Source organism: Schistocerca americana, chromosome 4, assembly GCF_021461395.2.
Source record: "Schistocerca americana isolate TAMUIC-IGC-003095 chromosome 4, iqSchAmer2.1, whole genome shotgun sequence".
Classification (NCBI taxonomy): domain Eukaryota; kingdom Metazoa; phylum Arthropoda; class Insecta; order Orthoptera; family Acrididae; genus Schistocerca; species Schistocerca americana.
This window is the reverse complement of record NC_060122.1, coordinates 293183830-293255918: the sequence shown is the minus strand read 5'-3', so window position 1 is coordinate 293255918 and position 72089 is coordinate 293183830. Positions and strand designations below refer to the sequence as shown.

The window sequence follows — 72089 nt, the reverse complement described above, 5'->3', positions numbered from 1 at the left end:
CAACCTGATCTCCACTATGCTGTGCCAAGGACTGGGCCATAAACTTCAGGACAGCACATTGCCTCCTCACCTGGAAATCTAAGTGATCCGCTACATGTTCATTGATACTTGATATAACTGCGCTGTTGTTCTACTGATCGACAAGGTAGTGTTAGACTGGAAGTTTCTATCCATGTCGAACTCAGATATTTCATTACTGTTGGCTCTCATCACTTCTTCAGCGGATTACTCAATAAGAGTTTTTAAGTGTATGTTCTTCTAGACTGTAGCTTGGAATTTTAACTTTGCTTTCAAACTTGAAGTGAGAAACTTATTTTTCCATTTTAACCTGAAGTTATTACGACTTCAAGATTATACTTGTTAAAGAGTGTGTGACTACAGAAACTTAATTCACTGTTTTTAACGTAAAGCTCTTAAGACTTTAAGATTGTGTTCACTGAAACCTGTGTGGCTCTTTCAAGTATTGTGGGACTTATCTATTTACTTTGTGATTCTGGAAGTCTCAGTGGCATCATTATTTACGACTGATTATTTATTTTGATTCACTTACTGAAGGACTAGCATCTATTTTGTTTCATATGTTGAGAAAATTTTTGTGGAAATTGTGTTAAGCAGCAGACACATTAGCCACAACCTGACAGTCCTTGGCAAATGCATCCACATTGATTTTGCTGGTCTGACCTGAAACACAAAGTGGCTCATTATCGTCTATACATACAGTAGTTATCCACTTTTGCTTCCAATGAGTTCGACGACCAGCATTAGCACTCCCAAGGCACGTGCTTCTGACTTTTATTCGGTAGGCTTGCCACATACAATCGTCTTGGACAATGGTCCACAGTTTTCTTCATTGGGTTTCAGCAGATTTGCGACTGGCTCAATTCCCTCCTTACTTGAACGGTGAAACCAAACATTTCGTTCTCATCTTCAAGGCTCAGATGATCAAACTGTATCCCTCAATCTCAAGTGACAATGGTTTATTGTTATTTCCCGGCACCTATCGCAGTCTGCCCTTTCATGACACTACAGCAGCAGAATGACCATCATCCCTGCACTTCATTACATCTATTTCACCCTCTGTATCCTGCTTCAGCGTTCAGTTTCGGAACGAAGTTCTTCACAAAGAAAAAGTCTCTAACAAACCTCGTAACTGGGAATCTGGCATCATCACTCAGATGATTGGTCAAACTTATTGTACTGTTCACAGCAAATCACAGTAACAACATCAAAACCAACTATGACTTCGAGATTATTGTGTTTCTGGTGCAGATTTTCGTTTTTCAGACATTCTGCCTACGATCCAAGCTGCTGTCTCTGAGCAGCCTTTACTGGTGTGTGGTGTTTGTGAGCATGCGTCAGTGAGTGACTCTGACATGGAAGTCAAATCTTGCCCACTCAAACAGCTACCAATGTCATGGACATTGGGACTGTATCAGCCTCAAAGTCCTTGTTGTCCTCAACAGCACCACTCTGCATCCACCTGTGCTGATGGATGAACGTCCTACTTCCAGTTCTCTGGCTGATATTCCCAGTGGTTTGCAAGGCGAATGTCAGGACGCAGGTCGATGTGTCATCTACCATCACAATGCATTCAACTGCATGAGCTGCACCATGGCACAGAACTTTCTAATGTTGTCTCCTGCACCTACACAAAGCGACGACGGTGCGCAATTATTAGAGGAAGGATGCGATATCAATGGTGTCTTTGTGGACTGCACATGACATGCCATGCAATGTTCTTATCTCCATGACAGAAAATATTTTTAAACCAGCTGCCAGCAAGCTATTATGAGCCAAGGTCTGTCGAGGACTCATTGTCTTCCTATGGGTAGTACTAAGGACGCCACCAGAGAACAGCATCTTCCATTCAATTCACCATATGTAATGTATATGTCCACTTGTCTTTTTATGATGTTTCACACAGAGGTAGCAGTAGCAATTGTAGTGAGACAACAACTATGAATTAGCATGATGCTATTGCTATCCACTGATAGTAACTCTTATTCATTCCTCAACATTTTTGGATGGACTGTTCAGTTATTGTACAAGTGCTAGAGTGGAACAGAGAACAAGAGACGTGAAGTTCTTTATAATTTAAATTCCCTTGCATATAGTGCAAATAAACATGACCACCTTCGACTTTTGTAGTCCTGTCTTCCTCAGTTGTGTGTAATATTATGGTATATTAATAACTTTTGCTTTTTGGACCGTCTGACTACAATTGATTGAAACACTGTTTTCGTGCCATACGCGTTTCACCTTTATTCACTGCAAGGCATCTTCAGTAGCAGGTGTCGTGGACGATTTTCTATGCATTATGTTTCTGTCCCAAGCTAGATTAAGTACAACAATGCATAGAGAACTGATATGACAAACGTACCATTATGTTTCTTGCTATTAAATATTTTGTGTTGCAGCACGACAGACACATACAGGTCACTGCTGGGAATCAAGAATGTCGCAAAGTTGCTCATCAAATGTACAATACAGAACCAAAATTATGATGACAAGTAAGATGAGCTTCAATCAGTACTAATGAGTAAAGCTAGACTTATTGTAAACAATGGCACACACAATCATAGTTACAAAATCAGACAGTAAGCAAGGAAATCCGTTGTACGCGTATTTGAGGATCCAAGTACAGAGATTGAACAGGAAAAGTGAGGTTATGACAGACCCTCTATGACTAAAAAAGTCATAGTATAGTACAGGAATTGAGGAACTAACAAAGATCTAGTTTATTAATGGTCAAGGCAAAATTCATCACAGATATTCTTGATTAATTTTGTATGGTTAATTGCTGAGAGGTAAACAACATTATAAAACATCAGCATTTACTTACTATCAAAAATAAATACAAACTCGTCGAAAAATATTTACAACAGTATACATAGAACCTATTTGCTTTATAAATTTTTTCTTATTTATCAAATAGCAGCATAAACAAATGTATTTTTCTCCTGCAGTAGAGCAGATTTTTCATTTAATAAAAGGCTATTGAATCAAAACTGCTTCATCAATTTATTTTATAATTTGTATACAGTCTAGGTGTCATCCCTGTTCTGTTGTTGCAAAACTTAAACCGTTTCTTGGTTTCTTGTACTTGATCTCAATGGGAAAAATATCTAAGTTGTCTGAGAACATTTGCAATACATTACAAAAACAAAGCAAGATTAACATTAAGTGAAAGCATGAAAACCAGTACTATAGTGTAAGTGAATGCAGTGAGAATAGGTATGACACAGTTCTCCCTCTCAACCCCCCACTCCACATACGATAACGTCAAAATTATCTTCCTGAGAAAACTTAATGGTGATGTAACATGACGTGACATGATGCTCCTTTCTGTTGGTAAGCTGTGTGGATGCTGTCATTTAAATCCACTGTGGAACATTTTGCCATGACATTATGTGACATAACATCTAGTGTGAACTAGCCTTAACGGCCCTTCCTGTATGACATGTTACTTACGATCTCTGGAGCTATGGTCACAGCATGACAAACTACTTTCCTCGAAGGTATTATCGCTTCCATCAAGGAGGTTAGAATCTCTGGAGGTGCTCTAAAGCCATAAACATGAAGCCACCACTTCGTCATGTTATGGAAGCCAAAACATTGTGAACAGCATATGTGTACTGTAATGTTATTCATTGAAATACAAACGTAAATATGCATAAAAATGGTTAGTCATATTGCCTATAGATCCACAAACAGAAGCAGAAAGTATGTTGTTATTATCTATGGGTAAATACTTTAGCTGACATAAAACTTTTGGTTTAAAAATGGACTATTCATTTCGACGTTTTGTCTCCCTGACTCGAAACTTTCGTGTTTAGAAAATGTAGGCTCACAAATGACAGCACAAGGAAGAGCTTATGGATCAAGACATTCCAATGAAATATAGCTCACCAGTCAAAGACAGCTCAACATTTTCAGAGAATTTCCATAAAGCTTAGTTTGAATGAACTTCAACATCATGTGTTCGGATCAGAATCTTTCATTTTTTCTACATTTCCTCCAAACACAGAGAATATGTGCTACACTAGATTTTTCATAAATGACTTCAATATTTCATTGTATGATACCTATGAACACTGTTGTTCGTATTAGGAAAAAGTTGCACACTTCGTGTGATGTAAACATGAAATACAGAAAAACATCAAAGTCGTTTGGCAGACCTAGCAGTGAAATAGTCACTGGAACCATGTGATAAAGACGTTGTAGAAGAAGAGCTACATAAGTCAAAATATATTTCAGTGCTAAAAGTACATCCAGTGTAAATGAAGAATCATCACATCAGTTTACCAAGACAAAGTGTTCTACTGTTCTTACAAAACGTGGCTCAGCGTTGAAGACTTCTGCATCAGCGCTTAGCCTTTATCCTACAGAAACATACGATAATGACAAGGCTCTCTTTGATACTTGTTTGCCACTCCTAGAAAAATAAGTATGTGGTAGAAAATGGGCACCTATTTGATAAGTAATGCAGAATACCATTGATTTTATGGTTAATGTTGTTGTAAGTAAGTGTTGAAAGAAAATCTTATTTCTAAACTTAGATGGTAACATGAGATATCAATTGTCATTTGATATTATACTCTACTTTTGCTCATGCAGTGAGAATTCTAAGTCTTTCCTCAGAGAAAGCAGCGCAATTGTTTTTGTAATGCAGAAATGGAGAGATTTATCTGACGTACACTTTTCATGGCAAAATGACGCTGTCCAGATTTGTTGCTGACCATCTGTCGTACCCCACAGGCCATAGATGATAGGTGAATGAAAGCTGCAGAGATGTTTACAAACCAATACACATGCAGCTGTTGAGTAAGTGACCACTCAGATGAACCATGGGACTATCAACAATGTTTCCCAATGAGTGTTCAGTGAATGTTGCTATGTATGGGGGATAGCAAAATTTGCCCGGTTCATGTACCCATGTTGACTGATGTCCATCAGCGATAAAGACTGGAATTTGCACACCAGTACTGCAACTGGAAGTCCATTGAGTGGCGACAGGTGGTCTTTTCTGATGGATCACATTTTATGCTCCATCAGACAGATTACCTTTGGCGTGTACAGTGTGCAATGCATGAACGAAAACTCTCTGCAACAATAATTGAAAGGGTCCAGGCGAGAAGAGGGAGTGTTATGGTCTGGGGAATGTTTTCAAGACATTTTCTGTGTGGTTTCTTCATTCTGGATGGCAAAATGGATGGACAAAAGTATGGGTATATCCTTTGAGATCAATTCCAATCCCAAATGCAATTTGTTTTCCCTAACACAATGGCATCTACCAGCAGGACAATGCAATATTACACAACTCACAGTGTGTGTGCATGGTTTGAAGAATATCAGGATGAGTTTGCCATACTCCCCTGTCCACAAAACGCCCCAGGTTTACACAGAATCGCGAATCTGTAGGACCACTTCAGAGAAACCTAGCGCAACTGGCCATGGCATTGGGGATGGTGTGGTTCCATATCCCTTCCAGAACCTCACTGACTCTCTTCCTGCATATCTTGCAGCATTCTGCACTATAAAAGGTGGGTCTTCAGGCCATTGACAAGTGGTCATGTTAATGTGACTGGATAATGTGATTCCCAGGTTAGGAGAAAGTTGTGGTCTACAAAGTCAAAGGCCTTTGACAAACCACAGAAACTTCCAATTGGTGATATTTTGTAATTTCTTGATCCAAGAATTTCATTTGTGAGAGAGTAAATAGCCTACAGTGTTGAATTTTTTTATGGAATCCAAATCGGGTTTTGTTGAGGGTATTGTGAATGTGGAGGTGCTTTACAATTTTTTAAACATCTGTTTCTCTAATATTTTTGAGAATCATCACAACATTGATATTGGACTGTAGCTGGATAAAAAAAGTGGATTTCTTGTAGCAAACTGTAATCCTTTTTGGACATGACTGAGTTACAGTGCCACAGTTGATCAAGCCATCTTATAGCCGAGTTCCCAGATGCAAGTGACGCCACTTGCCTGCCATTTGAATTGCGTCTCCAAAATTACATGTGGAAACATCCGAATTCCTGTAGCGCCATTCGAGTGACGACACTTTTGGCTATGACACAAAAGTTAAATACATTTTAACATTGTCAACTCCACCTTACCTCCCCCACCACCGATTAGCATCAGAAACAAATCAAGCAGTCATCACCTCAATTTCAGTTCTTCTAATGCTACTATGCATCTTCTGTGATTTTCTTGTTTATATTTGTGTATTATGAATACATGCAGTTTCAGTTGAAGACCACCTTCAAGATCTCTCAAAAATTTATCTTTTTCAGTGTGGTTTGTTATACTACAGTAACAGGAAGTGAGACGATGCTGTATAAGCCCTTTGTGAACACATCATAAATAATTTGTGCCATGAAAGTGCTGTATATGATGTTTCTGTTATATGATGTATAGATAAGATTTGTGTATTAATAAGTATTTATTATTAAGCATCTAGTGAAAGGCAACTTGTAGTTTCAAGGCAGCTATATCAATTCTACAAATGGTAAAAATTAATGCAATATGGGCAGTATATAAACATTCTTGTACTGGCAATTTCGATACTCTTGAAAATTTAGCAGTGGATTTGAGAAAAGAAGTAGCATGACTGCTGGTAGTAGTGTAATTACAGATTGAGTGTAGCTTTCAATAAAGGAAATCATCAATATACAGCGTATTTTAGTCCACCTGCACAAAGCATAATTCCGAAAGTCTGTGCAGAATAACTCTAACAATAAGTAATAATTAATTGAAATGGGGTGCAAGACTGAAAATATTAGCTTTCAAATGAGTCTTCAGGTCACTGTAAATAGTATCCAACACATCACACAGTAACAATGAAGTTTTAGTTCGAGGACGTGATATAAATATTTGAGGGATAAGACAGGTAATCGCCAGATGGCAAATATCAGTATGTCACTCAAGTGAATACTACACCTCTAATTTGAGTATTGAATTTTTAATAGAGCTCGATATTCAGCTCAACAAATGCTCGAATTTTGCTTTTGTTATTGGAAAGTTGTTCAAGAATGGATTTCTGTTTACAAGTGCTACTTTGTTTATACGAGTTTTTGACGCCCTTGTATAATTTTTGAGCAAAATCCACTTCCAAATCCTACATTTAAGCTTTCTTTCCCTCTTGTTACATTCTTGGCTCAATTACAATGTCATAACCTGAATGACAACACAAATATCTGTCTGAATAATCTCAGTTGACGAGTTATCGGAAACTATGGGACTAGAATTTTGATAGGAGCATGTGGAAACAGCAGCACATGGCGCCAGTGCCATATCAGCCATCAAGCCACTAGTTGTGTCGATACCTTAGTAGCATGTGGAAACTCAGCTTAATATAATAAAACAGCAGGGGGAGCACCTTGTTATTAATTTTCTACATACATAAATAACGAGTACAAAGCTGGCAGAAAGAAAGGATAGTAATTTTTTATTAATTTGCAATGAATGTAGCAATTGCAGTTATAATTGGTTGCTACGTTTTTTCGACTTCTTGAGCGGCTGCTTTATGTAGAACCACACTACCACAATCACAGAGGTATCAGTCACTGTCTTTGATAATGCAGGGTCCCCATGTATGTTGCATCCAGAGGCTTCATCTCCAGAGTTCCATTCCATATGTGGTATGCAATCAAAGGCACATGCTGGCCGAGACAGAGGCAGTGTTTGCAGCTGCAAGCGCTGAAAAGGCAATATCACCAGTCTTGGCGCTCTACCTACCATGGAAGCCATCTCGATGGGTCGTTGAACACCTCATTCCTCTCCTTAGTTATACAGGGGGTCTGTTCCCAGGTGTTGCTGAGCATGTAGCCATAGCCACCATTTTATAAACTAGTCCTTTGTTCAAAAAATTGTAACTGCAGTCCCTGCACCAGCTGGCACAAGCATTGCCACTGACCTGACCTGCATGCACTTTTAGGCGCAGACTGCATATGATATACCACTCTGATGGCATGGGGAGAAGTGATGTAAATTACCAACATGCCCCTGGAAGTAAGTTCATCGAAGCACCTGATGACTGCAACAGGATTGGTGGCCGAAATCCTATGCCCATTAGACATTGAAAACAGGTAACATACTCATGGACCATTTTGTCAACAAACATACTAGGAGAAGACTGAGTGAGGTGGTGCAGTGGTTGGCAGACTGGAGTCGCATTTGGGAAGACGACGGTTCAAATCCACGTTCGGTCTTCCTAATTTAGGTTTTCTTTGATTTTGCTAAATCGCATAAGGTAAATGCCAGAATGTTTCCTTCCTCATCTTTACATAATCCGATGGGACTGATGACCTTGCTATTTCGACCCCTTCCCCCAAATCAACCAACCAACCATTCTGAGAGAAGCTAAAATATCACAAACAGATTCTAAATTCTTAGTTTTTTTGGAAGCCTCTGACATATGCCACGCTGTAGACTGGACAACTCTCATTAAGAGACAAAGGTAACGTCAGAAGTGGCTTAGGGAAGTGTGAGAGGAGTGCACCTGTTGACTGTCTACAAAAACGATCTGTCGAACACGATGGGAGGTAATCTGTGGCTGTTTGATGATGAGACTGTTGTGTATGGGTAACTATCGATCTTGAGTGACTGTTGTGGATTTCATGATGACTTTGGCAGAAAAGTCCATGTCTTATAGTTAGAGGGGAATCGTCAAATAAAAGAAGAGAGGTTTTTCATGAAATGCTATTGACTGATTATAGAAAACTTGCCCTTTTGACAGACTGTAAAATGATTCTACTGCCACTAACATACATTTTGCGTAAGGGCCAACAAAGGAGATTAAGGATAGTACAAAAAACAAACAATCATCTTTTTCTCCCCGTATTTGCTAGTGGAGCAGGAAAGGAAATGAAATCTACATCTATACTGTGCAAGTCTCCTTTTTCCACATGCTGAAGGGTGCTTCGCGTACCACTGTCACCTCACTGTTTCCTGTTCCAGTCATGAATGGTATGTGGGAAGGATTGTTTTCAAGCCTTCATGTGGGCCCCATGGAACAAAGTATCATTCACAATACACTTACAGTGTCTTGCTGATTATGTATGCAGATATTAATTTACATGTTTTATTATCATCTTTCTGCCAAATTGATCTGGACAACTGTATGAATACTTACCGTAGAATTTGATCATCCAGTGCCATTTTCCACATTGTGGCCTCTGGGAGGTCACAGTACTGCTTCATTCTTGTATTACTCATCAGAAAATTATTTTACTTTCTGTGATGTATCGTGTAAAATGAGACATTTATATACATTCTCTTAATGCTAGAAAATCGTTGTTAATGACAAACCCTACATCACACTAGTTTTGCATAAGGGCAAATAGTCTCCATGTACTTCTGATAGCTGTCTCATCCACCTCACTTTGAGTGAAATAAAGGCTACTTGTCTTTTACCTGGTAACTGAATCTCAGAGCCCTGTCATCATGGTACCTTCAAGTTCATGAACCAAAAGTTTCATTCAATGTGCAAAAAGCCAGTCATGTGGTCTTGACTTAAACTAACCAGTTTGATACTTGATCACATCTGGACTTTACTAGAAATCAGTATTTGAAATACCGTCAGGACCTCAGGATGTGTTACAGTCTACTGACTGTGTTTCTTATGTTTGCTGTTGCTGCTGGAAAGTTGAATATGGTTTCCTTTCAATAGTTTTCACAATACTGTTTGGTTTATATTCTTTTTAAATTAGATTTTGTGCTGTATTTGTACAATGTTCATTAAATTCATTGCCAATCTGGGTAGAATTCTAAATATTATTCTTGCACTTTTTATAGTGTAGTTATTGCCCCTTACTTAATTTCTATCTGATTAAGGATTAATAACTTTTCGAATTAATTCCATTTTGTTCCTTCCTCATTTGATAATTGAGTGCTTTGCCAACACTTTCAACATTACCATAAAATTCCCCTACACCTTTCTGTTGCTTCTTACATGTGGTTACCAAGCTGCATTTTGTTATGTTGCACTATTAAACTCCCTAACAGTTTCTGGTAATTTTGTAATGTCCAGTGTTAGTTACGTGTTTTACTTTCCCTTAACTTTTATTTTTTTCTCTCGTTGTGCAACACTAAAGCATTAACATTACCTTGGGACAGGTTTCCAGAGAATACTTTTTGTAACATGCAATTGACAGTCCCACTGTTGTTTTTGCTAATGGCCCTTCTTCTGATATAGTTCATGTTTATGTTGCACTTATTATTAACCACATTTTAAATCGCTAATTGAATTGTTTTGTGGTCTACAAACCCAGTTTCTGTCACCTTAATGTCGCAATGATATATCTGTTCGCTGAAAAATATATTTTCAGTTATTATTTCACTCCTTTGACAGTATCAGGTGGTCTCTTTTACTGTTGGTGACAGGTTGTAAGAAATCAATAAAATCTACAGTTGGTTCTGTTTAGTATTTATTTTCTGAAGTTTATATTGAAATCATCAAGCTGGACTGCTTTTTAATTGAATTTGATGTATGTTTAAAATGATTTCCACACTTTCTAGAACTAAAATTTTTTTTGTGATCTGCAGATGTAAGCAACAAGCCCTTTCTAAGACTACACATATCTTCTCACAGCTATAGGTTTGGCTAGAGAAGCAGATTATCATTTCAAAATCCATAGTTGTAGCACTTCACGTTTGAGTTTCTCCAGTCTTATGCCTACCTACATAAAAAATTGAGGATCCTGTAAGACCATCAATTAGGAGCACTTCTGCTTCATCCACTGTACAGCTTGTATCTTGTACATTATTGTATAGCAGTGTTAAAAAATCTACATTTCTACCTTTCGCCTACTGTTTACGTTTGTGCTGTTTGTCACAACCATGTCCTCCTGATGTGATGGTATTATTCCTATATACTCGTATGTTGTCCGCAGCTTTTGGTCTTGTGGTAGCGTTCTCGCTTCCCGGTGGGGTCAGGGATTTTTCCTGCTTCAAGATGACTGGGTGTTGTTGTGTCGTCCTCATCATCATCATTCATCCCCATTACGGTCGGAGGAAGGCAATGGCAAACCACCTCCACTAGGACCTTGCCTAGTAAGGCAGCGCAGGTCTCCAGCGTTGCTCCCCTACGCTCTGTAAAGAAGTATGGGACTCATCACATCACACACTCGTATGTTGGTTGCTGCTTTTTCTATAGGTGGATGTCTTCATGTCAGTTGTTCTGATACTGATGTTGTTGATGCTGGCTATATTCTCTGTGTTTAACCTGAAAAGCTCTAACTGTCCTACTTGTAACAACTGAAATTTAGTTATAGGTGACCACAGATCCACACACAATGCTCTTCTAAGGAGACTGTGAGTTTTCTCTTCTCTAGTATGTAGCCAACTAAAGAATCCCTACTGACTAACGAGGCCTTCCACTAATTTGAAACACAATCACATTATTGTCCTATGTCTGTAATCATTATTCATATATTGTGGCAGGGTGTTTTGCAGTTCAGTAAACATGTTACAATATCCTATGAAGTAAGAAAAAATCTGATGTTTACCTGTTGATACATGAAATTGAGAACTTGAGTACAACCATGGCATACAGTAGTACACTATTAACTGAGTGAAAAATATTAAGGATGGTCTTTGACTGAATGTGAAGTGTGCATAGCTGGAGAAAAAGTATAATCTAGGGAGTGTATTAAAATATTTAACTGCCTGATTTAAACACAAGACTTGACACAACAGTTAGAAATGATGACTGTTGGAAAATAAAAAATGAAACAATATATTTTAAATTGTTAGGTTATTTTATTGATAAAGACCTCAATTGAAAAACACGTTTTACAGTTTTTCTTAAACATTTTACAATATTTCCTAAATGTATAAGTTCTGCAACTTTTGCATTATGAATAATAGCAAACTCTGGAGATGAAAATTAGGAATTGTATGCAATTTGTTGCTAGCACAGGGAATTTCTTCAGGCAGATTAAAGTATGCAACTGTTAAGCCTCGTTATGAGAAAGGTGATAAGTAAAACTTTAGTAATTGTAATCCAATTTCCTAACTAATATATTTTTCCAAAACATTCGAAAAAGTAATGTACTCAAGAGTACTCTCATATTCAAGCAGAAATAATTTACTTAGCACATCACAATTTGAATTGCATAAACATTGCTTGACTGAGAAAGTTATTTTTGCAGTCACTCACAAGATTTTAAAATCCTCAAATAATAAAATATCGACATTTAATATTTTTTGCGAATTTTCCAATGCATTTGATTATATAGGTAATGTTCCTCCCTTAGGAAAACTTAAGTTTTCTGGAACTGATGGCTTTACAAACAACTAGGTTAAATTATACTTAACAACCAGAATGCAGAAAGTGGTGCTCAATAATTAAAACAATGTTGGAAAGAGATAATATTTTGTTGATAAGAAAAGATCATGGAAGGTGTCCTATGGTGAGACAATTTTGGATACTCTGTTATTACTTACATATATGAATGACCTTCCTTAACTCTGACCAAGCAGCTTTGGCACATTTTACAAACAATCCTAGTCTTATTAATAAATCCTATTAGAAAGAAAGAAACAAAAGGAATTATTGATGATGTCCTTCAAAGAATTACTAAGTGGTCCTCTGAAAATGGACTCTACCTCAATCTTGAGAAAACACACTACGTTCAGTTCTGTACAACAAACATTCATACTAACTCCTAATGTAGCACAAGAACAGGAGTTAGTAAATAGGGTAGAATTACCAGTTTTATGAAAAGTTGAACTGGAAGGGGCCTGTAACTAAGCAGCTTCAACATTTACGAGGTGTAAAAGTATTAAACCGAAATTTCCCTATAGGTGGTGCTAGCCATCAGTGTAGAGCCCTTGAGACCGCATCTGCAATGCCATTAGCTTCCTGTAATGGCTGACGACTAGTGTCAACACACTATAACCCAAGTTCCATACATTGGTATCTCTTTCAAACTCGTGAACGTGTCGAATTTAGTGCCTACGAACTACGATTTGCGGACAGCATTGGTGTTCTGTTATCATTTGAGGAAAACTGCTGCAAAATCGCACTGAATGCTTGTCGAAGCTTTTGGCGAACATGCTCTTGGGAAAACACAGTGTTTCGAGTGGTTCAAAAAATTCAAATATGGTGTTTTTGACGTGAGAAACGACCAGCATGGGAAATCACCTAAAAAGTTCGAAGACAACGAATTGAAAGCCTTATTGGATCAAGGTGATACTCAAACTCAACAGTAACTCGCGGAACAATTGAATGTGAAGCAGAAAGCCGTTTCTCTTCAGTTGAAAACTATGGGAAAGGTGCAGAAAGTGGGAGAACGGGTTCACGCGGAACGGAATGAAAGAGAGCAAGCAAATCGAAAGACCGCTTGTGAAGTGCTGCTCGCCAGATACAAAAGAAAGTCGTTTCTCCATCTAATAGTGACAGGTGATGAAAAATAGATATATTTTGAGAATCCTAAGCATTGTAAACCATGAGTGAATCCAGGCACACCATCGACATCCTCTGCAAGACCAAATCGTTTTGGAAAGAAGACAATGCCCTGTGTTTGGTGGGAACAGAAGGGGGTCGTCTATTATGAGCTACCAAATCCTGGTGAAACCGTCAACACTGATTGCTACCAACAGCAAATGATCAATTTAAATCGAGCATAACATGAAAAATGACCGGAATATGGAAAAAGGCAACACAAAGGCATATTGCTCCATGATAACGCCCCATCACACACAGCAAAATGGGTCAGGGAAAAGATTGAGGCGTTTAGTTGGGAAATACTAGGGCATATGGTTTATTCTCCAGACATGGCTCCGTCCGATTATCATCTATTTGCATCACTGGCACACGCCCTTGTTGAACAACGCTTCACTTCATATGAAAATATACGAAAATTGGCTCGCTGACTGGTTCACTTCCAAAGAAGAACTGTTTTTCTGGCGTGGCATCCATAGCCTGCCGGAGAGGTGGGAGAAATGTATAAATAGCAGTAAAGATTATTTTGAATAAAATATTGTTTATCAGTTTCAAACAGTGGACATGTAATTATTGCAAGCAAATTCCTGTTTCATATTTCTACACCTGGTAAATTGATTGCTTTTGCCCTTTGTATTATTGTTCATCTTGGAAACAAATAAATCAGCCTATTAACATATAATAAAGTGGAATAATTTTCTGGGGTAACTAATCATTTAGAAAGAAAGTACAGATTGTACAAATGTGGGCAACAAGAATAATATATGGAGTTCATCTGCTATCTTCTTGTATATACCTAATAAGGGTTTTAACTAAAACTTCACAACAAACTTACGAAATAGTGAAATTGATCACAAATAATCCACCACAATTTCAGAAGAATAATGATGTCCATATTTACAGCACTAGAAGAAAAATGGACTTTATTGCCCATTATTAAAGTTGCCAGTGGCTCATAAAGGATTTCAATATGCATCAACAACAATTTTAGACAATCTGCCCAATTACATAAAATGTCTGTCAAGTGGCAAAACAAATTTTGGTTATAATTTAAAATCACTTCTTCTGGACAACTCCTATTCCATGGCAAATTTAAATTTATAAAGTATTTATAAATTGGTACACTGTTAAAAATATTTCGTAAGTATAGTTCCATTAACAGAACTGAAAATTAATATATTCAAAGTGATATGTTCATTACTGTTAAAACTAATCAAAACTAATCATTGATCTCCATTCTGTGAACTGACTCATTTCACATTATTTCAATAAAAAAATCGTTCAAATAACCTGTAGAACATATAACTAACTAACTCAACTGAAATGATAGATGCTTGACAACTCATTCGATTAGGACAGGTTTTTTGATTGTCTAATAATAATACACGCACACAAATGCACACAGTTGAATGTACTTTAATTTTGTCTGTTTGTGTATGTGTGTGTGTGTGTGTGTGTGTGTGTGTGTGTGTGTGTGTGTGTGTGAGAAAGAGACATGGAGAGAGAGAGAGAGAGAGAGATTAGAAGGAAGTTAGTTTCCAAATTCAGATTGAATTACTTGCCTATCAACAACTGAGGTTTTGTGTGAGACACCATCAGTACATACATGCTGGTGCAGATGGTCTACAATATGAGTGTTTCATATTATTTATCTCACATCTGTCATATAGTTAATTTTGTTATGCATATTATATATACTATAAATTAAGTTATATGTCATAGTTTACTGCTTGGTTTGTTCACAGTGACATATGAGACAAAAAATCGCACTTTTTTCATTATCTATAAAGTAATTTGTGGAATAAAAAATATTTCAATCAAACATTGTTCTAACATCATTTTAAATTTGTTTTTGCAATTTAAGTGTGTCATGTGATACACTGTTGAAAAATATTTTGGAACATGTAATAAATTATATGTGACTTCGCATAATCTACTCCGGGAATTTCCATTAACTTCCAGTACCTGGTGCCTTGTGAGTGTGCATCAGACCTAACTGAATTCATGTGGATATTCTGTTTGACATGTATAAGTACTATGAGTATATATTAACTGGGGAATATAAGTATTTTGTACATGACAGAGTATTTGCAGAAAGAAGTTAGTTAAACGAAAAATACATCTAATGGTTTTCTTCTGCTAGAGAACTTCTTTCAACACAGCAGGATATCCCTCAATAAGTATTTCACAGTGTCACTGTGAATGAAAAAAGACATAGTATGCCACAAGTATGACCTCGTAACTTACACAATTCTTAAGTTTCTTTAGGAGATGCAATACTCCTGCCAACTTACTGCAGAGTTTCTCTCTGTTCGTATTACACCATAATTTACTATTGAGGTAAATGTCTAATGATTTTAGAGTGACTGTTATTAACATTTCTGAAGGGTAAGAGGTTATGTTAAGTTTTATTGCCATTTAATGTCAACCTATATTCTTGGAACCACTGAGCTGCCTTGTACATCATAGAGTTCTTTAGTTGTTTCACAACAGTCACATCATTATGTGATGTAATGAAAGCTGTTTCATCTGTATATGTCACAAACTTCTGTGGTAATAAGTTGAGCAAGTCATTTAGATGCACAGTAAGTAGTAAAGATATCAGTACATTTCATTGTGAGGCTCGATATATTGCTTTAAAAAGGTCAGTTTATTTGTTTGAATTAACAAAAAATATTTGGTTTCTGTTTGTCAGATATGATTTGAGTAGCACTAGTTCTGTTTTAGTTATTACGTATCTTTTGGGTTGCTTACTGAAGATGCTATGTGAGATAGAGTCAAAAGCCTTAGTCTCATCTATAATTACATAATTGCTGTGTCTGTCATCAAAACCATGTAATACTGATAATACAAATCTTGAACTGACTTAATTATGGATAGCCCCCTTCAGAAATCATACTGCTCCTTGTGTAGTAAGTTTTTACTACAAAATCATTTAACTGGTATTCTACATCTGCATCTTCATCTTCATCTATACTCTGTAAACCCCCATAAGATGCATGGCAAATGGTGCATCCCATTGTACCAGTTATTAGGGTTTCTTCCTGCTCCTCTCTTGTACAGAATGCGGGAAGAATGATTCTTTGAATTCCTCTGTGCATGCAATAATAATTCTAATCTTATCCATACACTCACTATGTGTTGTAGTATATCCCCAGAGTAATCATTTAAAGCTGGTTCTTGAAACTTTGTTAATAGACTTTCTTGGGGTAGTTTCTGTCTATCTTCACAAGTCTTCCAGTTCAGTTTCTTCAGTATTTCTGTGACATTCTCCCACAGATTAAACAAACCTATGACCATTTGTGCTACCCTTCTCTGTATACGTCAATATCCCCTGTTAGTCCTACCTGGTATGGGTCCCACACATTTAAGCAATGTTACAGAACTGGTCACATGAGTGATTTGTAAGCAACTATTATCAGTTTCAGGCAGTGTAAAATTAGAGAAACCATGAATGTCTTCAGTTCTGTAGTATCTCAGTGATTTGACTACATTTAGTACACAGTTAGGATAATTAGTTTTCCACCTGTATTTCGGCAAGTTTACATCCAGCTATGCATCTTGTAACCTTCATTGTCTAGCCACTTGGCTATCTAAATTATTTATAAGTCTTACGGCAAATTTCCCAGAATTTATGAAACTGTTATTTGACCCATATGTACTTAGAGGAACAGATAAAATCCCTGTTCTGAACCATTTTTCTGATTCAACTATTTTCCAAGTTCATTTAAAGTTATTGGTAGATTGTGAAATATAGTTGTCATTCGCGTTTTCTTCTCAAAGCTGATTCCTTTTCTGTAAAGGTTTTCTAATCTGTCATATGCATCTCTACACTCAGTATTAGTGCAATATCCATCACAGTACAATTTAATAAAATTTTTAAATTATTTAAGTTTAGTGTTTAACAGCCAGCTACAGTACTCTTCCAATTCTTTTCATTTAACATGTTCCATTTACTGCTGAGGGGCAATAGGTATCCATTATGATAGTTGTAACAGTTTATAAGGAAAAATCAAATGCATTACTTTATGTTTCATTCTTCATGACAGTGGTAGACATTTAATCGTTACTGACGTATCAATGACGACCAGTTTATTAATAGCCTGAAAGCGCATGAAATTATCACTGTGAGCTTGCAGAACAAAGCTTTATTTGCATCCTCTGAGGGAATAAGACGGCAACAAGAATTAGCGAATACAGATAGGATAAATACACAATCTTACATAGATAAATGTATCTCCGAGAAGAACATTACTTATACTTAGAATAACTACAAGAGAACAAAAATTGACTAGAAAATAACTACAGAACTATTATTCCTCAAAATAATAAGTACGCTCTGTGGCGGCTGTGAAATATTCAATTGCGATTGCAACGCCTCTGGCGGCTGGCATGGAAAGCCAACTGACAGCTACAATATAAACAAACTACACTCGTGCACAACACACGCAACTCTTGACTGCACTGATGGAAAATGAACTTTCTCACTACAGCAGCCCCCTTGCACGAACCAGACCATCGTCCAGGTAATGCACGGGGAAGTGCACCCGCCATCCCAATCTCGTTGTGCAAGGTGATGATGGTAACGCGTTTGCAGAAGGCGGTTCTGCGACCGTGGAGAGTGGTTCTGCAACAGCTGGTGGTGGTTCTGAGACAGAGGTAGGCGGTTCCAGTGCTTGAGCAGGAATTTGCGATCATGGACTGTTGTAAGCAGGATCCTTGTGAGGACATAAGCTATCCATTGACATTGTAGACGGTTTTCAATTTACAGTTTTTAAAAGGTGTGTTCTCCTAGTTGCATCACCTTCTGTGGGCCAGAGTATGGCTGGTGTAGTGCCCGTCTAACGCCTTCTGCTCGGAGCATGACGTGATTTCAGTACAGTAAATCATGGCAAACGTAGGTAGCAGGAACGCTATGTCTCGTAACTTGGGGAGGGTGAAGTCGAGTGACATTTTCCCTGAGTCTAACTGTAAAGTTGTTGTGATCCTGGCCAAATATCTGTGGTGGTGGTGCTTCGATGAATTCTCCAGAAAGGCATAGTGTTTCCCCGTACACTAGTTCTGGGGGTGCCGCTTCTAAGCCAGGTTTGTCCACCTTCTGGAGACCCAGTAAAGCCATCGGTAACATAGTAGCACAGTCTGATCCATGGCGCATGATCGCACATGATCGCATGTTCGCCGTCTTGAGTGTGCGATGCCAGCACTCTATTTAACTATTATTGGCCAGATGGTAAGTAGTAGTCCATAGCCACAGTGTGCCGCAGAACTTCGCTAATTGAGGGTATAGCTCAGACTCGAATTGACGGCCACAATCTGTCATTACATGTAGTGGGAAACCGATGTGAGAAATCCAGCTTGAGGTAAACACAGAAGCTATTGTTCTGCTGTTGCGTTGTCTATTGGCGTTGCCTTGGGCCAGCATGTCAGGAAATCACTCATTGTTAGAATGTATCTCTGTCCATTGGAAGGAGGCTGTGGGTCAACAATGTCGATGTGGAAGTGTGCGAATCTCTTGTAGGTCACTGGAAAGTTTCCAATTGGCGCGTAAATGTGACGATGAATCATGCTTTGTTGACATTTTAAGCAGGAGTGTGCCCATTTCGGCAGTCTTTTTGCACTCTGCGTCACAAAAATTGGTGCGTGACGAGGCGACCTGTTGCCCTGACACCAGGCTGATTTAAATCATGTAATCTGTCGAAAGGTAGTTTACGAAACCTTGCTGGCAGGAATGGTCTTAGTTTCCGGTCGAGAATCGCAATTAAGCTTGACAGTAGTTGGACAAGGGCGGCGTCACACCACTCTGCATTGTTGTCAAATGTATTCAAGATGGTGGATGCAAGATGGCGGCTATAGAAGTGGCAACATTGCAATTACATCATGGTGGGAATTTCAAAATTTGGTGGGAATTTCAAAATTTGGTGGGAATATAGGTCAATTGGGCTACCTCCACTAACCTAACCCCCTCCTTTCCCCACCCCCAGAAAATGACGGGAAGTTCAAATTCCAGCAGGACAATACAAAACAGCATGGCTACCTCCACTAACCTAAAAAATGGCGGGGAAAATAGGTCACTTGGGCTACTTTGACTAACGTAAGTCATTTGACCGCCACCTCTTCCTAGGAATTTGCAGGGAAAAGACTCAGTCTCTGCTGGTCTGCTGGATAGGATGGACCCAAGTCTTTATTTTGCATGCAGTGTTTGTTTAAGCAATTTGAGGCAGTAGCTCCATCCAGTGTGTTCACCGTGATGTCTGGAGTCCAACTGCCCTAGTACACAGTCCTGCCACCAGAGAGCGCTATCGTCCCTCCCCTAATGAAATCCAAGAGGGCAGTCTGGGGTGGGAAAATGGCGAGAAAAGGACTCAGCCTGTTCTGTGCTGCTGGAGAGAGGAAGGAGTGAACTTTATTTATTTTGCAACAATTTACTTAGCGATGAATTTCACGAAGTTTATTTATTACGCTGATGTAAAACACTCGCTCTGACATGCTTCGGGTCACAACACACAGCCTACAACCCGCAAACAACTCGTATATCTTCGAAATAACGCAGTACACTGATGTACAGACACCCAAACAACTCGTAAATTGTCAAAATAATGCGTGTATAATGCTCTGCTAACACGCTTGCTAATTGTAAACTGTCGAAATAATGCATTGAATAGCCTTCAGAACTTCGAACTACTCTTAAATCACCGAAATAATACAGTTCACTGATGTGCAGACACACTCACTAATTATAAACTGTCGAAATAATGCATACAATTTCTTTAGGGACGGATTTCACGTAGTTTATTTGTTACACTGATACAAAACACTCACCTGCTTGAGGTAGCACTCAATAGTCTACAGACCTTCAAACTACTCGTAAATCACCAAAATAATGCAGTTCACTGATGTACAGACACGCAAACAACTCGTAAATTGTCAAAATAATGCATGTAAATGGCTCTGCAAACACACTTCCTAATCGTCAGCTGTCGAAATCATGCATTACCCAGCCTGCACACCTGTTCACAAAAAATGCAACAGACACGAAAACAAGTCGTGAATTGTCAAAAGATATTGCATGTGTAACGTTATGCAAACATGCTCACAATGCTTCAGCAGCCGAAAATAATGCAGTGCACAAACACTCATTGCATGTAAGAAAAAAACTCTTTCGAACCATCATCATCCATGATGTATCAGCGAATTGCCCCCTACAGAACTCCAAGGCGCACATGCTAGGCGGCGCACTCACGCCAGTCCCATACACTAAACGCCTCTGGGCCGCATGCGTATATTTACTATAATTGCTGTGATACCTCTCTGCTTGTGGATACTAACGTCACATGCTGTGCTATAGAAATTTGTTCCAATGCTTCCCAGAATATCACAGGGTGCATTGTTCCTAGCAATCCTAATGGGACATGCAAGCTGCATCTAGCCATGCACATGTTTACCTGCCCAGTGTGGCTGACACATCGCCGCAAAATGTTAGTGTAGCAATTCACCATCGCAGGTGCATCTAAAAGGTTCTCAATGTTATAATGACATCACATGGCTATGTAAATAAGAGCCAAGTCGACCTCTCGGAAACTCTAATGTGTCGAAGAATAGTTAATGGTCGCTTTTGTAGAAGCTTTCGTGAAGTCTCAGCTTGACCACTTGGTAATTCTTGTCCTAACAGAACCTGTTTACGAATACAGCCCAGAATAACATCGAACGCATTCCTCCTGATGGTACTAAGGTGCCATCCTTCCTGGAAATCGTTAAGTCCTGCTTTCAACAAACATCTCCGAAACACAAACGTTCTCACCACTATGTAGAGGCTCCTACACCCCAGCACAAAGCATGTCTTGTGAATGAATGGAGCATTCTGACTGATTCTTACTGAATTCACCCTCCAAATTACTGATGCTGCTGGTGTGGAAGCACTGTCCGCCTTTTTATTTCTGCAGATGAGACTTTTAGCGACAAAACTATTTTGTACCATATTACACTAACAGTTAAAATCCTGTAAAAAGTGATCTACAGGTCGTCAAATACATCCCACGTATTCACCATGCCGCTGTGATCGCCGATGGAGGAAACTACTGCTGTAAATGAGGCCCATAACCACAGCCGCATAAGAGCATGTCAACCAGAGAGAGGCCAGCTGGCCATGGACGACCCCACATCTCTGTATAACGCTATCAATACTCACAGTTCGAACACGCGTCTTATTGAATCTTCTCAAATTTCCACAGAGTATACACGTGACACACGTGGACCCTCTTTCTTCGAGACATTCCTCTAAACAAATGAAGATTTATGTGATGTACTCCACTCCCCTGTCGCATCTTGGGTATAAAATCGAGACTTCAGTTTCATAACTAAGATGATTCTAAATTAGTGGTAGGTGTTTGTGAGTCACTGCAATCTTCGTGTATACAACTTCTTGACAGATGTGTTGTTTTCAGAGTTAGTTGTGGCATGATGTGTAATTTCACATGTTGGACGCCACTGCTATTTGTTTACCTGTTTCCTTGTAAGAGGTATTCTCCATTATTAGCGATAATTTTATATAGCACTGATTCGTAGAGAAACCTGCAAGAAGGATGTATGTCATGCGCTGGAAATATATTTCTTATAGTGGAATATTAGCAGCACTGCATTCCATATGACTGATAGGTCAGAAACTGAAGTGATCTAACATTATAACTTGTTTTAAGTGCAGAACCGTGTAGCCTTAGTAGTGCTTGTGTTTATGTTCTCTCTGACCAATACCCTCCTGATACTGATCCCAGACACTAGAACAATACTTTAAAATTGATAGCATAGCTGATTTACGTAAAATGCTTCGAACTCCATCCATCTGGAGCTCCATCATGAATAAAAACCACCCGTTTCTTGTTCTTATTAATCGTCTGTTATTACAACACTTTCAAACCTGTTACTATCCTACAGTAAGGGTGCTAACCTCCTCCACATGGACGCATCTGGAGAAATCTTGTACACTTGGGTGGGCGAGGACGTGGCAAGGTCCATTCTTTCACGAGACGCAGAATGTACTGGTCTCCTTCTGGTCAGCTGAAGATTAAATCGGTAATGGTGCTGCATAGTGGATTGGTCCAAGACAGTGCAAGCGGGTCTTTCAGTCTCCAATTTTATCCTAAGACTACAAGAATGCTCTGTGACTCCCATCTGCATAGAGACAGATCGTAAATTATGCACTATGCTCGAGGTGCTAGAAATAGGTAGAGCACTGTTGGTATACTTTGATGATGTATATGTTTGAGAATTAACAGTGAAAGGACATACTGTACAGTCATCTTTCTAAATTCGCAATGATACTTGCAAAGTAGAGAATGGTTAGTTTAGCAATTATACTGAAATTGGGAAACATGCTGTCGCATCTTTGGTCGGTGTTGAAATTACTGTAAAATTGCTAAAATTGTTTGCACTATCAACTGCCTGCCATGACATCTTTGCAGCATTGCCACTTCTATTGCTGCCATCTTGAACAAATTTAGCAACAATGCAGAGTGGGATGATGCCGCCATTATCCCTCTACTCTTGACGTCAGAAACTAGTATATCTACTATCTTTAGCTCGATTGTTGCCACTAGATCATTGAGACAGTTGAAAAGTGCTCGATTTGTGTTTTGTGCCTCAGCGAGTTCCTAGAAGTTTATTACATTCGAGTTGTCTGTAATGGTAGAAGCACAGGACAGGGAATCTGTTACCACGTTGTCGATTCCAGATACATGTCTGATGTCAGTACTGAATTGTGCAATAAGCACTAGTTGGTTGTCCTGGCACGATGAACAGTTGCTATTCTGTCTGAATGCATACGTAAATTGCTGATAATCAGTGAAAATAGTAAATTCCCTCGCATCCATTTGAGGTCGAAAATATTTTACTGCCTCATATATTGTGAGGATTTCATGATTGTATGCACTCCACAAACGTTGAGATGCCGACAGCTTCTCTGAGTAAAGTGTCAAATATTGCCATGCGCCTTCATGTAATTGTTATAGTGTGTCCACTACTGAAGCAAATGGAATGTGTAATACAGGGTGAGCGAGAAGTGCTGCGTCTGCTATGTTGCATTTATCCACTTCAGTGGCTGAATCGACGAAGTTCCCGTGATTTTCGGACCAGTCAATGCTGCTGTGAGTGCTTCTTGTACGTCAGCAGAGTGTGGCATGTGTGGACAGTAGAAATTGAACACACAAAGAAACCGATGTAGGTCACGAGCTGTGTGCAGGCGTGTGATCTGCAATATGGGTTCCACTTTTTCTGGTATGGGAAGTTGGCCTTTGGACGATACTCTGTGTCCTAAAAAATTAAAGAAAATCTGCTATGCGCAAACACACATTTGTCTGTGTTTAATACTACCCCGAAAAATTTGTAGCACATGTTGTTCGTGTTGATCTGCAGTCTATAATGGTCATCTAGTCGTCGATATTGCTATAATCGCACTATTTCACTCCCATTTACCGAGCTTGTTAGCACTTGATGTTAGGTTGGCGCCATTAAAATGCATTGCGGTAATCGCTGCTGGTTGCTGAATCGTTGCTGCTTGCTGGATCGCTGCTGTGTCTTGATGCTAATGCTGGCTCTAAATCTGGTTATCTAGGGGTAAAAAGATTAGGTCCCGTGTTTTTGATGTGCTTTTGATGATAAATAATGAGCGAAACCAACAAATATCTAAACTCCAAATATTTATTACTCTGGTGGCCATCTTAATTCCACTGTTCACCAAAGACAATGACACAACACAAAGTAGCACTTCTTTTACATGTTCTTTGCAATGTTTATCCACCTCGAACAATAACACACATAAACTTTACCAAAGTGACATTCAGACTCCGCTCCCGACTCTTCTTACTGCTTGTATTTATAACCTTGTCAAAGAACTACTAAAAAGAGATATAGTTTATAAGTCACATGTACATCTGTTATCGTAATTTGTGCAGAAAAGTTATTAATTTATATCGAGTGACATAATTTAACAGGTTATTAAAATGACAGACAGATTTGTTGACTTGACAGAATAATTCTTTGTTACAAAAAGGCCATTTTTTTAGACATTTGTCAATTGACTTCTCTAATTTGCATAAATAAGTAAATAACATTAATTATTAAGAATTACATTGGTTTTCGTCTAAAATAGGAGTGTTTACGTGAATACTGAGTGAAAACGGTCCTAGTGAACAAATAGGTTTCACTGGGTGATTTTTATTTAAGGACATCCAAAATACGTAAGTTGGCCACTATCTTTCGTACTTCATATTAATTATTTAAGATGAACTTAGTGTTTTTACATGATGACATTTGCTGTATCAGTGATCAAGTGATATTAACTTTTGTGTGGGTCAGTTAATCAGTATAATTTAATGGGTTGACTGTTTATGAAGACATGTTATGCAACCATTGTTAACATACAGAATAACTTTTCTATAATCATAAATACTCGTTAAACTGGTTGAATTTGGAGGGTATCGCATACTTCGGTTAAGTAAAGCCTTTAATAGGTTCCGTTACAAGTCGAAGCAAAAATTAAAACATCATCTAGATATGCGAAACAGCATGACTGTCCTTGCAGTACTGAGTCAATAAAACGTTGCCAAGTTTGTGCAGCTTTCCTCAAACCAAATGTCATGTACTTGCTTTCAAATAAGCCAAAAGTGGTGACAATTGCTGTTTTCGGAATGTCTTCCTCTTATACTGGTACCTTAGTGCAGTCCAGTACAGTAAAAATCTTCGTGCCTTATAGTGTGTAATTGTAGTCAAGCAGTAGAAGCACAGAATATCGATCTGGTACTGTCTGGCATTGAGAGCATGGTAATCCCCACACAGGTGGCAGGCACCACTTCATTTAGGCATGAGGTGTAGCGGAGAGGTCCAAGGACTACTAGATAGTAGTACAATCCCTTCTCTCAGCATTACATCGAATTCAGCTTTTGCGATAGCTAACCAGTCGTGTGAGGGCCGCAAGAGACTGGCGTGCTCTCTGTGGTCTTGATATAATGTAAGGTGTCGCAAGATAACTCTTTGAGTGCTCCTGGGGGCGGCATCATGGACAGAAACTGTTTGAGTAGACAGACATACTCCCCAGTATCTGCTTGTATGACTTGGGCAGAGTACTCAGCTGCGCAGCAGCAAAACCCAGAAGTCAACAGTCTGGTGACACCATCAGATTACCGCGCTTTCCTGACGTTGGGTAGTAAGTTGTAGTGTGCCAACAGATCGGCACTAATGATAGGCTCATTGACGTCTGCGACGTTAAAGCCCCACATGAATGCTCGGCGTAGTCTTAGGCCAGTTCCATGCATTGAGTGCCATAGGTTTTGATCAACGAGTTATTGGCAGCAGACAGGTCGAACAACGTTGCAGGTCCACAACAACATAGTAGTCTCCAATGAAGAATACATCAATCCGAGCCGGTATCTACTAGTATTTTGTAGCCTGTTTTCCTGGTGCTGAAGAAGAGACGTTGGGTTGACGTGTCGCAATCAGAGACAGTGTCCGAGATGTGACGCCCATTGGCGTTGGTGTACATAAGTAGATGTACACTTATGTGCCTGCTTTCCTAATTTCTTATAGTACTAACAGATGAAGGATTGCTCTTGTCCTATGGTAGAAGAGGTAGTTGAGGAATGGCAACTGGACCTCCTGCAGTACCGGTGCATGTCGCTACTGTTGTCTTATCGAGAGAGTAACTTCTCAATTTGTTTGGTGAGGTGGTCGACTTTCGCTGCCAGATTATCATGATCGGCACACGTGGCTGAGCCGGCAGTAGACTCAGATGTGTCGCTGCCAGTGTACTAGACTGAGCTGCAGATAGTATGGCTTATGTTAGACTGTTCGACACTGCTGGCACACCGCTGCATGCTGCTACCGATGTACTAATTGCAGTCTGGCCTGTAGCATCCACAGTTGGTCAAGTCGGCCACTGCGTCCAATTGCCTGTCAGTCTGCGATGCATTGACAAATTGTGTGTGTGGCAGTAGACGGCGACTCCACAACATACGCAGAAGGCTATTGGGCACAGTACCAATGCCTACCTTGCTACGCAACTGCTGTAAAAACTGCAATGGTTTCAGTCTCCCATGTCCTCTTGAGTTAACATCTGTCATACAAGCTCCTCTTCTGATGTGGAAACATGTCATATCAGTCTCTTATATGCGTTGACTGCCGGTGGTGCAGTAATAGCATCTAGTACTTTTGTGGCGTAAAGATGGCCTAATTGGCTGATGACAAGCACAGATTTTGAGGGGTCCATAGTAATAATGCCGCAGAGGAAGCTGGTTTTAACTTGTGCAAACCAAAGCGCCGGATTGTGTGGCCACAATGGGGCTAAGCACTGCGAGTCTCGTGACTGTTGGAATTATTTCTTCTGACGATTCTGTCATGTCGTATCCATTGTAATTGCACCTCCTGGCTTTTCTCTAGTGTCAAATCACGTCGGGGTCACCACTTTGGTCGTTACTGACGTATCATTGATGACTGGTTTGTTAATAGCCTGAAGGCTCAAGAAATTATTATTTCGAGCTTGCAGAACAAAACTTTATTTGCATCTGCCGAAGGAATGAGGCGCGGAACAATAATTAGCCAATACAGATCGGATAAATACACAATCTTACATAGATAAATGTATCTCCAAGAAGAACGTTACTTTTACTCGGGGTAACTACAAGAGAACAATAATTGACTAGGAAATAACTGCAGAACTATTATTTCTCAAAACAATATGTATGCTCCATGGTGGTTGTGAAATATTCAATGCGTATTATAATGCTCCTGATGGCTGGCATGGAATGCTGACTGACAGACGCGACGTGAATAAAATCACACTGGTGCACAACACATGCAACACTTGACTGTACTGATGGTAAGTAAACTTTTGTCGCTACAGACGGATCAATAGTCAAAATGGAAACTTCCTGGCAGATTAAATCTGTATGCTGGACTGAGACTCAAACTCGAGACCATTGCCTTTTGTGGGCAAAGTAGGAGACGAGGTACTGGCAGAATTGGAGCTGTGGGGCGAGGTCGTGAGTCGTGCTTGGGTAGCTCAGCAGGTAGAGCACTTGCCCGCGAAAGGCGAAGGTCCCGAGTTCGAGTCTCGGTCTGGCACACAGTTTTAATCTGCCAAGAAGTTTCGTATCAGTGCACACTGCGCTGTAGAGTGAAAATGTCATTCTGAATAGTCTCAATGCTTTGTATGAAATAAGTCCTAAAATAATCAGTTCAAAATTTAAAGTAAATGAAATTAAGTATAATGTAAAAGAGGATTATCTATTTAAATAGATACATTTTTACTGAGAAAGGGATGGATGGTTGTGCTTGTAGAAGTCGATGCATGACCTTGAAGATCGCTTAACGTTGGATAGCTTGTACATATACAGATCCTACTTTGTAGGGAGTTTGTAAGTTCTTTATTACTGGGAAGTTCAGTAAATGACTTCTTGTTTCAGTAAATACATTAAAGTTACGTGAGTAGCGAAGTTTGAGTGCTCACAGCTCTATTTCCAAGTAGAATGTTTCGATATGTCAGAGCGAAATTTTAAAAGGTATCGGCTATTCATTTCTCCAATAAGCGATCACTGTCGATGTTGTGGCGTGTCCTGTCAGGAACAAATCTATGGGTGACCTTGCACGTAATTTCTGATCTCTCTCGCTATCTTCTTCGTTTTGGAGTTGTGTCACAGCCACGGGAACCGAGAATACGCCAACACAATTCATTTGTTGGCGATACTGGCAAACGTGTATAACATCGCGGATTAGGTATTTGGCGATAACTTTTATCTTTGGAAGCGTGGTGTCTGGTTAGTTTCCTGTTCCTTTCTTCTACAATCATGGCTGACACGTAAGTATGGTTAACTTGATAAATATCTGTTTACATCCTAGTTTAATATAGTGTATCATTAACGGGCATGTACTATTTAATTTAGACTGCAAATTTGAAGTCGTCGTAGTTGCAAGTAACGCACATAATCATATGTTCTAACACTTGTGCATCATGTGCGGGTTCGATTGTATTTTGTTGGTGTTGAGTGAGAAGTTGTCTGGTAATAACTGCGTTAAGCGTGATACCACCATTATTACAGCTGCTTTAATTGTTTAATTTGTAAGATTCTAGTGTGTAAAGTTTAACAAAAATCGCGGAAATCGCCTTGGTGTATAGTTACGGTACTCGTGTTTTGAGGGGCTACAGTAATCATCTGTTTCGTCCGGAAGAATTGTCGTAAGATAGCATTGTTAAATCACGGTGAGTGCACTGCTGCTTTTTTGTAAGTGGTAATTTGAAATTAATTACTAAGGAGGTGTGTTAACTATTACACATTCTCATTGAACTCAAACTCGTAATGTGTTGACTCCAGAAAACGTCTGTTTATTATACGTGTGTTGAAGGTATAGTTTTCTGAGCTGGAACAATCAAAGACAGTTATGTTCAGAACATTGTATGCACATGACATTGATTTATTCCCCTATTCCCGGGAAGTGTTTTTCTCCCAGCAAATGCCGATGCCAGGACAGTAGCCCTAATTCACCAATTCACGACAGTTAATGTGCCTCTTAAAGTTCTTCCTAGTATATTACGAAGATACGGGTCATATTTGTTAGTATTAGTAAAAATCTGGTATGCTCACAGTGAAGTAACAAGTCGTTACGTGAAATTATTTTGTGGTGGTCTCGGAATATTTATTTAAAACCACGTTTAGATTAAACCTGATGTATTATGGAGAAGTTTGATATGCCCTTTTTCTTATACATGTTACTCATTTTCAGTCAGAAAACTGAGAAGCCAGCAGCAAAAACCCCTGAAAAGGCTGAAAAAGTAAAAACACCAGAGAAAAAGAGCGATGCAGCGTCCAAGAAGTTACCTGCAGTGCCTGAATCTGTGCTCAAAAGGCGTAAACGCCGTGATGCATCCAAAGTTGCTCAGCTGAAGGCAACTCTTAAGGTACAAAATTGATGTTTATATTTTAATCACTGATTTATGTTGAATGTCAAGTGATTACTTCATGTAGCTATTTGAATGGTTTTGTGGCACAGAATGTGTATTGCATGTCTCTTTTTATGAAAGTGGCAATTTGAAGTTTCTTGTTCCCAAAATGCTAGGTGCAAGACGGGCCACTTTCTCACACTTTCCCCCCTGGAATCTGAAGTACAGTAATTTTATTCAGACATTTAACTATCGAAAATAATGCACATGTAAAAAATAGTGTGGTAGCTGTCAATTCTGTGGGATTTTTTTTGTCTTGCTAATAGAATTTAATACTCATGGTAGAATAAGTCTAAACACTCATATAAAAATGGCACTTTCAGTCCTTGCGTCCTGTCTCCCTGCCAACATTCATTCCCAGAGTAATTCGTGTGAATGTTTGGTCTAAATAAGACTGGCTGCTAAGTAGTGGTGCTTAATTCTTTGTAATAAGTCTAATATAAATGTGCCCATAATTAATTAGTTCTCACTCCACTCCCCGATCATTCGTGGCTCATTATTGTGGTACTTTTTAAAGACCTGTCTTGTGGTCGGTTTTGTTTTTCACATTTTTGTAAGCTGGAACTAGTTTTTTGTGATGTGATGGTTTGGTGAAAATTGTAGGTACTATTGTTAATATTACAGAAATTGATGTTTAAGAACTCATTTATTCATATTAGTAAATCATCAGTGAGAATGTACCTGATTCTGCTCCATATGTCATTGTTGTTTAAATAGGCAGGCTTAGTAAGTGGAGCAAAGTTTTTTCATCAAATCACGGTAAAAGGCAAATGACTCAGTGGTAATATTAGTAACACATTTGATATGTTAATAAACATTGAACCACCTCTGTGCTCCCATGATTTAATTACGAAACATTGATCCACCTTCCTTCCTCCCCACAATTTAAGTAAAATCATGTCTGTTGACAGTGTTATACCCTATACCCTTGTCAATGCAGAACACAATATTCCGACTCCCCATCTCGACAGTCGGTTGTTTAATATATTTTGCTTGCAGTAAGGGCAGGAGTTTGATACCTGGCGTTTCTTGTAAAGTACTGCATGTCTAGTCACAGAATTTTGTTTGTCAGCATTTGCTCAAACATTGCCTTGTTCTGTGGAGGCTCACACAACTTTACTTCTTAACAAGAAGTTCCACCTGACTGACTTTTCTGAAAGTACTTTCTATGCTGGTTCATTTGAGATATTGAATGTATTAAATGTAATAGAAACATGAGAAGCGGTATATTGTGGTCTGTGTGATTGTTGGAATCATTTTGCATGTGTAAACAATATTGAAAATGACTTACCTAAAGAAAGTGCCGAATGGATATGTCCAAGGTGTGCTGACAACTTCAAAATGATAGATAACATTGTAAAACCTAACGCAATATCTGATGATAGAAATTCTTAATTGTTAATTATTGCTTAGCTACAAACAAGAGGAATTAAAATTTCTGAGTGATGAAAATAGAAGACTTAAGTTTTACTTGGAAGAGAGTGATCTGCAGGTATGTGTTAATGTCTAAACCCATGGAAAGGACTGCCACAAAATGAGGTTAGGACTATAATGGCTCCCAATAACTGGCCAGAGGTAGTAGATGGGTAACTGTAAAATTGAAGGGGGGTTCCTGCAAACCTATTAACAATAAATATGGGCAGGACTTGGTTCTACCAATTAATAGCAAATATTTTTCACTTCAAAACACAGATATAGAAATTGTCAACACGCCCATATTATAAAGGTGGTGCAGGAGACTCGGAACCTAGTAAATAGCAAACTAATATGTAGGAAGGAATGCGAAAATATTTATTCAGACAGTTATGCTTGAACTGTGAGGTAATAAATGTGTTGTGCTTTGAATTGGAATGTGGTTGTTCATTATATGGCTAAAGTACCTGTGATGGTGTAAGTGTAAATCTATACTGGGATCAGAATTACTCTGTGATTGACATTTCAGCAAGTATAGCAGTAGATCCCAGCTGCCATCTAATTGTAGGGCTTTCTCAAGAGCCTTGCTGCATTGCCTGTTTATGAAGTGCGTGCAGTGCCTTTTAAAATGTGACAGGCTGGATTCCGGCAACACTGACACACCCCCCCCCCCTCCCCCAATGCAATCTGTCATTTGCAAAATAGTTTTATAGAGTACAAAGTTCACTTTGCTGAGTAATGTCCTGGTTTAATTGCATTTGAATGTCCATTTGTAGTGAGACAAGGTATCAAAAGGTATAGTGTTGATGCTAGTTCATACCTTTCAAAGGCACTATCACTTCTGCCAGATACTTATTGATTTTGACTTTGACTGTTGGTAGTTTAGCATGTGATGTAATTTTAAAGCTAATGTTATGGCCAGGGTGTTTCATTGTGCATAATTTTGAACTGGTGTCATTTTTTATTTTTTTCAGCAAAAGGCGCTTAAGTACAAGAAGAGGAAAGAGATTTTCAAAAGAGCTGAGAAATATGTTAGGGAGTACCACAGGAAGGAGCGAGATGAAGTTCGTTTGGCTCGGCAAGCAAGAAACCGTGGGAACTATTATGTCCCTGGGGAAGCACGTTTGGCATTTGTCATCCGTATTAGAGGGTAACAACAAATTTGTATTACTGCTTTGTGATTTGGTATGTTTGCATTGCGTTTTCATACACCTGTAAATACATTTACATTTAAAAGTTCATTCTTAACAGTGTTAACCAGGTAGCTCCCAAGGTGCGAAAAGTTCTGCAGCTGTTCAGGCTAAAACAGATCAACAATGGCATCTTCCTGAAACTGAACAAGGTAAGTTTTTTTTATAAGAAGCATATCAGTGTTTTACACAGTTAAAAGTGCCTTAAAAGATGTGTTTTTGGTTCACTACTTGGTTGGTGAGGGTACTTTGAGATTGCAGCAGAGTTTTTCTTTTCTGCATGTTGTTTAGGTGGCCTAATTATCTTTGATGGATGCTTTCAGTAATGTCTTGCTGCATGATCTCAAAACAGATATTTATTGTATCTGCTATACCATTGTTTGCTGTCATGTACCTGTTCTTGTGACAAATGGAAGATTTACAAATAGAGAAACTTAAACCTTGCTGGGACTAAAACATCTTTCCTTTTTTTCAATGGTGTTTTCCAACACCCTTGATCGTGATAACCATTAACTTCACAAGGAATTTGGAACTTAAACCTATCCACTGATCTTAATGTTTATATTCCAGAGAGCACTTGCTGATAGCAGATTAGTTAGAAACTTAAAAAAGTACCCTCAGTCAAATTTGCTAAGAAATTAGTGTATGTAATAATGGTTCTATTAGAATGTGACATTGAACTATGAATTGCCAACATGAGAAACTAGGAGATCTTTAATTTCAGTAAAACATTGACGAGTTAGATTTTGATAGCAGTCTCGTGCAAATATTAAAATGTTCGTAATTGTAGGAGGTCTACATACAGTTTAATCAGAAATGGAAATTTCTGAAGAAATGGCTCTTGGAAAGTGCCCAAATAAGAGTGCTTGCAGTTTGGTAACCTTTTACAAATTTTATAGAAAAATTATGGGACAAGGAAATTATCTGCTTACTGCTTAACCATAATTGCTGCCGATGGAAATTAACCAGCTATAAAATTCCAGTGGCTTATATTTGTTTGGTCACATGGGTGACTGTCCATTTGGTATACACCATCCTGGAAGTTATTCATTTTTCATTGTGTACCTGTCACAGTTTGGTCTTACTTTCTTGTACATTTCCCCTTGGATTCTGTCCTTTATTTCCAGCTTACACTTGGCTTTTGCTTCCCCTTTGCACATGATACTGAGGTTTCAACTTTGTAACTGGTATGTGTAGGTGCTAATTATCATTTGGGTATTTATCTTTTATCTAGTATGAAGTTTGGTCGTTCCAGCATATTATTTTGTTTAAATCTGAATTATCCTCTGGTAGAGGTTTTTGAAAGCCAAAATTACTTATGTCAGTGAATTTTTTATTTTATTTATTTTTTGTTAAGAAACAGAGTAGACACACATTATCTGAAAAAAGTCCTATATTACTTTTGAGTCAATGAACATGATAAATTGCATTTACCATGTAAAAGCATTAATGAGTCAAATGACTTGCCATATTTTTAAGAAGTATTTTAATTTTTTAATTCATGTGGTCCCTTTTTGTTCAGCCTCAAAAGTAAATAAAATGTCTTGAGTTACTTGCTTCCATGGTGGTCATATAATTATTTAAACAGCCAAACAAAGCCTTAAAAATAAATGTTCCACCAGAAGTTGGATTTTGTGCGGTAGTGTTTGGAGATAGCTTTTTCGTTAATGGCATTGAATGTTGAGCTTTTTCGTTAATGGCATTGAATGTTGAGCTTTTTCGTTAATGGCATTGAATGTTGAGCTTTTTCGTTAATGGCATTGAATGTTGAGCTTTTTCGTTAATGGCATTGAATGTTGAGCTTTTTCGTTAATGGCATTGAATGTTGAGCTTTTTCGTTAATGGCATTGAATGTTGAGCTTTTTCGTTAATGGCATTGAATGTTGAGCTTTTTCGTTAATGGCATTGAATGTTGAAACATTCTTTGTTGTATTATTGTCAAGTTCAGAAAGTCTAAAATGGGAAAATGGCTTACTACGCAGTCATCTGATAAGTCAGCCATAGGTTTGTTTATTCATAACTTAAGCTTCTTTTTTTAAAATGTACTAAAAGTTTTTCCTTTGATTGGAGTGCTCATTGGCTGTATCTTTCACAGGCAACAATAAATATGCTTCGTATTTGTGAACCATATGTGACTTGGGGAATACCAAACCTGAAGAGTGTGCGTGAGTTGATATACAAGAGAGGATTTGCTAAGATAAATGGGCAGAGAATACCAATTACTTCTAATGAGATTATTGAGAAGAAATTGGGTGAGTACTTAATTTTAAAGTAGGCATGTATGAATCAGTAATTGACAAAGTGTGCTAATAGTATGTGTTGTCAGCTGTGTTGGTTTGTCTACAGTGCAGTGTGTCCTTTGCGGCTAATCAGATGACACAAAAAACAATCTTCCTAATGCATCTATATGTAGTAGTTCTAAATGAACTTGACATACTTTTATATGAAATTCATTGTATTTTGTCTCCCGTAGCATATTGTTCCTTCTGTATGATACGTGCACTTAACGAGGTGATGCAGTAGCACCTAACTTCTGCATCATCATCATCTTGGACAGTTTCCAGCCACTGGCTGGGTCTGTCGGGAACACAAGCCTCTCCATCGTGTTCTGTCTTTCCACCATTCCCCCTCTTCCACCTTCGTCCAGTTCTCTCCTCTTCTCATCACACATTCCTTCACTCCCTTCACCCATCTATCTCTTGGTCTTCCTCTGGGCCTCTTCCCCTCCAGTTGCAGATCAAACATCCTCTTTGGAATTCTTCCCTCATCCATTCTCTTCATGTGTCCATACCACTGCAGTCTTGATTTTTCTATCCAGTCCTGTACTGGTTCCTCCTTTAGTCTTTCCCTCACATACACATTTCGCAATCTCTCGTCTTGTTACACCTAACCTGCTCCTCTGGAACTTCATTTCACTAGCCCGTATTCTAGACAATAAATATGCTTCGTATTTGTGAACCATATGTGACTTGGGGAATACCAAACCTGAAGAGTGTGCGTGAGTTGATATACTTCTGCTTAAAAGAACAAAATTCAGATGTCTGATTTAGGTTCTTAAATCAGCTATGACTTGCTGGTGTGATTCATTTTTAAAGGGCATGGCTAATTTTCTTTGCTTATTCTACCCTGTTTTTGATTTTTTCATTGTTTCAACATTTTTATTTTAAATGAAACATGATCTAAATAGCACAGTGATTAGATTTGTAGCAGCTGGATTGATTTCCTTGACCAGCAATCCTGATTTTGATATTGAATTCCCTAAAGAACTTCCGTGATGGTTCCTGTGACAAATTCGTGTACAATTCTGTATTGTCTTCAGTCTGATGGTGTGACTAGTCTCTGCTAGCGCAACTTTCATAAAAATGTTTGGAACTAGTGACTGTTCAAAAAAGCACATAAACAAGGTCTTGGAATTATTGGTAGCTTAACTTGTACAAAAATAAAATTATAGGGGAAGTTAGGGAGACTTTGGGTTGAAGATGTCTGCAGAATAAAAAGGAAATCAATTCCGTCAGCTGGACTAAGGAACCTGTGGCTGCAGATCGCATCTTTGTTCTTGCTGCTGTTTGGTAGAACAGATTTTATTTCTGTATTTCCATGTATCTTCGTGTTATCACTCTCCTATGATATTGGTTTCACTGAGATACCACCACATACAAAGTTTTCTATTTTAGAAAGTTAGTGATTCTGTAAGTTGTAATATAGTCCCTGTATACTGTTATTGTCCAGTCAGTTTTTAGCATGTATCATTATAAAAATTACTTTCTTAGATATGTAAATTCAAACAGAATACAAGCTTACCGGATATTTGACCAGAATTACTTGAGTGAGGGTTTTCTAGCAGATGGAACTAAATACATTGATCTTAACAGGACAAAATCCACAATTGTAAATTTAATTTTGGTAGTACCCCAAGGGAGTAATGGATTGTATTTGAATTATACAGGGTAGTCAGAAAATGTCTGAAACGCTTGTAGCAGTGTTGCAGGACGGGTTGTACTGAGACACAAATGTTAAGAAAAAAAAATAGATATGTTGCGCCATTTCAGAGCTATTTAGTGTTGGAGTTAGCCAGTCAGGTTTCATTGTAGTATGTTTAGCTGCTGATCCAGAACTGGTAACCGTATGGGAAGCAGTGACTTTCGTACATCATAATAGATGTTTTTTGGAAAGCCTGTAACTGCCATCCATTTATTAAATAATGGAACACTGTGCCAGTTACACACTCTTTTCATGCTTAGCATATGTGTCTTGAATTTTTTTCATTGTTAAACACAAATATTTGTCAGAATTTTGTTAGGTGTTCTGCGTCTTTTGCACTGTAGTCATCTTTTTGAGGTTGAAGTACTAACCCAACAACAGGTTAGTGGCACATTTTTTCTATGGCATTGTTCAGTGATGGCTGAACAAACTCAAATGGCAGATGCTACAAGAGGTGTTGTGCATAAGTAGTTCACTGCTGAACATTCATAAAGAATGGGGCAATGTTTTACTGCTCAAGAAATGACCACAATCAAACAAGAAGTTAAGGCCTGTATGTAGTTTTACAGTCAGTCCTTCTTTCCACATACCATTCATAAATGGACCAAGGCAGGTGGAAGTAATCTCTGCCGTACATTCTTAATGTGGCTTGCAAAGTATAATACAGATCTAAATATGACTTAAACTGAAAATTTAGCACTGAGAAAAAGTATAAATTGTTTCTGAACATAGGTATTTAAAAAAAAATTTTCAAATGCCTTTCTTCCTAACATTTGGCATTTAATCATCTCGCAAGCAGATAGTATATTATTGACATCTGTGTTTCTTAATCCCATATTCTCTGTACATACTGACATATATTGTGTGGCTAGTGCAGGTGAATATCCATAATATTTCTTGTCACATGCTTCAGTTATTATAACAGAATTATATATGACATGTTAATGTGTTTTTCAATCGTTCAGTAATAGTACTTTACATCACATTTTGGTCTAAGTAATATGTTTAAAAATTGGTCATGGTTTCATTGATGTTATCATTAATCTTTTCCCAGCATGTTTAATAACTGTTTAATTACTGAGGTTACTTAATATTTTAAAGAATGGTTCAGTTGTTACTAAGTATTTGGATATTGTTTAAAGATTTTGTTTTAATTATTGTTTAGGTAAAATGGGCATAATCTGTGTTGAAGACTTGATCCATGAAATCTTCACTGTTGGACCTAAATTTAAGTATGCCTCGAACTTCCTCTGGCCATTTAAGGTGGGTAACAAGCTTTTCATTTTTTGTGCTGTGTATGTACTTCTTGTAAATACATGTGTGTAGTAGCATAATGAGCCTAGACTTCTGGATAGTTTTCTGTTCTAAGTTAACTGTTGGAATAGTCTGTCCTTCTTTGTTCATAGACAGCACTTGGGATTTCAGGGCACGTATAGCTCAGCTTAAGGAAAAATTGTCAGCAATAATAAATCTAGGTTTTGTGGAATGACCACTGTGGTTAAATCTTCAGGAGGCTGAACTTCAAACATAATCCTTTCTTGTTTGTTTTCTGGATGTATGGAGCAGCAAGTTAACAAATTTAGGCCACATTTACACCTATTTCAAGAACAAAAAATGTGTTCACATCTGCACATTATTTTTTGTTATAGGAGTGCTATTAGATTTGTATTTAATGACCCATTCACACACTTGTGCAATACATATGGAAACTGTATCCACACTGTTCATTGGGTGGATAAGTTTTCAGGAACACCTACAATAGATGGATGTGAATGGGTGTGTGTAACTTTGTTAGTGTGCTTGTATACCAGGCTTTCTAAATTTTGAAAGAGTAAAGCAAAATGACCTAGAACTATGAAATAAATAGTTGAAGTTTGAAAACATAGTGAACTTCAACATTATTTTTCTGTGAGCCATGCTTCAAGATGCAAGAGTGGGAGGTGCAGTATTATAGTGTGGTGAACCCTTTTAGTGCCGAACACGATCTGATCGTGATGCCCTTCTCATTCATTTTTTCCGCGCTTGAAGGCAAAGTTATTATTTCCTAGCCAAGACTCAGAAGGAAGGTCGAAGGCACAGCATATCGATCTTCTTTTCGATTGTCAGTACGATATTTCGAGTAAAATAAACTTCTCTGGTGTTGTTTATTTACCGAGTATTTCGCGGCAGCATGGCGTTGTCAAGTAGGAAGTTGCGGTTCGATACGAGTGATTTAGACAATAATATGATAAGTAGTGAAAGTGAAGATGAATTTGCAGAAAGTGAATCGGATTATGAGATGTCCGTTGAAGGAGACTCGTCGTTTTCTTCTTCAAGTGACGATTGTGCGTCAGCAAATGACGACGACGACGACGACGACCAAACACAAGTGAATTGCAGTGCAAATACTTTTGTTGAAATAATGGATGAGACATCAGATAATCTGCCCCCTCCAAGCTTTGTGTATGCAGAAGCACCAGGCCCTAAACATATACCAGCAAACGGCACACCAATTGATTTTTTTCAATTTGTTCTTCTTGCAGCAGCTGCTTACGATTATGGTGACTTGAGACTAACAGATACGCTCGCCAGGTGATTCAGTCAACGCATTTATCGCCAAATTTCGAGAATCAAACAGTGGCAACCAACAACTGTAGCAGAAATGATGGCTTTTATAGCAGTGATTTTGAATATGGGACTGATTAAAAAAACAATTTTTAGTTGTTGGTCAACTGATCCAAACCTGTTGACACCGTGGTTTTCGCAAATGTTTTCACGCAACAGGTTTCAATTGTTGCTGCGGTTCTTGTAGACAGTTCGAAGATTCACTCTCCTGGTCACCCATTATATGACCCAACATCCAAATTTCAAGTGTTGGTGGATATTGCCAACAGTGTTTTCTGTCGGTGCTACACTCCACACCAGCAACTGAGTGTAGATGAGTCTTGTTGGGACAAAGGCGCACTCACAGCTAATCCAGTACCTTCCCAATAAACATAATCACAAATGAGGAGTCAAATTTTGGATTCTGTGTGATTCAGTAGTAAATAACTGTCTAGGGTTTTATGCATACCGTGGTGCAAAAGTGATGACAAAAACGAAATAAAAGAGAATGGCCTGGGATATGTAGTCGTCATGAAACTACTAGCTCTTGGGAGCTACATGCAAAAAGGTTACCATGTGTTTTGCGATAACTTTTTTACATCTATTCCTCTGGCAGAAAAGCTGTTTTCAGTTAGCACTTATCTAACGGGAACAATTAGAAGAAACAGAAAATTCCTGCCACGTGGTCTTCTGTCGAATTATGCTGTAGGTCAGCTAAAGTTTTTCAAGGAATCTTTTATACTTCTCTGTGGCTTCAGACAGAAGAAATCAGAGAAATCCAGTCCTCCTTGTGAGTACATCATCCTCTGCTACATCATCAGAAAAGACAATTCGCAATAGACAGTCAGTCAAGAAACCGGATGTAATTTTTGAATACAATAAGTATATGGGTGGCATTGACTCATCTGATGGCATACTGCTATTTAGATGAGGAGGACTGTCAAGAGGTGGAAGAAGGTAGTGTTCAGCATAATTGCCAGGATGTTGCTGAATGCATATGTTTTGTATAAGGAAAGCTTAAACCCCAGCGACAAACCACTGACACAGCTGAAGTTTAACAGCATAGTCATATGCAAACTTTCTCAACAGTGGTTTCAGGCAAGGACTGCAACCACATGTGCAATAGATATAAATGTACCTGCTCCAACACTATATGGTGTAGACTCTTCCGGGGAGAAAGGAACGCTACTGTAGTGTTTGTTCTACGAAGGATAAAAAGCGGCGTTCACAATCAGTATGTGTTTGTTGCAAGAAAGGACTGCAGCCTTCATGTGTTGGTCAGCATGTGGTGGTGGTCAGCATGTGTGCAAGTAGTTGTCACCTCACATTTGTCACCTCACATTTGTCAGTGATTTATGACTGAAGAACTGAGAACGTGTTCAGAGCAAAACATTTTTTTTGTAATGTTATGTTCTTTTTTATTTTTTCCGTAGTGAAATAAAAAAAATTGTATTCCTTTATGATGTTTTTGTTAAGGAAACTACAGAGATTCCATATACAGTGAAACCTCTATATAACATTTTCAATGGACCACAAATTCTGAACACTGTGTAGAGGAAAACACTATAAAGAGGAAGGCTTCCAAATAATAATTATAGGGCATTACTGAAGATCAGGATACCACTAATCAGCTTTGACAAATGGTGCCAAAGATGACGTTTTAAATTTTCACAACATATGATATATTCATTGCAAATGATCAATGTATCAACTGATTAGTTTTTTAATTAAAACATGGGGCTCGGTAGGTGGATGGGTGAAAGTAAATGGATAAGTTTGTACAAAAAAGTTATAACACATTCTTAAGATTGACATCATTCTCCAAAGCTGAAGGTGGTATCCCATTCTTCAGTTGACCCAGTTATAGAATATGAGCTAAATTTTGTTTATGATATACAGTACTGAACATATTACATAAAAACACAGTAAATGGGACAGATTAAAAAAGAATTAGTTACAAAAAAATTACTTCAATAATTAAATTATCAAATGGAACTTAAATTTGCACAAAACTCTAGGTACCTAAGCAATCAGAAAATAACATACCTATGATTTTTTAAAATATTCAAGCAGGCTTGCTTGTTTTCTGTTTCTCCTAGACTCTATGGCAATCATTTCTTGCTCCAAATGAGCAAGTTGAACTACTGTTCTGTCCTCAAGTCTATGGGCCATCAAGTACCTCCTGAATGTTTCAAAGGCTTCAGCTGCCTTAGTATATGAGGGCACTGCCTATTAATTGGTGAAACTCTTGCAAATCACTTCCAACTTCTTCCACAGGAGCTGCCATCTCATTTTCACAGAATCCCGCTTTTGTGAAACAGTTTTTAATAGTTTCAGCACTTACTTCCCTCCACGAGTACATAATTAAATTTATTGCCTATAAAATGTTCAGCTTCAGTTGTGAGCTTTGCTGGCTTCCCCAGTTTTCTTTGGTCCATCAAATTCAAGGCCTTTTTTACAAGGGCTGCCCTATATTTAACCTTAAGGGCGTGTATTATGCCCAAGTCCAAAGGTTGCAGACGGCTGGTGCAGTTGGGTGGCAGGTAAATTACTTTAACATTTCTCAGAAAGGGTACGTCTGGTGGATGTGCCGCACATCAATCCACAAACAGCAGCACTTTTCTTGCAGCACTCCCCATTTTGGCGTCAAATTCTCTTAGAAAATGTAAAAATATTTCACTCGTCATCCATGCCTTGGCATTGTTTGTATATTTGCACGGAAACGTGGAAATGTTTTTGAAGCAACTCGGATTTTTTGGCTTCCCGATAACCAAAGGTTTCAGTTTTTCACTGCCATCAGCGTTTGTACACAACAAAACGGTAAGACGTTCCTTGTTCTTCTTACCGCCATGGCAATTTTCCCCAGAAAAACATGCCGGTTTCGTCAGCGTTACAAATGTCACGCAGTTTGTAGCCCTGTATCAGATTAGGAAGAGTCTGTATCCACTGAGCTACAGTTGGTTCGTCCACACTTTTACTTTCTCCACATTCCGATATGTACACAACACCATGACGCTGCCGAAATTTATCAATCCATCCATTGGACGCCTTAAAATTGTCCATTCCTAACTGAAGTGATATTTGAAGTGCCTTCTCCTTCAAAATAGTTCCGTTTATAGGAATGTTTGCAGCACGTGCTTGCTGAAACCAAGTTAATAAAACTTTTTCCATTTCGTCGTAAGTCGATTGTTTCAAACACACATGTTTTGAATTTCCACAATTCTCAAACCCTTCCATTATCGACGATCTGTTTTTCGTAATCGTGTTGCGTGTTGAGGGGGCCAGTCCCAATTGCTTCGCTAGCTCCACGCGACTCATGCCAGGAGATGCCTCCACTTTTTTAATAATAGAAACCTTCTCTTCCAGAGAAATATTCTTCCGCTTTTCACCCATGTCCACTGATGAAAGCTTTAAAAAAAAAAAACGTTATATCGAAGACACACACTTACTAGGCACACGAACTGTTTGCTGCTCAGCTCACACAACATGCTTCTAAGTACTAATACAAAGCATCGACTGAAATGGCGCCAAAAAGATCGCAAGCAGAATGTGCGTCACATGTCACGTGACCGGGTTTTGCCGCTGACATATGAAATACGCTGAGCGCGGGCTTTCCGAGCCAGTGCAAACTGTGAAACCACATAACGGAAAACGATGCGTCTACATCCAGTCACTTAACCGTTATAAAGAGGTAAATAATTGACCAGGGTTCCAAAAATATGAGTGTTACATGGAGGAAACTGCAATATAGAGGAAACGCAGTAAAGAGGAAAATTTAACTTTGTTTATATGGGCTTTTAGTTGGGACCGAAGAAAACGGACGTAACATAGAGGAAAACATTATATGGAGGAACGTTATAAAGTGGATTCACTGTATACCTGAAATTTTTGAGTATGTCATCATTTGATGGGCCTCAGAGTAAACTGAAATCAGAGTTTTAATTTTTTCGATAAACCCCATAATGAAAATAATTTTTTTCTCTGAAAATATGTTCTTTGACAATGTGTATTGCACATATTACTGTAGCCAGCAGCATTCCCTAAAAAGTAAACAAAAATTACATTCCTTTATGCATTAGTTTAGATTTTATTGCAAGTATGTCAGAAGTCTGCATTTTACTGTAAAATCGCATGGCACTTTTAACATGATCTTTTGAGAAAACGTCTGGCACTAAAAGGGTTAAAATTATCAGTGACTTCTGATGTTTGGCTCACAGGAGGGGCTGCGACACCATTGCATAGGTGACACCAATGGCAGGTCAGCTTTCCCTACCACACTGCCAGCCATTTGGTGGGTAAAGTGCCCTGTTGCCATGCTGTGGATAAACAGCACTGTGTGGTGTTGCACATTAGATGCATCTGTCACCTCTTGTCAGGTGGTATTTTTTTGTGTTGACATGTTTTCCAGTTAATGACCCAATGACTTAACTTAGAGATGTTTAAAGCATTTGTGGATTTAAGAGATTGCTTTTGACAGTGATGACTGGAGTTCTACTTAGAATTCTGAAGGTAGCAGGGATAACACAGGAGCAAAAGGTTATTTGCAACTTGTACAGATATCAGACTGCAGTGAACAGTCAAAGGATGTGAAAAGGAAGCAGTAGTGTAGTTACAGAATGAGATAGATAGTTGGAGTTGACCTTGATGTTTCTCCCCATCTGTACATTAAGCAAGCTGTGAAAGATACCAAGGAGAAATTTAGAAAGGGAATTAAAATTCAGGAAGAAGAAATAACTTTGAAATTTACTGAAGACATTGTAATTGTCGGATGGCGAAGGGCTTGGAAGAGCAGTTGGATGGAATGTCATGGATGTGTGGTGTCTGTTTTCTCAGACATGTTCAAAAGAACACACATGCATTCACATAATTGATTCACCTCAGTGAGTAATAATCAACACACCTCCAGTGTTTATGCACAATCACATTCGACCTGTGGTAATCTCAAAGTAGTGAGCAAGGACGACATGGATGGTGACTGCAGATAGGTTGTGCTAGGTGGGAGTATGGGTCAGCCAATGGGTGTATCGAGATGGTCTTGTGTGATGCTGTGCCTGGATGGTGCAGTGGTTAATGCAGCACACATTTTCACTCGTTGCTGCTGAGTTTTGCATCAAGTCTCAATGCAGCTGACATCAGTAGTTCCTTCTTTCTTTTCTAGCCCTTTGCCTTCAATTTACATAATATGAATGGAGTGAGTAGTGTCTTGGAAACAGAGTATAAGATGAACATGAAATGTAAAACAAGAGTAGCAAAATGTAGTTGTATAAAGTCGGGAAATGTTGATGGAATTAGATTGGGAAATAAGACACTAAATGTAAAGGAGCTGTGCTTGGTGTGGAGCAAAATAACTCTGGGACTATATAAAGTGTAGTCAGTAGCAAGAAATGCATTTCTGGGAAAAAATGGTAATTTGTTAACATCAGATATAAAGTGTTTTGATGTCTTTCCTGAAGGTATTTATCTGGAGGTTGGCTTGTACAGAGTTGAAATGTGAAAGATTAAAAGTTCAGGTAACAATTGAATAGAAGTTTTTGAAATAATTCTACAGAAAAATACTGAAGATTGGACTGTTAAATTGAATAACTCAAGAAGGTACTGAATCAAATTGTGGAAGAAAGAAATGTATGCCACAGCCTGACTAAAAGATCCGTTAACACATCTTGTGGCATTGTGGAGTCAGTTTTGTAGTGAAGGTAAATGTGTGTTTGGGGGGGAGGGGGTGTTCATAAAAATTGGAGAGTGAGACCAACTTGAATCAAGTAAGCAACCCCTTCAACCTGTAGTTAGCAGTAGTTAACACAGAAAGATTTGGACTAGGCAACTAATGTGAAGAGCTGCATCAAACTGGTCTTTGTACCACTAATAATGATTTTAATTTGTTTAGTGTAGAGGACAAAAACTGCAAAATGTTAATTTTCGTAGTTTATAGTTCTCCAAAAGGAGGCTCAAAATCTGTATGCATGGGTTAGCATGATGCATGGATTGTAGGTATTGGTCAACAAGTCCATGGCAACAACTCTGACATGAATTGTTGCCTTCCAGCTTGTTGAAAATAATAGTGCACTTCGTATACAAGTGACATGTATGTGTTACATGCTGCATGTGTCTAGTGCTACAATTTGACATTATAGCTTAATGTACAGCTTCCAGATTGTGGTCTCCATGTACATACTTTGAAAAAAAAAAGAGAGAGAAATGCTGATAATTGTATCAATATTTATCATTTTTTAATTGAAATTTGTCATTAAGTTTCTAAATTTTATTATTCCTTAAATAAATTTGTAAAAATTACAAAGTGCATTTTTTATTAATTTAATTTATTATTCAACAGTTCTGTCTTGCCAGTCCTTGGAATTTAATAGAGTAGTTACTGAAATTGGAACAGATTGTTTGCTAGAAGGGCCTTAAATCCCTTCTCAGGACTAAAATGTATAAAGAAACTTATCACTAAAATCAATGCAGAGAGAGACAATTTAGACCAGTTTCCACTTTCCTTATGAACTTGGTGCAGGTTTATGCTTAGATTCTGGAGATCTGTTTCTAGGCAAAATATATTTATGTTCAGCTATCTGTGATTGCCATATATTAAAGTACAGGCAAGTTGCACTGTACTAGGTTTCCAGTGGAGATTTTTTGCAATGGGCAGTATAGTGTTTAAATATAAAGTGAACTCGGTGTTGCATCCTGTACTGAAGAGTACACAGTTTGAAGATAAGTAAAGCAAATTGTTGAAATTTTTCACTTGAAAACTTGACTGCCTGTAGGAGACCCACTTTCCAGTAGTTTTGGACAGTCTACAGATATTAAGGAGAGGCTGTGACTGACATGTTACTAAGAGTGTCAGTATATAAGCTAGAACCACTTGCAAATAACTCCTATGAAAGGATGTAGGTTGCCATGCTACAATCCTGGAAAGAAATTGGGGGCAATTGCCATTACACTGTTTCATATTGAGTGTAATCCTTTGGACCATTCAACATGAAAAATTTTGTAAAGACATCACCTATACCCATCTGTTATAAATGCAAGACAGAAAATTCTTAATACTTAGGACAGTGGCAAAGTTGAGTTCCACTTGTCTGCCTGGATGCAAATTCTACAATATATTTTACTATTTGATTCAGATGTTGAAGCTGAAAGTGAATCAGTTATGGAAAGTAAGTAAGGATGTTTAACTTTAGATTCAGTATGTAATGGGAGGTGATTATTAGATTATCATGAGTGATTGAATTGTAATAGAGGAAGGAATACAAGATTTACAGGGGAATATGGGGTTCATAGTAGAATGAGAGAGAAGAATGAATAATTGAGTTATGCAGTAAAATGCTAAATTTGTGATCCCTTGATGCCTCAGAACATGTCCTACCAACCGGTCCCTTCTTCTTGTCAAGTTGTGCCACAAACTCCTCTTCTCCCCAATTCTATTCAGTACCTCATTAGTTATGTGATCTACCCATCTGATCTTCAGCATTCTTCTGTAGTACCACATTTCAAAAGCTTCTATTCTGTTCTTGTACAACCTATTTATCATCCATGTTTCACTTCCATCCATGGCTACACTCCATACAAATACTTCCTGACACTTAAATCTATGCTTGATGTTAACAAATTCCACTTCTTCAGAAATGCTTTCCTTGCCATTGCCAGTCTAAATTTTGTATCGTCTCTACTTCGACCATCATCAGTTATTTTGCTCCCCAAATAGCAAAACTCTCTTACTACTTTGTGTCTCATTTCCTAATCTAATACCCTCAGCATCACCTGACTTAATTCGACTACATTCCATTATCCTCGTTTTGCCTTTGTTGATGTTCATCATATATCCTCCTTTCAAGACACTGTCCATTCCGTTCAACTGTTCTTCCAAGTCCTTTGCTGTCTCTGACGGAATTACAATGTCATCGGCGAACCTCAGTTTTTATTTCTTCTCCATGGATTTTAATACCTACTCCGAATTTTTCTTTTGTTTCCTTTACTGCTTGCTCAATCACAGAAATTGGACAGCTACATAAGTGAATGTGAAGAGACATGGGGTAACAGAAGAAATACATTATTGATGAAAGAAAGGAAAAGAATGTTAAGAAATAAACAGGAAGTGCAAGGAAGCAAAGGAGACAGAGATGCAGGAAAAATCTAAAGCATTGGAAAAGAAATAGTTTGTTAGACTGATCTGATGGAAGTCATCAACATGGAATACAGTGAGAATTCTACTGTTAAATACAGAGGAGAAAGCAGATGGTTGAGAAGAGTATATTATGAACCCCTCTGACTGGGAGAATCTGTCTCGTGATGTGGTACAACTAGGAGTCAATGTGGAAGACACAAAGGATGCAGTGTTAGAGATACAGTTTAGGAAAATTTGCAATTGGACAAGGCAGAAGGGTTAAACACATCTAATTTCTAAAACATTGGGGAAGTGGCAACCATATGATAATTAAAGTTGATATGTTGAATTGGGGACATTAGAATTACCATCACTTTCAGTAGAAATACCATCAGACTTGTGGAAAAATATTCACACAATCCCAAAGATACCAAGGTCAGATAGGTGTAAGAACTACTGTGAGGTCATTTTAATGTATCTGGGCTCTAAATTAATAACAAGAATCATAGAGAGAAGAATAGAAAAGAAAATTGAGCTGTTTGATCGCTTAGCAGTTTGGGGTTTTGGGAAGATAAAGGAAGCAGCAGTTCAGATGTTGCACTTGATAGTGGAAGCAAAACCTAGAAAACTCAATACACATGGAGTTATTGATATAGAAAAAGTTTTAATTCAAACTGGCACGAGATATTAGAAATTCTGAGAAACAGAAATGAGCTGTAGGGGAGGGTTGGTAATATAAAATACATAAGACACAAGAGGAACAAATAAAAGTGGAAGACCAAGAATGAAGTGCTTGGGGGTTGTTTTTCTTTATTCATTTTGACACAGGTTTCATGCCCTGGCCACAGAATAAAAACATTGCAAGTGCAGTCTGAAACCATGTGTGTAGAACTAAGTCGTGGATGGACTTAACAATAGAAAAACCCTGCAGGCAGTTGGGCTCCGGAGACAGTGGGTGTGTGAACACGGGGTGTGTGCATGTGTGTGTGTGTTTTCTATTTTGGAACAGTTTTGTCCAAATGCTTAATATTATAACAGTCTTTTTCTCTGTGCTTTTATAACACTTGGAGCCTTGTCTGTGGGGGTCAGCAGCAATCTATTCTTTCCATTTTGGTAGAACTAGGCTGCCATGTGAATGCAGGCCCTGCATACAAATAAATCTGTAGATTCATTTGACTAATTAATTAATTACAGTTTATCGTTTGTATCAACCTATAGATAGCTATAAAGTGTTGGTCATGGTATCCACATTTATAGTTGCAATAGCTATTGTTACTGAGGATAAATGCTGTAATTGGAAAGAGATTCTGAAGTTTTACTTTTTGTTTCAGCTCAATACACCAACTGGTGGTTGGCGCAAGAAGACAAACCATTATGTTGAAGGTGGTGACTTTGGAAATAGGGAGGACAAAATAAATGAACTGCTCCGCAGAATGGTGTAATTGAAAGACTTTAATAAATATGTAATTAAATGTGAAGTTTGCAGTACTTACTTTTCATACCTACATCTACATGGATACTCTGCAAATCTCATTTAAGTTCCTGGCAGATGATTCATCGAACCACCTTCAAAAATTTCCTATACAAATCTCGTATAGCGCGGGGTAAAAACTAACACCTATATCTTTCCGTGTGACCTCTGATCTTTTATTTTATTATGGTGATCGTTCCTCACTATGTATGTTGGCATCAACAAAATATTTTCTCATTCAGAGGAGAAAGTTGCTGATTGAAATTTCATCAGAAGATTCCACTGCAACAAAAAATACCTTTGTTTTATTGATGTCCACCCCAAATCCTGTGTTGTTCGTGACACTCCTCCCATATTCTGCGATAATATAAAACATGCTGCCCATCTTTGAACTTCTTCTCAGTACTGTTATCTGGTAAGTTTACCACCCGCTTAGAAGTATTCTGAAAGAGGATGGACAAGTGTAGTGTAGGCAGTCTCTTTAGTATATCTGTTACATTTTCTAAATGTTCTGCCATTGAAACAGTCTTTGGGTAGCCTTCCCTGCAACATTTTCTGTGTGTTTTTTCCAATTTAAGTTGTTCATAATTGTAATTCCTAGGTATTTAGTTGAATTTACAGCCTTCAGATTTGACTGATTAATCGTGTAACTGAAGTTTAATGGATTCCTTTCAGCACTAAAGTGGATGACCTCACACCTTTTGTTGTTTAGGGTCAGTTGCCAATTTTTTGCACCATTATAGATATCTTTTCTAAATAGTTTTCTAATTTGATCATCTGATGACTTTACTAGTCGATAAACGACAGTGTCATCTGCAAACAACTTAAGATGGCTGCTCAGACTGTCTCCCAAATTGTTTAAGATAAGGAACAGCAAAGGGCCTAGAACACTACCTTGGGAGACGCCAGAAATCACTTCCGTTTTACTAGATGACTTTCCGTCAATTACTATGAACCGTGACCTCTATGCCCATTTTTTGAAATTTTGTAAAAAAATATTTGTCTTTAGTGAAGTTTTCTTCCAGATTCTATTACTGTTTTACATTTTTCGTTTAAATTTATTCGGAAAATTTAAGTGGTTGTAACATCTACCTCCCTTGGTAGTAGATGTGACTTCCCACAATGGTCGTCTAACTCTGCAGATAATAGCATTACGTGACCTTAGAACACACAGACATATTTCTCTGGGTTGACAGCAACAATGGTGTCAACAATGATTCATTTCCCTGTGGTTCTTTATTGTTTCCTGCTAGTGGTACTTAGTCCAGTATTTTATACAACTATGATTGAAAGTGTATCGACTGACAGAAATATCACAGCTTGTGGAAGCATCTACAGATTCTGAAATTGCATTTGATGACACTGATGATGTAGTGAGTGAACCTGAGGAGGAATGTTGTGCGTGAGGATAGAATACCTACAGAAGCTGAAGATGGACTCGGGGCACCTCAAACAGATGATAATTCAGCTTGCAAGGTTAGTGACAAGTCAATTACAAACAAAGGAAAAATTTGTAGCTCCAAACCTCCTCACATTAGAAGATGAGTAGCACAAAACATAGCGACAGAAAGAGGAGGAATAAGAGACGAAGGTACCATGGGAACAATAAGAGTATCATTTGAAAAGTGTTTATCACCAGAAATGGTCAACATCATAATAAAGTATAACGATGAAGAGGCATTTAGTCAGAAAATAACTAAGATAGACTTTAATTCATGGCTTATATAGGGCTACTTACTATTATGGGGAAGGAAAAAGGCAAGTCATCTGTTACAGATGTATGGTCTTCAGGATGGTTTATTTTACTGCTATCATGAGTCAAACCAGATTCCAGCAGCTTAGTCGCAATGTGATCACAGGAAATGTGATAAGTTGGCTGCAATGCAAGAAGTTTTTGATAAAATGAATGAATTACTGCCAAAATATTATTCTGTTTGGATGCCCACTGTTACTGATGAATGTTGTCATTTTTCTGTGTCAGGTGTTCCTTAAAGGTCTTCATAAAGGAAAAACTTGGTAAATACAGTACATGCATGCTCACAGATGCTAAAACCAGATGTTACCAGCATGGAGCCACATGCTGGGAAAAGAAATGATGGTACACAACAATCAAGTTCTGTTGCTGCTATGGTCAAATGCCTGGTGGTTCCTGAACATAATTCAGGGCGAACGTCACCACAGATATTACACTTCAATTGATTTGGCCAAAGATCTATCGAGGAATCACGAGCTAACTCCCATGGGAACATTACATGCTAATAGAAAACCTCGAGAACAGAAGATACCTCAAGACGAGAACTATATTCTAGTGAATTTGCTTACAGTGATAATGGTACTGGAAATATTCCAATCACAATTGTTTCTTATATCCCCGTGGAAAAAAAAATCTGTTTCTATTATGGCAACACTATGATGCTGCAATTGGTTCGCCTACTGACACTAAGACGTAAACAGTTACAAATTTATATTGTGAGACTAAAGGTGAAAGCCGGCCGCTGTGGCAGAGTGGTTCTAGGTGTTTCAGTCCGAAGCTGCGCTGCTGCTACGGTCGCAGGTTCAAATCCTGCCTCAGGCATATATGGGTGTGTTGTGGTTAGGTTGGTTAGGTTTAAGTAGTTCTAAGTCTAGGGGCTGATGACCTCAGATGTTAAGTCCCATAGTGCTTAGAGCCATTTGAACTAAAGGTGACATTGACACAATAGATCATATGGTAAGGAAATATTCAACTAAAAGGGTGACAAGAAGGTGGCCGCTGTTTGTTTTCTATACTCGTGTGGGCCCAGCAGCGTTAAATAGTGACACACTATTTTTGTTGATCTTCCTGGACTGGAATAAGAAAAAACCTTATAAGTGACGACTTTTTCTTCAAGAACTGGGAATACAGCTCATGAAACCATACATTGAAGAAAGGGCTACAAATATTGCAGGAGTGTCAAAGCCTGTAGTTTCAAGTAGGGAGGGTATTCTTGGACAGAAAATTGAACAGAACTTCAGTGCAAAGGAAGCTCTTGGAGGTAAGGCTGGATATCACTTGCGTGTTAGTGGAAGCTGTTCAAAAGCAGAAAAGTACAACAAAGTGAACGAAACAACAATAATCTGCAACAGTCATAAGAGATACACTTGCTGTAAACAGCAAAAAACTGTTGTATGTTCACAGTGTGAAGTAGATTCTGAAGAAAGTGGTGAATAGTTCTCACAAAAGTTTTATGTACATAAGCTATTTGTATATTACCTCAAGTTTTTGTAATATTTTTTACTTATACACTACTGGCCATTAAAATTGCTACACCACGAAGATGTGCTACAGATGCGAAATTTAACTGACCGGAAGAAGATGCTGTGATATGCAGATGATCAGCTTTTCAGAGCATTCACACAAGGTTGGTGCCGGTGGCGACACCTACAACATGCTGACATGATGAAAGTTTACAACCAATATCTCATACACAAACAGCAGTTGACCGGCATTGCCTGGTGAAACGTTGTGAGGTCTCGTGTAAGGAGGAGAAATGCGTACCACCACGTTCCCGACTTTGATAAAGATCGGATTGTTGCCTATCGTGGTTGCAGTTTATCGTATCGCGACATTGCTGCTCGCGTTGGTCGAAATTCAATGACTGTTAACAGAATATGGAATTGGTGGGTTCAGGAGGGTAATACAGAACACCATGCTGGATCCCAACGGCCTCGTATCACTAGCAGTGGAGATGACGGGCATCTTATCCGCATGGCTATAACGGATTGTGCAGCCACGTCTCGATCCCTGAGTCAACAGATGGGGACGTTTGCAAGACAACCACCATCTGCACAAACGGTTCGACAACGTTTGCAGCAGCATGGACTATCACCTCGGAGACCATGGCTGCAATTACCCTTGACACTGCATCACAGACAGGAGCACCTGTGATGGTGTATTCAACGATGAACCTGGGTGCACAAATGGCAAAACGTAATTTTTTCGGATGAATCCAGGTTCTGTTTACAGCATCGTGATGGTTGCATCAGGGTTTGGCGACATCGCTGAGAACACACATTGGAAGTGTGTATTTGCCGTACTGGGGTATCACCCGGCGTGATGGTATGGCGTGCCATTGGTTACATGTCTTGGTCACCTCATGTTCGCATTGACGGCATTTTGAACAGCAGACGTTACATTTCAGATGTGTTACGACCCGTGGCTCTACGCTTCATTCGATCCCTGCGAAACCCTACATTTCAGCAGTATAATGCACGACCGCATGTTGCAGGTCCTGTATGGGTCTTTCTGGATACAAAAAATGTTAGACTGCTGCCCTGGCCAACACATTCTCCAGATCTCTCACCAATTGAAAACGTCTAGTCCATGGTGACCGAGCAACTGGCTCGTCACAATACGCCAGTCACTACTCTTGATGAACTCTGGTCTCGTGTTGAAGCTGCATGGGCAGCTGTACCTGAACACGCCATCCAAGCTCTGCTTGACTCAGTGCCCGGGCGTATCAAGGCTGTTATTACAGCCAGAGGTGGCTGTTCTGGGTACTGATTTCTCAGGATCTGTGCACCCAAATTGCATGAGAAAGTTATCACATGTCAGTTCTAGTATAATATATTTGTCCAATGAATACCCGTTTATCATCTGCATTTCTTCTTGGTGTAGCATACCAGTAGTATAGTAAAGTGTACTTCAATAGTACTAAGACTTTTACTACTAATTTTTCTTGAGATAATTTAGACTTGGAAACTTAAATGACTCAGTAAGTGAAGGATATAAAATGCATTATTGAAAACAGTTTTAAAAGAAATATTCAGGTTCTGGATCCTGATTATGGATTTGTAGATCTTTCAAAGGTGTGTTATTACTGTAATTCAATGAAATCTATTTTCTAAATTTTTTATGGTGGGCACAAAGGACCCCTTCCCCCTAGGTAATACACATTACTGAAAATGGCTCAGTCTTGCGAGGGTTAAGACGTGGCCATTGATGCCGTATCTGTCACTCAGCAAAGTGTGGTTGCAATTACACACTCTTGGATATTCAAAAGTGTAAGACGGGTTCTGCTGTGTCTAATGGTGGAACACAAATCGCACAGAAAAAGCATTTGTCTTGATTTGTTGCAATGTTTTGAAGCTGAGAGGGAGGCCTTTCTGTCCCGTATATGTCAGGTAATAAAACCTGGGTACACCATTTTTAGCACAAAACGAAATGACAATTGATGGAATGGTGCCATATCCACTCCCCCACAGGAGGAAAAATTCAAGCAACTGCTTCCTCTGGTAAGGTCATATTCTGGGACTGTGAATGTGATTCTCATTGATGTGATTTCAAGAAGTGGTACTATTAATTCAGAAGCATATGTCGACATGTTAACAAAACTCCGTACCACAGCAACCCAGATGTTTTGCTGCAACATGATGACACTTGGCCACACACAAGTGTAAGGACTGCTAAACACATCACAAAACAGGGTTGGGCAGTGTTACTCCATTCACCCTACAGACCTGGCCTAGTTCCCTTGGATTACCACTTGTTGGGCAATAAAATGACGCCACCAGGACAAGGATTGGTACAGACAGAGCATACACACCCTTGTTTCATGCTGGAGGAAGGCCATACAACAGGATGGAGATTACGTGGAAAAATAGTCTGTAGATAAAACACCCATTTTTTTCATGTGTGTAATTTGCATTATGTTGAATACAGAACTGTTGAAGAAAAAACATGCTTCACTACTTTATGGGCAACCCTTGTATGTTACAAAATTGTGCTGCTTATCGACATTAATGATAGGGGCCTGTAATTTACTGGATTACTCGTACAATCTCTTGAATATTGGTGTTACCTGTTCAACTTTCCAGTCTTTGAGTACAGACCTTTCATTGAACAAAGAGTTGTCTATGATTAAGTATGGAGCTATTATCAGCATTTCCCAAAAGGAATCTAACTAGTATACAATCTGGACCAGAAGACTTGCTTTTGTTAAGTGATTTAAGTTGCTTTACTACATCGAGGATATCTACCTCTACGTTACTCATGTTGGCAGCTATTCTTGATTCGAATTCTGGAATGTTTACTTTTTCTTTGGTGAAGGAATTTCGGAGGGCTGTGTTTAGTAACTCTTCTTTGACAGTACTGTCTTCGGTAGTATCTCCATTGCCGTCATGCAGAGAAGGCATTGATAGTCTTGCCACTAGCATACTTTAAATACGACCAGAATCTCTCTGGATTTTCTGCTGGGTTTTGAGGCAAAGTATTGTGGAAACTATTATAAGCATCCCGCATTGAAGTCTGCACTAAATTCAAGCTAGTTGTGGATAGTCAGAAGTAGTTTGACTTCAGGCCACAAGTGTTTTGATTCCGGCTGCTGCCAACCTCAGCCGTGCAATACAGAATGCTGCATATTGTATGTAGGCATTGCACTGTGATTGTTGTCTGTGTTGTGTTGCAAAGTGAGGGGTGGTTGCACATTAGAGTGGGGCCACAAATATTAACAATTTCGCTGAATACTGCGAGCAGATGAACAAAAATAAGAGTTGCTTCACCCCATCTCACAGCCGATGAAATGAGCTGTAGCATACACAGGAGTAAGCTACAGCATTGTTTGTAGAGTTTAAAAAATTTGTAGAGATAATCCTGGGAAATCACTTGGAACTCTCAGAAAGAGGTAAATATCAGTTCAGTTCAAACAGTTAGACATTGCTCTGAAACTGTTTCACTTTTGTCTTAATTAGTTTAAAATGTTAAATTGTGAGTGCAAAGGCTGAGAGGGTGCCGGTACTCAGTCTCTCCATAACAAATACAGGTCTGCAGGGGAGGGATAGACTTTTTAACTTCTGTATCAGTTGCAGGTCATGTCCCCGGGTATTGTACTGCACCTTACAATCATCATGTCAATGACTCCTCATTTGCGAGTAACAATAAAAGGCCTGTGACTCACTGACAGACTATAGCTGCAATAAGGGGTGTAAGTTCAAAGACCTTACCGTGGCATAGAGGTTAAGGTAATTGACCAATACTCTAAGACTGGTGGGTAGGAATCCTGTTGCAAACTGTCATTTTTATTCAGTTAATTGGAGCTGTGTGGTGTCACATGACCATGTATGTCAATAAATAATATAAGTTAATAATGTATGGAAAGTTCTGGCTGAAAATGATGAATTATTTACGAATAAATGAGACGAATAGCCAAAAGATAGTAGCACTGCATCAATGATAGGCACACAAACAAAAGATATGGAGCTTGGTTAGCTTTTGGAATGCACTTCCTTTTTCTAGCTGTTGGAAAAAACATGCCCCCCCCCCCCCTTTACACACACACACACACACACACACACACACACACACACACACACACACACACACACACGAAGTTTTGCATCACCCCAGTTCCCAGAACTCCTGAAGATAGACATTGACTGTGGATATTGTATCACAGATACAGTCCCTTGGACTGTTCAGAGATGTCACTAAACCCACACAAAGATGTAAACAACCATGCATGAGCAGTGCCTATTAGACGGAGGGGGTTTGACTGTCGATCAGTTCATCATTACACCAGGAAGGTGCTACACTACTTGTGTTGTCTAGTTCAACCATGCCTAGACGATCAACACCACGGTTTGATTGCGTCTGCATTGTTATTTTATGCCAGGAAGGGCTCTCAATGAGGGAAGTGTCCAGGCGTCTCTTAGTGAAAAAGCGATGTTGTTCGGACATTGAGGAGATACGGAGAAACAGGAACTGTCGATGACATGCCTCGCTCAGGCCGCCCAAGGGCAGTGGATGACTGCTACCTTCGGATTATGGCTCGGAGGAACCCTGACAGCAACACCACTATGTTGAATTATGCTTTTCAGGCAGCCACAGGATGTCGTGTTACGACTCGAACTGTGTGCAATAGGCTGCATGATGCGCAACTTCACTCCCGACGTCACTAGCGAGGTCCATCTTTGCAACCACGACACCATGCAGCATGGTACAGATCGGCTTAACATGCCGAATGGACAACTCAGGATTGGCACACGTTCTCTTCACCAATGAGTGCGCAAATGCCTTCAACCAGACAATCGCCGGAGACATGTTTTGAGGCAATGCGGTCAGGCTGAATGGGTTAGACGCACTGTCCAGTGAGTGCAGCAAGATGTAGATTCCCTGCTGTTTTGGGGTAACATTATGTGGGGCCAACATACACTGCCGGTGGTCATTGAAGGTCCCATAGCGGCTGTACGATAAGTGAATGCCATCCTCCGACCGATAGTGCAAACATATTGGCGAGGCATTCGTCTTCATGGGCGACAATTCGCGCCACCATCGTGCACATCTTATGACGGACTTCCTCCAGGATAACGACATCACTCGACTAGGGTGCCAGCATGCTCTCCAGACATGAACCCTATCGAACATGCCTGGGATAGACTGAAAAGGGTTGTTTGTGGACGATGTGACCCACCAATCACTCTGAGGGATCTACACTGAATCGCCATTGAGAAGGGAGACAATCTGGACCAACACTGCCTTGATGAACTTGTGGATAATATGCCACAACAAATACAGGCATGCATGTATGTGTTGTGACTTGGCAAGACAGCCAAGTCACAATGAGAGGAAGCCGAAAGGCACACGTTAAGCTCACGCAGATTGGCGTGAGGTCTGGAACATTACAAGGGAATTAATAGTAGCAAATAAAGTACGTAGTTGATGTAATACTTAACTTTAATCCACAATTGTAGAACATCTCTCTTGACGGTACATGTTATAACCACAATATAAAATAATATCAAATGCTATGGCGCCTTGCTAGGTCGTAGCAAATGACGTAGCTGAAGGCTATGCTAACTATCGTCTCGGCAAATGAGAGCGTAGTTGTCAGTAATCCATCTCTGGCAAACTCTGCTGTACAACTGGGGCGAGTGCTAGTAAGTCTCTCTAGACCTGCCGTGTGGTGGCGCTCAGTCTACAATCACTGACAATGGCGACATGCGGGTCCGGCGTTTACTAATGGGCCGTGGCCGATTTAAGGGCTACCACCTAGCAAGTGTGGTGTCTGGCTGTGACACCACAGTATGCAAGAGGACTTGCTACTGGATGTTAGAAGTACCAGTGTGTACAGCATTGTGGACCACCATCTCTGAAGGTTTTGCTGTATGGTTGTAAAACATGCAATGTGTGGTTTTCATGAGCAATAAGAAGAGCAGAAATTATGTTTATATAGATCTCTCTTCCAATTTTCTGTACAGGTTCTGGAACTCTTGGAGCCAAGGTGATGCAAAACTTTTTTTGATGATGTGTATTGTTTAGGGGTGGGGAGGGGGCAGTGAGTTACCTTTGCTTTACGCCAGGGAGGTCATGGCAGTGAAGGGTGTGTTGTAAGAATAACTCCCATCTTTGCAGCTCATTAAAGCTGGTGGTGGGGAGGATACAGATGGGGTGGTCTGTGAAGCAGCTATTGAAATCTTGCATGTTGTGCTCTGCTGCATGTTGTGCCATTGGGTGGTCTACGTTGCTGTTGGCAAGAGTTTGACAGTGGGCAGTCACTGTAGCTGACTGCTGGTTGGTTGTCATTCCAATGTAAAATGCTGTGCAGTGGTTGCATCAGAATTGGTATATAACATGGCTGCTTTCACAGGTAGCCCGGCCTCTGATGGGGAAGGATAAGCCTGTGACAGGACTGGAGTAGGTGATGCTGGGTGGATTGGGCAGGTCTTGCATCTGGGTCTTCCACAGGGGTGTGATCCCTGGGCGTGGGAGTGGCTTGGAGGTGGACTAGGATGTGGGGGAGGCTGGGTGGGTGGTTGAACACCACTTTAGGAGGGATTGGAAGTGTCTTTGGTAGGATGTCCCTCATTCAAGGCACGATTATAGATAATCAAAGTTCTGACAAAGATGGTGATTCAGTTGATACAGTCCGGGCCAGTATTGAGTGACGGGGGTTGCTTCTTGGTGGTTGGTTTTTGGGGTGGATGTGAGGATCAGGTGTATGTAAGGATACGGCATGGGAAATCTGTTAGTGAATTAGGTCTGGAGGGTATTCTACGAAGGCCTGTGCGAGGTCTTCAGCATACTGGACAAGGGAGTTCTCATCACTGCAGACGTCTCAACCCCACCACCAGCAGTTTTCTGAGCTGCACAGGTAGGAGCTATACTTTTACAGCACATCCACTGCTCCCATAATATCCCTGGCCTAAACCTAATTCCAGCTAGAAAAAGGAAGTGCATTTCGAAAGCGAGCCCAGCTTTTGTTTGTGTGCTTATTGACAATGCATCACTTTTGCCCTTCTGCAAGTCACCACCTATATTCCTAAATAATACTAAATTGATATTCTTGCTAGGTGAGCGCATATCTAGTAAGGTGGCTGTGATGTAATTTGCTTTCAAGCAGAAAATATGCTGCTTTATGGTCCATTACAACCTTAGTACCCGTATTTGCTAAGTAATATCTGAATTTATGAATCCCTAAAAGACTGAAAGTGCCCCTCTGTTATGGTAAACTGTTGCTTCTATTTTGTCAGTCATGCTTGCAGTTGCTATCGGTTTTTATAGTACCAGGATGAGCCTCATTCAGTTGGTACACCCAATTCAAAATGTGGATTGTAACAGGTCATGTAAAATTCATTATTCAAGTCTGAATGCAAAAGTAATTGTGGATTACTCAGCTATTGCGTAATCTCTTCAAAATCCCATTGCTATTCCTCACTCCATTATCGTAAAGCCTTGTTTATCAATAAGTTCAACAAATAAGGTTTGCTAAGTGATTGACTACTAATACACTTTCTATACCAGCCACATAGCCAGCTTCTTAGGAGGTGCTGGAAAATTTAACTGCTTGTAATTTCACATTGTCTGGTCTGATCCTTTGTGTGTTGAAAATGTGTCCTAGAAACTTAATTTCATTCTTTTCCAAATTAGACTTCTAAATTTGCAGTTACACCTATCTATCTAAAAGCCTGTTTAATTAACTGTTATCTGAGAACTTTGGACAATGTTCTTGTGAAAGCTGAGGTGGAAATATTTGAACAGAAGTACACAGTATTGGTGGCTTGTTCTTCAATACAAGAATGCTGTGTACTGCCTGGGAATCCTTGTTTTATGGGACCAGGCAATATCCTGACCTCAGGTTGATACTAATGAAACAGTATTGCACCATGAAATTTGTGGAATAATTTAAGTTTTTTAGTCTCTCCTGCTGTGGAATTATGTTCACTGGGCATGCATGCAGTATGGCTCAGGTCACAATTTCACTTTTCTACCACAAATGGGTTGTCATACTGGCTGAACAGCCTGTTGATAATTCCCATCTTTAACATCTACCCTTTAACTGCCTCAAGTTTCACTTGTGGAATTTGATATGGTTACTCGAGAAAACCAGCTTATGCCTTCTCAGAATCTCAACACATCTTTTATTTCTTCTGGGTGGTGGTGTTCTAGGGACTTGAGTTTACGCTCAACTAAAAGTTCACACTCTTTCGCGTGTGTGTGCGTGCGTGCGTGCGTGCGTGCGTGCGTGCGCGCGCGCGCCTCGCCTTCAAATCTCCATTGCTTCTCTTATATTGCTACCAAATCTGCCTTTGTGATATCCTTTGGTGCTAATTGGAGTTCAGATAAACAACATAACTTAAGTCACTCCTACCACATCCCTAACATCTCCCTTTCAAATCAACAATGGCTTCATTTTCTTCCTTGTGAACTTCTGCACATACTTTGCCAAAATTCAGACGAGCTTTCTTCTCTGTCAACCATTTAACAACTAATATTAAGGTCAATGCTAACCTAGGCACCACAAGTGCCAAAACATCGTAATCATCGCAATTTAACCTTGGTTTAATTTCCTCTTACTTTTAGTACCCACAGCACTTTTAGTACATATTCCATTAATGGGAAAGCTTGGTATCTTTCTTCAGTGTTTTAATCATAACGTATAAAACTTGTGACACAGCATTAAACCTGCTTCTTGAGTCTATAAAGACTTCTACCCATTCCCAAAAATAATATTTTATTGGCTGCATAAGCTCATACAACTCTTCTCTATTTTCCTGCATCAAATCATCAGTGAGATAAGTCGTTAAAATAACAAAGGTTCGCTCTCATGAGATTGCTGCACAAAGTTACATAAAACGTAGGCATGAGAATTAGATATTTTACAAACACATGCCGAAATCCCACATTTCACCATGGCAGTTTCCCCTTGCTGCTACTACAGCACTCCTGAAACATCTGACAAGTCGTGCATTTCCCAAAACACTTGTGCCGAGCCTCTGAGCCATCACAATCTGCCCTCGGTCAAATTCAGATAGATTGTGCTACTTCCACATTTTACACATGGACAGCAAGCTCACTGATGCACTGAGCTTGCGTGTGAGTAGCAGTCATTCCTCGCCAAGTGACGCTGCTGCTGTTTGGGATGCTGCTATTGTTTGGATGGGTTTATATTGATAGTGGGTCAGTGGTCATAATGTTCTCACTGACAAGTGTATTCACTTTATATATTGTAAAGACCATATCAACAACAATGGAACATGTCTTAAATGCACTACAAAACACTTATATTGAGCAGGTGCTGGTCACATGCTTTAACTCAAGGGGTTAAGAAAGCAGCAGGCACTATTAGTTGCCAGCTGTTTGCTTTCCAACTGAATGGACCAGACATTTTTTAGACACTGCAGGATGAAGAGGGGCTTCCAAAGTGCCCTTTTTAGAAGGGTTTTTAAAGGGATGTAGTCTCCTCAAATGCTCCAGATGGCCACATGATTTCTCTGCCGGCGAGTGGAAAGTTAGTTGTGTGGGCTCTTGTTTGCATATTTAAGTGCTCCTGAAGGGACGTCAGCAGAGTGTCTGTCTTGCATCGCTGACAAAAGATACCTTGGGTTTTGTTGGCTATGGTTGAGACTGAGCACCCACATAAGATTAAGAAATGTGTCCACAAACAGCATTAGACTGGCTGTTTCCTTTTTTGTTTTCAGTCAACTGTCTTATCAAATCAAAACAAACATGAAGAATATTTGTGTGTGGAATTTTGTGCCGGCCGGTGTAGCTGAGCGGTTCTAGGCACTTCAGTCTGGAACTGCACAACCGCTACGGTCGCAGGTTCGAATCCTGCCTCGGGCATGGATGTGTTTGATGTCCTTAGTTTAGTTAGGTTTAAGTAGTTCTAAGTTCTAGGGGACTGATGACCTAAGATGTTAAGTCGCATAGTGCTCAGAGCCATTTTTTTAAATTCTGTGACAAAATTAATACATGGCAATAGAATAATTCAGATTAACATAAGTTTCGTGGAAAATTAGACACTGTAAAAATACAGTGTTGGTGTCATTAAAATTAGCATTTAAATATAATTTAGAATGTAATATTTAAATGCAGTTGTTAAGGTTGGCTGACTGGGTCACAGTTGTGTAGCTTTTGAATCTTATGGCAAGGCATGATGAAATGGAATGGTGGGAGACGATCAGAGGTGGTCTGCCATTAGCAGACAAACTGAAGGTTATGGAGGGGAGATTGAAAGTTTAGCTGGAAACTGATGTTGAATGACCTCAGTCTTTCACTCCACAGGTTCCAGAGGTTGCTGCTTTGGATTATTACACCAGACGCGTTTCGCTTTTATTTACAAAGCATCTTCTGTGGAATTGGTGTTGCTTCACATAGTCTGCACCTTCCCCTCTTGCTAGCAGTGGTTGGTGTCGACAGGCTTCATTTTACATCTGCAGTTTTTGGCATTTTGTGTTATTTCCTGTGCTGTACTATTTATAATTGACTTTATGCCTATTCATTTGTTTTCATTCAAGTTGTGAGTGTAGAGAGAGAGAGAGAGAGAGAGAGAGAGAGAGAGAGAGAGATAGTGTCAGACTGAGTGTTAGTGAAACTGCCTTGTATGTAGGTAGAGACGTGAGAGGGGGTGGTTTCCCCCCCCCCCTCCCCCCCCCTCCCCCCCCCCCCCCCACACACACACACCATTGCATAGGTTGGCAACACTCACAACGTGAACGAAAACAAATGAATAGGCGTAAAGTCAATTATAAATAGTACAGCGCAGGAAATAACACAGTGCCAAAAACTGCATATGTAAAATGAAGCCTGTCGTTACCAACCACTGCTAGCAAGAGGGAAAGGTGCAGACTATGTGAAGAAACCAGTACCACAGAAGATGCTTTGTAAATAAAAGCGAAACGTGTCTGGTGTAATTCTTTTCATTTACATTGCAGTCAGCTCAAGACAGATAACCTGTAACAACAGATGTCAACAGCTGCTGCAGAAGATGGCCACACAAACAAAGGTATAATGGTTTTGTTTGGAGTGGAATTTCATGAATGAATGTAATTTGTCATGTGTAGGAATAATGTTCCTGATGTTGATTAAGTTGCACCACAGAATGAACAAGTGTAGCAAATGGTGAAGGATTGTACACAATCGCAATTTCATTTGTCTGTAAACACATTTACTAAGGGGTATACCTATGTTTTGATGTGAGGTGGTGGTGATGTCACTGTCTGATTGCAAATTAGTAATCCAGTGATGATTATAACTAACAGAGCAAATGTGGAAATTAATTGTGTTAATTTGGCCAGTCACTTGAATTTGTTTGTGACAGCTGTTTCAGAGCATTGAACACTATAATACACAGTCCAGTGTGCTTGGGTATTGAACTAGACATCAAAAGTACACTGTAGTTTGTTTTTGGCTATGTACCACTTGGTGAGAGAGGCAAAGGTAGCAATATCTTGACCCTTAACTATCAAGGGATTAATAGCATAAATTCTTGGTCTGGCCTTTGTTTTCTTACATTTAAGGGATTTGGGAGCTTGGCTCGCAAGACGACAAACACAGTCTGGTAGTACAGTCGTGTCTGGCTCAATGGGACTGCATAAAGACAGTACTTTGCATCCCAGAACTGAGTAACAGGGAGACAAGGCACAGCAGTAAACTGGATTGGATTCTGGTCCCGCAAACAGAAAAGCAGTTTCGTTGTGAAGTGTAGTTTCTTTCTACATTCTCATTTAGAAATACTTCGATGAATATACACCCAAGCACCACAGAAAATGGTATAGGGATGCGTAGTCAAATACATATATATGTAAACAGGCAGAATATGGCGCTGTGGTTGGCAACACCTATAAAAGACAACAAGTGCCTGGTGTAGTTGCTAGATTTGTTACTGCTGCTACAATGGCAGGTTCTCAAGATTCAAGTGAGTCTGAATGTCATGTTGTAGTCAGCACACGAGTGATGGGACACAGCACTCTGAGGTAGCGACAAAGAGGGGATTTTTCCATATGATCATTTCATGAGTGTACCGTGAATATCAGGAATCAGGTAAACCATCAAATCTCTTGACATCACTGCGACCAGAAAAAGATCGTGCAAGAACGGGACCAATGACAACTGAAGATAATCGTTCAACATGACAGAAATGCAACCCTTCCACTAATTGCTGCGCATTTCAGTGCTGGGCCAGCAACATGAGTCAGTGTGTAAACCATTCAACGAAACTTCATTGATATGGACTTTTTGAGCCGATGGCCCTCTCATGTACTCTTGATGACTGTACAACACAAAACTTTCACCTCACTTTGGCCCGTCAACACCGACATTTGACTGTTGATGACTGGAAACAAGTTGCCTGGTCAGACGAGTCTCGTTTCAAATTGTATTGAGCAGATGGATGTGTAACCTCAACTTCACGACATAGAGACAACCTCATGAATCCATGGGCCTGCATGTCAGCAGGGGACTCTTCAAGCTGGGGGAGGCTCTGTAATGGTGTGGAGAATGTGCAGTTAGTGATATGGGTCCCCTGATACATCTAGATACGACTAACAGGTGACATGTATCCAAGCATACTGTCTGATCACCTGAATCCATTCACATCCATTGTGCATTCCAACAGACTTGGACAATTGTGGCAGCACAATGCGCCACCCCACATGCCCAGAATTGATACAGAGTGGCTCCAGGAACACACTTCTGAGTTTAAACACTTCCACTGGCAACCAAACTCCTCAGACATTTACATTATTGAGAGTATCTGGGATGCCTTGCAACGTGCTGTTCAGGAGAGATCTCCAACTCCTCATACTCTCACGGGTTTTGGACAGCCCTGCAGGATTCATGGTGTCAGTTCCCTCCAGCACTACTTCCGACATCAGTTGAGCCCATGCCATGTCATGTTGCGGCACTTCTGCGTGCTCGCCGGGTACCCTACAACTACGGTGTACCAGTTTCTTCGGATCTTCAGTGTATGAACAATTCGATAAGCCACTACTGCTACAGATATGTGTAATTTAAAGGATTTTTATTATGAGTGTATTGATGAAAACTCGCATTCAGTGTAATCTTAATGTTTTCTGTATGTCATGTGTGTTCATTTTTGTTTTCTTCAAGCTTGCCCAGTGACCACTGATAGAATTAAGATTTGTAGTTGAGTGCTACCTGAAACAAATCAAGTATTTTAACATTTTGTCATGATGCGACCAGTATCATTTTGAAGGTTCATGATATAACTCCTTTAGTTTAAATTAAAATAAATAATTCTATAATTTGTATGGATATAGTTACACAAATGAGGCACGCTGATGGACAAATTCGACATTGACACACATTAGTGCTTAAGTTTAAGTGTGTAAACTGGTTGGAGCAAAATGCTAACAGATTGTTTAAGGTAAGACGACCAGCTTGGTACTAATAGTCTTGTCATCAACACTTTTTGCCAAAGACAAGTCTATTGGGGATATTAAAAGCTAACAAAGCTAACAAATGAGGTCCAATAGGTCTTTGTACAACACTTGGGCATCCCAAAGGAACATCGCACTATGTATGTGGCTTACTGTGTTGAAAAAGCCAGGGCTAGCTGGCACAGCAGAGGTGTGTAACTTGGGTTCAAATGCTGTTTCTGGACATCTGACATCACACGTCAGGCATCTCTTAGGTGGGTTGCATGTCTCAAAATATGCTGAAAAAGTGAATGTTGTTCTCTTCCTTGGGGCCAAATGGGTTGCATACTTTAGGAGCATTTTGACCTAAACAAATTTTAATATTTTTCACTTCATATATTGTAAAGACCGCACCAATGGCAGTGGAACATGTGCCATAAGCACACAACAACAGGCCACTGTATCTTGTCTTAGGCAGGTGCTGCTCACAAGATTCCCAACTCAAGGGGTTGGGAAAAGCAGACACTACTAATTACCAGCTGGCTGCTTTCCAAGCAAATGGATCAGATATTCTTAGCCCTTGCAGGATGAATAAGGCGCTTCCAAAGCACTTGTTTTAAAACCTTTTTCAAAGGAACACTGTATCCTAATAAACTCCAGACAGTGGCACAATTTCTCCGCCCATGAATGCATAGCTGGTCATGTGTAATTAGTTATTTGGAATATTGTTTTCATATTGTTAAGCGCCACAGAACAGAAAGTTGGCAGAGAGTTTTGCATCACTTTCAAAAAATACAGTGGCTGTTTCCTTGGCTCTGGTCAAGATCACCCACATAAGTTTAACAAATGTTGCCACAAACACCATTAGATTGTCTTTTTTGTTTTCAATCAACTGTCTTGTCACATCAAAACATGAATGGCAGTGTCTATCAATGAAATGTGGAGAAAATATGTGTATGGAAATCTACGTCAAAATTTATACAAGGTAATGGAATACTTCAAATGAACATTGAGTTTTATGAGAAATTAGACACAGCAAAAATGTTGTTTGGTGTCATTAAAAATTAGCATGTAAGTGCAATTTAGACAATAAGGTTTGTTTAATTATAGTATAGTAATTAATGTTGCAGAATTGGGTGTCAGTTGCACAACTCTGTATGTTATGGCATGACGACAAAATGGAATGGTGGGATATGCTCAAAGGTGGTCAGCCAACAGCAGACAAACTGAAGGCTTTGGGGGGAGTTTTAAGGTTTAGCTGGGAACTGATGTTGAGAGTATTAAAGCACTTTGGTCATGAACTCCACAGGGTCCAGGTGTTGCTGTTTTGGATTATTAGTGAGACCTAGATCTGGCACTGAAGAGTGTCCAGACATATTTTTTGTGTCTGTTTCTGTTTGATTGAAGGTGGTATTTCAGTTACACTCTCTCGGGAGTCCAGACATCTTCATTTGCAAAGACGAACACTTCATGAACTGTGTTAATTCTGAACTCTGCTTTTATTGAGAGTATACTGCAATTACAAACATTCTTGTGGGGTTGAACTGTTTGGTCGTTGAGCATTCATTGGTTTTAGCTTGACTACTGACAAATCTGAGCTGTAAAGTTGTGCTGGAAAATGGGGTCAGATGCAGCAACAGTTACCGCAGCAATTAAGTTCCCCTGCCAAGGAAGAATTGTAGTTCTCAACAGGGAGTCAGAGCTCACAACAAGACTGTTTGAAGATTTGGCAGCATGATATCTGAATGAGAAGTATCTATGTTTGTGAAACTTGGTCAGACTGACTATATGTCTCTCACTCAGAATTAGTCAAGTCCATATTATTTGCCTCATAACCATCGCAACACAACTGATTGTTGACTCCTGACACAAAACACAAGTTCTGAATTTTCACCATTCAAATAACTTTCTAATACTGAACCCTCAACGCTGATCTAAAATACACAACTTCTTTGTTAAAGACTTAAATTGCTGCCACGACATCAGCACTGGTGCACATGACTCCCAACAACTGCGCTCTGTGCTCTCCAAGAGGGGTGCTATCGATACTTCTGTGGGATAGGCAATCTATAGCAGTTCACTTACAAGTTGACAGAATGACTCAAAAGCAGATGCTGTAAATTGAGGACTGTTGTTAGGGGTGGTGGTGGGTCCCTCCTCTATTGCAAAGATGGTAGAAAACGTGCAGATGGTAGTCATCTTGTTTCCTGGAATGGGCAGGTGAAATTGATGCTCTTTGCTAGGAGTGCTTGGATGGGGCCGGGGGTTAAAATGTTGTACTGGAACTGATTGGCTCTGAATGCAAATGTGGCAATTAGTGACCATATCTCCAATGGCGGCACTTATGCTGAGCTATGATACCACGGTAATGACTATAACCTGTACATGCCCCAGTATGCAGTGTGTAGGGGATTATGAATAAAGGGGCAGGGTGTAAACATAACAACATCCCAGCATTCACAGTCATCACTAGCTAAGAGTATGACACTGTTTGTTACGCTAAGACAGTGCCGCAGCACAAAGAATGTATGGAATACTAAGTATATATACTTTGGAAGGTGCTCTGGCCATCCTAGTTATACAGTCAAGACTGTTGGTTACTGTCACTTCATGCATCAAAGTCATAAAATTGGCAAAGATGTGTGTCTGATGTCTAACCCAATATACACTGCTTCCTGCCTTTCGAAGTCTGCATCTGGTCTACAAGACAAGTGAGAAAGGTATCTGCATTGGTGTGCTGCCTGGTGGGCCCATAGTGGATCTCTTATGTATAATTACTTAAAACTACAGCTCTTGTACTACATTACCTGGGAGCTGGGGATATGGACTGAACAGTGTTAACAGGGGCTTACATCTACGAACCATGGATGCCTCTGAGGTGGGTTGGCTCTTATGTATAATTACTTAAAACTACAGCTCTTGTACTACATTACCTGGGAGCTGGGGATATGGACTGAACAGTGTTAACAGGGGCTTACATCTACGAACCATGGATGCCTCTGAGGTGGGTTGGCTTGCATGCCTCAATGATATAGATAGCTCTACAGTAAGTGCAACCACAATGAAGAGGTATCGGGGAGAAATAATAACCTATGGTTCCTGAAGAGAGGCAGTAGCCTTTTCAGTAGTTGGAGGAACAGCAGTCTTGATGACTGACTGATTTGGCCTGCTAACATCACGCAGCATGGGCTCGCTGTATTGGTAATGTAAGTGACTGAAACCAAGGGTAAACTACAGCTGTTACATGTACTGAGTGCATGCAGCTCTACTGTATGGTTTAATGATGTCATCCTCTTGGGTAAACTATTCCAGAGATAAAATAGTCCCCCCATTCAGGTGGGGGCTACACAGGAGAATGCGGTCATCTGCAAAAACAAAACTACTGTTCAATGGGTCAGAAGGTTACAGAAATTAAAAAGGGATACTGATAGGATGAAAGTTAGATATACTGCCACCACACTCAACACACTGATTGTGGCAGTCCTGAATGGTTAGCAAGAACCGAGTTCACATAGTGAACGGCTGACTGGGAACAGCCCAAAAACAAAGCACACTCATTGTGAATGTAAAGCATTAGTCCAGGGTGAATACTGAGAGAGAAGAAAATGTACACAAGCAATAACTGAACACTATCAAATACTGCAGTCTGAAGGCCTCAAGTGATGACAGGTGCGGCATGCACATATGTAAGCGCTGCCACAAGGCACACCCATTGCACTCTTGGCTTGTGCCATCTGTGGAGCTGTGAGGAACTGCATTTACTTGCCACCTGTAACATCTCAGACTCCACATCAGTATTGCGGCATGGTGAGAAATCCTAATCGCTGTAGGGTACAAGACTTGTCATGTAAAGAATATTCATTTTTTGGTATATACTTTCTCATCCCCCCCATGAACCATGGACCTTGCTGTTGGTGGGGAGGCTTGCGTGCCTCAACGATAGATACCCGTACCGTAGGTGCAACCACAACGGAGGGGTATCTGTTGAGAGGCCAGACAAACATGTGGTTCCTGAAGAGGGGCAGCAGCCTTTTCAGTAGTTGCAGGGGCAACAGTCTGGATGATTGACTGATCTGGCTTTGTAACATTAACCAAAACGGCCTTGCTGTGCTGGTACTGCGAACGGCTGAAAGCAAGGGGAAACTACAGCCGTAATTTTTCCCGAGGGCATGCAGCTTTACTGTATGATTAAATGATGATGGCGTCCTCTTGGGTAAAATATTCCGGAGGTAAAATAGTCCCCCATTCGGATCTCCGGGCAGGGACTACTCAAGAGGACGTCGTTATCAGGAGAAAGAAAACTGCCATTCTACAGATCGGAGCATTGAATGTCAGATCCCTTAATCAGGCAGGTAGGTTAGAAAATTTAAAAAGGGAAATGGATGGGTTAAAGTTAGATATAGTGGGAATTAGTGAAGTTCAGTGGCAGGAGGAACAAGACTTCTGGTCAGGTGAATACAGGGTTATAAATACAAAATCAAAAAGGGGTAATGCAGGAGTAGGTTTAATAACGAATAAAAAAATAGGAGTGCGAGTAAGCTACTACAAACAGCATAGTGAACGTATTATAGTGGCCAAGATAAGCACGAAGCCCACGCCTACTACAGTAGTACAAGTTTATATGCCAACTAGCTCTGCAGATGACGAAGAAATTCAAGAAATTTATGATGAGATAAAAGAAATTATTCAAGTAGTGAAGGGAGATGAAAATTTAATAGTCGTGGGTGATTGGAATTCGAGAGTAGGAAAAGGGAGAGAAGGAAACATACTAGGTGAATACGGCTTGGGGCTAAGAAATGAAAGAGGAAGCCGTCTGGTAGAATTTTGCCCAGAGCATAACTTAATCATTGCTAACACTTGGTTCAAGAATCATAAAAGAAGGTTATATACAAGGAAGAATCCTGGAGATACTAAAAGGTATCAGATAGATTATATAATGGTAAGACAGAGATTTAGGAACCAGGTTTTAAATTGTAAGACATTTCCAGGGGCAGATGTGGACTCTGACCACAATCTATTGGTTATGAACTGTAGCTTAAAACTGAAGAAATTGCAAAAAGGTGGGAATTTAAGGAGAAGGGACCTGGATAAACTGACTAAACCAGAGGTTGTACAGAGTTTCAGGGAGAGCATAAGGGAACAATTGACAGGAATGGGGGAAAGAAATACAGTAGAAGAAGAATGGGTAGCTCTGAGGGATGAAGTAGTGAAGGTAGTAGAGGATCAAGTAGGTAAAAAGATAAGGGCTAGTAGAACTCCTTGGGTAACAGAAGAAATATTGAATTTAATTGATGAAAGGAGAAAATACAAAAATGCAGTAAATGAAACAGGCAAAACTGAATACAAAAGTCTCAAAAATGAGATCAACATGAAGTGCAAAATGGCTAAGCAGGGATGGCTAGAGGATGAATGTAATGATGTAGAGGCGCATGTCACTAGGGGTAAGATAGATACTACCTACAGGAAAATTAAAGAGACCTTTGGAGAAAAGAGAGCCACTTGTATGAATACCAAGAGCTCAGATGGAAACCCAGTTCTAAGCAAAGAAGGGAAAGAAGGAAGATGGAAGGAGTATATAGAGGGTCTATACAAGGGTGATGTACTTGAGGACAATATTAGGGAAATGCATGAGGATGTAAATAAAGATGAAATGGGAGATACGATACTGCGTGAAGAGTTTGACAGAGCACTGAAAGACTTAATCGAAACAAGGCCCCTGGAGTAGACAACATTCCACTGGAACTACTGACTGCCTTGGGAGAGGCAGTCCTGACAAAACTCTACCATCTGGTGAGCAAGATGTACGAGACAGGCGAAATACCCTCAGACTTCAAGAAGAATATAATAATTCCAATCCCAAAGAAAGCAGGTGTCGACAGATGTGAAAATTACTGAACTATCAGTTTAATAATTCACAGCTGCAAAATCCTAACGCGAATTCTTTACAGACGAATGGAAAAAGTGGTAGAAGCTGACCTCGGGGAAGATCAGTTTGGATTCTGTGGAAATGTTGGTACACGTGAGGCAATACTGACCTTACGACTTATCTTAGAAGAAAGATTCAGGAAAGGCAAACCTACATTTCTGGCATTTGTAGACTTAGAGAAAGCTTTTGACAATGTTGACTGGTATAGTCTCTTTCAAATTCTGAAGGTGGCAGGGGTAAAACACAGGGAGTGAATGGCTATTTACAATAAGTACAGAAATCAGATGGCAGTTATAAGAGTCGAGGGACATGAAAGGGAAGCAGTGGTTGGGAAGGGAGTGAGACAGGGTTGTAGCCTATCCCCAATGTTATTCAATCTGTATATTGAGCAAGCAGTAAAGGAAACAAAAGAAAAATGTGGAGTAGGTATTAAAATCCATGGAGAAGAAATAAAAACTTTGAGGTTCGCCGATGACATTGTAATTCTGTCAGAGACAGCAAAGGACTTGGAAGAGCAGTTGGACGGGATGGACAGTGTCTTGAAAGGAGGATATAAGATGAACATCAACAAAAGCAAAACTAGGATAATGGAATGTAGTCGAATTAAGTCTGGTGATGCTGAGGGAATTAGATTAGGAAATGAGACACTTAAAGTAGTAAAGGAGTTTTGCTATTTGGGGAGCAAAATAACTGATGATGGTCGAAGTAGAGAGGATATAAAATGTACACTGGCAATGGCAAGGAAAGCGTTTCTGAAGAAGAGAAATTTGTTAACATCGAGTATTGATTTAAGTGTAAGGAAGTCGTTTCTGAAAGTATTTGTGTGGAGTGTAGCCATGTATGGAAGTTAAACATGGACAATAAATAGTTTGGACAAGAAGAGAATAGAAGCTTTCGAAATGTGGTGCCACAGAAGAATGTTGAAGATTAGGTGGGTAGATCATGTAATTAATGAGGAGGTATTGAATAGTATTGGGGAGAAGAGAAGTTTGTGGCACAACTTGACTAGAAGAAGGGATCGGTTTGTAGGACATATCCTGAGGCATCAAGGTATCACAAATTTAGCATTGGAGGGCAGCGTGGAGGGTAAAAATCATAGAGGGAGACCAAGAGATGAATACACTAAGCAGATTCAGAAGGATGTAGGTTGCAGTAGGTACTGGGAGATGAAGGAGCTAACACAGATAGAGTAGCATGGAAAGCTGCATCAAGCCAGTCTCAGGACTGAAGACCACAACAACAACAACAACTACTTTCTCATAACAATAAGGGGTAAGCAGGGCTTAAATTCAAAGTACACTTATTTGTAAGACATAAGAATCTTGCTACTCACCATATAGTGGAGATGCCGAGTTGCGATAGGCACAACAAAAAGATC

General features: G+C 39.4%; 1 protein-coding gene across 1 annotated transcript; it reads left to right on the top strand.

Moving 5' to 3' along the window:
• The first annotated feature begins 28154 nt into the window (after positions 1-28154).
• LOC124613145 (60S ribosomal protein L7) lies at positions 28155-48178 on the top strand. Its single transcript, XM_047141762.1, has 7 exons — positions 28155-28289; positions 29213-29387; positions 31817-31992; positions 32094-32184; positions 34128-34284; positions 37179-37276; positions 48032-48178. The coding sequence occupies exons 1-7, from the start codon at positions 28279-28281 to the stop codon at positions 48140-48142; spliced, it is 819 nt and encodes a 272-aa protein (XP_046997718.1). The 5' UTR covers positions 28155-28278; the 3' UTR covers positions 48143-48178.
• The last annotated feature ends 23911 nt before the right edge of the window (positions 48179-72089 follow it).

Bases quoted from the DNA above. Each gene is read 5' to 3' on its own strand.
- LOC124613145 (XM_047141762.1), top strand. The intron at 29,388-31,816 runs GTACAAAATTGA...TATTTTTTTCAG, and splicing joins AGCTGAAGGCAACTCTTAAG to CAAAAGGCGCTTAAGTACAA. The intron at 37,277-48,031 runs GTGGGTAACAAG...TTTTTGTTTCAG, and splicing joins ACTTCCTCTGGCCATTTAAG to CTCAATACACCAACTGGTGG.